The sequence below is a fragment of the Manis pentadactyla genome, chromosome 2 (genome assembly GCF_030020395.1).
Source record: "Manis pentadactyla isolate mManPen7 chromosome 2, mManPen7.hap1, whole genome shotgun sequence".
Lineage (NCBI taxonomy): Eukaryota > Metazoa > Chordata > Mammalia > Pholidota > Manidae > Manis > Manis pentadactyla.
In genome coordinates, this window is record NC_080020.1 from 150133415 (window position 1) to 150205503 (window position 72089).

The 72089-nt window shown below is 46.6% G+C and overlaps 1 protein-coding gene across 3 annotated transcripts; it reads right to left on the reverse strand.

Annotated features, from left to right (window-relative positions):
• Positions 1-1384: 1384 nt before the first annotated feature.
• IL1R2 (interleukin 1 receptor type 2) lies at positions 1385-34924 on the reverse strand. 3 transcript variants are annotated; one of them, XM_036907386.2, is made up of 9 exons: positions 34720-34924; positions 20001-20128; positions 19183-19447; positions 12305-12485; positions 10100-10274; positions 8004-8066; positions 5973-6108; positions 4315-4457; positions 1385-2425 (listed from the first exon to the last, which is right to left on the reverse strand). In XM_036907386.2, exons 1-9 carry the CDS (start codon positions 34731-34733, stop codon positions 2244-2246), a joined length of 1287 nt encoding a protein of 428 aa, XP_036763281.2. In that variant the 5' UTR covers positions 34734-34924; the 3' UTR covers positions 1385-2243. The 3 variants fall into 3 exon arrangements, with proteins under 3 accessions (XP_036763281.2, XP_036763282.2, XP_057352875.1); XM_036907387.2 differs by lacking the exon at positions 34720-34924 and adding an exon at positions 25576-25746; XM_057496892.1 differs by lacking the exons at positions 1385-2425; positions 4315-4457; positions 34720-34924 and adding an exon at positions 29631-29651 and having other exon boundaries at positions 5969-6108.
• Positions 34925-72089: the final 37165 nt, after the last annotated feature.

A 72089-nucleotide genomic window follows, 5' to 3' on the forward strand; every position in this document is an offset into this window, starting at 1 on the left:
CCTTCATTCCTTCTTTTTCTAGCCGCAAACATATTCTAATATTGTAACCATGTAAATTGCATAAAACAATGCACAATTTTTCTTTAATATGTCACATATTTCAGTCGCACGTTCTTGATAATTATAATTTATAATTGATGCATAATTTTTCATCATTGGGGTAGTGAATTTCACTGAACTATTTTGTGTATCTGATCATTTCCTTTCGCTGAATTATTTCTAAGATAAATCCCCAAGAGCAGCCTATGGGCATCTCTATGACCCTTGCAGTGGGAGGCCAGGGAGAGGAGGGTTGAGTTGATGTGCCTGAGGTGTCAATACTCCCACAGTGGCCAATTTTAAGCTACCAACATGCCATCACTGTTTTGTTTGACTTTCCACAAAAATTCAACCTAATTTCCATCAAATTTTAGATTCTACATATAAGTGAAATCATATGGTATTTCTTTCTTAAACTGGTGTTTGCCATAGGGAGATGGGCAAAATTGGTGGGGGGGATGAAGAGGTACAAACTCTCAGTTTTAAAATAAGTAAGTCACAGGGATGAAAAGTCAGCAGAGGGAATACAGTCAGTCATATTGTAATAGCTTTGTATGGTGACAGGTGGTATCATGGTGACCATTTTGTAACGTATGTAATTGCCTATGTTGAACTCCTGAAACTAATATGACATTGTACATCCACTATCCTTCAATTTAAAAAACAAACAAACAAACATGATGTTACTGAACAGCATCGGGAAGAGAGCCACGCTCAGCTCTTACAAGTAGGTGCAAGCTGGACCCGGCACCCACTGGCTGCACACATTGCCTTTTTACGTCTAGTACCAAATTATAAACGCACTTACAGGGTTTGAGCGACTGTTTCGAAATGACCTTAAGATCCACTTTTAGAACTTGATAGTTTGTGAGTGCTTTGGTATCTCAGTGTTGCTTCTGATTGATTTTTACTGAAACAGATCATTTTTCCACAGCTCCTTTATATGTGTTTCTTCTGAAAATTCTCTGCAAATGCTATCTCATCTATCAGGGTCATGATGCCTTTCTGTAAACTCTGAATAACTCTATTTGTTATTATTAATTCTTGGAACTCACCTGACATGATTTCTTTACATTTTGCTTTATTATCTTGCTATATGGAAATTATAATGTACTGAAGCCTGTCAATCTGTCCTCTGGCAATTCGTTTATTGGTAGTGAACACAAGAAACTTCATCCTATTTTCATCTATTGTATAAATATTTATTAAATGCACAGGATATGGTAGGCATAAGTCAAGGTAGCAGAGATACAGCCATGACCAAAATGACATCTCTGCCCTGGTGGAGCTCCCATTCCAGTGGGAAAATAGGCATAAAATAAACAAGCAAATATATAATAGAAGGTCTGGTGGTGATAAGAGCTTTAATGACACGAAACCAAGTGAGGGGACAGAGAGGGATGGAAAGAGGGGCTTATCCAGTGTTGGATGTAAAGGAATAAACTTTACATCTGGGAAGGTCAGATTTGAACAAAGTCTTGTGTAGGTGAATGCTAATTTTCCTGCAATTTGTTTTTTTTTAATTTAACGCACACATTTAACTGGAATTTATTTTTGGTATGTGACAAAGAGGAGAATTTTTTTCTAATATGTATGCAGTTACCTCAATACCTTTCCTTTCTTCTTATTTTTGGAAGCTTAGTTATGAAGTTGAGTCCAGTCATCAGCTCACTAACATGAGTGTTCTCATGTGTGTTTCCTGATGGCTTATTCTAATTACTATTTAATCATCCATTTGAAAAGCATTCACCAATTCTTGCTGATTCTTCTTCTTTGGCATTTCTAAAGGATCCTTTCCAATCTCAAAAAGAAATTCCATCTTCTCAAAAAGGCAAACTATGTCTTAACCATCTTTGTATCTGTAACACCTCCCGTGGTGCAAAGTCAAAATAGACTAGTAATACATTTTTGTAAATGATTAATGGATGAATTTTGAACACCTCATTTAGATGTTTTCAACTCTTATGTGGGCCTAAAGGTGCCTCACTCTTTTAAATAGGTCATAGGGAGTAGAGAGATACCCCATACACCCACGTGCACACTGTGCCTGTCATTCAGTATCAAAATAAACTTTACACAGTTCTTCAGCCCATTACTACAAACCAGCTATAAACATAGCAGGTTTGTTAAACAACTGGGGAAAAGAAAGAGTTCCTCAAAAAGGCAGAGCCACTTCCATAGGAAAAGACACCCTGGTGTCTGAATTATTTTATTTCCTTTACTTTACTCGGGTAGGATGGGAAACCTCGCTGTCCAGTCTTTAATGCCGTCAGACCATATGCTTTTCCGACTCTGCGTTTCCATCGTCTGCGCATCCAAATTCCCCCCAAAACCAAGAAGACCAGCAAAAGGGGGGCCATCGCAATCCCCCAGGAGAATGTTGCAGCTGTAGAAAGAACAGAGTCACACCGTGGGTTGAACATTCTCTCACTACCTAGTGGGACAGTGCACTGAAGGTTACAGAGAAGGAAAGGATTGGTGTCTGTTGGTTCTTCCTAATAAATAGGCATTGATTTTCAGAAAGTATGTTCCTCACATCACGAGCAGTTACCTGGGAATGGTTAATGGCGGCACTAGGGTAACAACAAGGGAGAACCAAAACCCATCAGACAGAAGCAACACAGGGTGGGAGCTGTCCCACCCACTGAATAGTGTGCAATAAGGTGCCATCTGTTCGAGTCTTAACTAGCCAACTGTGGCTTGGCCAGGGTACATTGTGCTCTTTTCCAATGAGTACAGATGTCATGAGGATTGAATAAAATAACAAAGAAAACAAACTTTGAATAAAGGAGCATTAAGGGTCAAGATGACTGTTTGGGAACAGCTATTTTATATTCTACTCCTTGGCATCTCTGGGTTAGGAAAACATAGGAAGAGACTATGAAAAAAAGTTAACATGTAAACACAAGAACGTGTTATTAGACACATTGACAATGAGGCTGGAATTCTGGAATTCTACATTTTTAGGCCACTGTTCATCATAGTCTAGCTAGATGTCCAAGAATCAGCCAGACTCAGGCTACTTCTCCAGAGGATTCTTATACTTTAAAATCCCACAAGACTTAGAATGAGCAAAGCTTTAATAATTCGAGCAGCCATTTGGGTGCTCAACTGGAGTAAGGCCTTCAGCTGTGCCTTCTGCGATCAGCTGTGGCGACCCAGTGAAGGCCGTGCAGCGCGGGGCTGGTGTTACAGAAGTGTTTAAAAGTTCCCAGCATCAGGACCGGACAAACCACAGGTCCCACTGGGTCCCTAATCTGAACCCCAGCAGTGGGTTCCGTGTGCTGTGGAGTCCTCCACTTCCAAGCCTGTACCACCACCAAGTCCCTCATGGAAATGATCAGAAGCACTGTCCTTTGCATATACACCCTAGGACAGTGGTTCTCAAACTTCAAACAAAAGGAGCTTGCTGAACTGCCGCCTTTGGCCTCACACTGCAGCCCGGAGGGGATGCTGATGGTGGCCAGACCACAGCTGGAGAGAAGTTGTGTTGTGTTGCCATTCTCTGCCCTGGGTCTTAACCAAATCCTCAACTTTCTGATTAGAAGTGTGTCCGCTGCTGCCCCACAGCAAATACAGAGAATGCGGAGCAAGCCGTGTTTATTTGGCAGCTGCAGACTGCCCGAGGCATAACAGATTCCAGTCAGGGTTACTTCAGCTGGTCCCTTGTCATTCTCTAGGGCTGTCGACAGACTACATCACCTGCAGCTCCCTTTCCTGTTCAGTGCTTAAACACTGAGAAATCAGTTTGGTCAAAATAATAACATGGATTTTTCTTTTCTTTTTTCTGAAACATCCTTAAATGACACCAGATTGAGTTGGCTGTTATCTTGCACTTCATTTCCTGTTAATTGATGACTTTAATTCTAAGCTGTCCTGAGCCCTGGGTATCCTGTGTCCTAGCTCTTGGAGAATAAAGTTTCTCAACTTCAGGATAAAGACACATTTCTCAAGGTATCATGAGAGGACAGTTGGTCCTGCTGGCCAGGGCAGAACAGCACAGTGATTTTTTAAAGTTTATCACAGAACTCTTTTATCTTTCTTCCAAAAATCAGCTTACTATTTAAGTTAAGTACTATTTTTGAGTTTAATCTCCCAAAGCCAGCCTCCACCCTGCCAAAAAATGTCATAAAAAATGAGAGATTTGCTGTCAGTGGTCAACTAACAGGAAACACAAGGGACTTCCTAAGTAATCATCTTGAAGAACTAGCAGCTTGTCTAGCACCCAAAGAATATTCAACAAATTATCCCCTTTAATGTCTGCAAGATACATACCTTCTTTGACTGTGGTACGTAGCATCTGAAAACTCAGTGTATTATGGACAACACATTTAAAATCCGTGTTCAAATCCTCTCTTATGACTGGATCAAAAATCAATGGCACTTCAACGTAGTTCTCATTATTTTCTGAGTATTCCCTGTGTGAAAAACATCTCCTTAAAGATGACATATCAAATACAAGCTCGATTTTACAGCCTAGACATGCAAACATTCTCAGCTGGAGGGTTCCCTGGCACCTAAATCAATGTCCAGATCCATGAAGTCGGGAGGCCCTGTCATCATCCTGGTTACTTACACGGGAGAACTTCTAAGCCCGTTCCCCACAGTAGGTGTGACAGTGACGATGCTGGTCACTGTACAAGGACACATGCTACGAGAACTTACAGAGCCAGTTTACTTTGGATAATGGAAAAATTCATTTGTTAAGGCCTTTGACGAACAAAGAATCAGTAATGGGAATAGAAATGTGTAGTTTTGGGAAACCCGACTGCACAACAGCAAATCATTTGCATATTGAAGGGAATTTCCATGAATCCAGGCCTCGGAGATGTCTCCTCCTCTCATCTTCACTGCCAACTCTCACCCTGGAAACTCAAGTTCAGAGCGGAGGGCTGCAGTTGGGCAGGGGAATGGCTCTAGTCAGTACAACCACCACTTGGAAGGTGACAGGAATCTGAAGATTCCTTAGTACTATTAGTGTGAATAAATAAAAGTACTGCTAGTGTGGGCCCACTAAGACTTTTTTGATTAATCTACGGAGGAAAACTAGGCTCCTGGAAGTAAATGGTTAGGATGAGTAAGCTGACATGGGGCATGTGAGCAGTGCCCACACTTTTCGCAACAAAGACTTGCGAGCAACAATTCTCCTAACCACACAGAATTTGCGTCTGCTACATTGCATCCAGAAAGACCTTTTCAGATAAGTCTTCCAAAAAAGACAAAAACCTGGCAGGCAAAAGTTCAGGCTAATTCAGAATATTGAAACTATAATTTAAAAAATATTTTATTATTGGTAACATTAAATGGTCTCCCTTTCTCAAACTACAAATGGTTCCCATTTGCAAGGTCTGATTATTCTCCTTGCAGAGTGAGGAAACATTTCCCAGAGAGGAATGCTCATCAGAACAGAATTTTCTTTCTTTTAATGTTAGCCTCCCTCAGAGACTGTGGCAACTCCCAGTCCCCTGAGAAAGAGAGGAGGCTCTCAGACACTGGGGCTAAGTGTCTGACACTTTTTAAAGGTTTGTGAAAATGTTTGACACTTGGGTTATAGAGTGGGGAATGGAAAGGTATTAACTGCAAAGTATTCTTTTTATAACTGCAAAACCAAGAAATAAATATAGAATGAAACAGCCGAAAAATGCAACCTCAATTCCTAGGAGTCAATTGCAGTGCAACTCCTATATAGTCATCCAGAAAGCGGGATTCTCAAAAAACAAATTGGTAATTCTTTGCAAAACTCAATTGTTTTAATTCTAAAACTCTGACAGTTTAGAATCCAAAAATACATATTTTTAATGTGTTATGTGTATAATACTGATAGGTTGGATACGACATCATCTCTAGAAGCAAGAGTGAAGCCTGCAGAAGTCTCACAACAGCTCAGCCCGGAAGAGACTTCTGTGCCGACAGAGAAGGCCCTGCCCACTCACTGGCGCAGCCCCTCGCTCACACGGCCACCATGGTAGGCGCGGTCTATGTTCGTGTTGTTGGCCATCCACCACAGCGTGGTAGTCGACTGTGTGCCAGCTCCCAGAAACACCTTACACGGGATTGTCAGTCTTGACCCTGGGGATTGCAAGACACAGCACATCCAGCGTCAGAACCCAGCTGGGGAACAGGGTCACCCCAGCTCCGTGTGTCCCTCAGCAAGTCTGAGTAGTGGGCCCATCCCCTTCCAGGGCCTCAAACACTCTTCACCACCAGGTCTTTCCTTAGACCAAAACCTGGTTCCCTAAAGCGATTCCATCATGTTTAGCATCTGGATCTACCAAGTGTCCCTAGTCCCTCTGACTGGTCATTGCAGATGAAAACCCAAAGGCACGTGGCTTCCCCAAGGCCACTCAGCTCCTACAGGGCACCCTAAACTCAAGGGCTACCTTCTTCCACAAAAATTCAGGTGAGTGTGTGCATTCTTTCTTTCTCCCTGCTCATTGCTGGTCTCAGCTCTCGTGTTCCCCCTGGGAACTCTCCATTCCCAGATCGTGTTCATTTAGGATTAACCCTCACTTATTAGCCACATATTTATGTGAATGATGCCTTCTGCAGTCATCTATTGCAATGGACTGGGTCCTCCTGCCTCATCACTAGTGATTGTATTTTTTGAGTCCAAGAAGGAGAGGAAGGAAAAGAAATGAGCAGATCCTTCCCATTTGTCTCGTCCTCAAATGGGGGAGACATGTCACTCGTCCACAGGTGACATGCCTCCCTGTGCTGTGTCTTTTAAAGCACCTGCCCCGCTTCAGGCTCAGAATGCCAGCTCTTATCCCTCCTTCACCACCCCTGGTGACCTTCAAGATTCCTCAGCCAAAAGCAACCTATTGTATGTGTCCTCTATGTGCCTCTGCCACGCACACCAGGGCATTCAAGCAATGGCGTGGGAAACCCAGTTGCTCTCAGCCGGGGAACACCAAGGAGCCGGGGAGCTGCACCCCAGTCAACACTAACCCATGTGCCCAGGTGGTCGTGCTGAGAGCCCAGGCAGCTGCCGGGAGCTGCAGGCCCCACATCAGGCAGCAACCCCAGGTCTTCCCCAAAGCCCCCTCCTCTATGGTCACCAATTAAAATTTAAAACATAAGCCCAATTCCAAACAGAAGAAATGATCGATTGATAGATAGATAGAGATGATAAAGATAGAAAAAGAGGTAGAGAGAGAGAACTCTGCAGCCAGGGTTTAATAAATGAACATAAGACCTAGGAAACCATTATACAAAAACAAAGACACAGGCTTCGCAGACACACACGACTGAGTCTGAACCCAAGCCTGACCCGAGTGTGGCTTTTTGACCTTCACTGGCCACCATGACCCTGAGCAGCTTTTCCTTCTGGAAAATGGGAGAAGTAAGATCGTCCTACAGGGCAGAAGTCACGATTGACTGGCATCCCGTTAGACACAGTAATGGCCAATAGGGAAGTGTGTGCTGGCCCAGACAGCCTGTGCCAAAACAGGGTGAAAGATGGAAAACTGTCAATCATTTTCATCACCCCACTCGACCAGTTATTTTGGCAACAGGAAACAATCTCTGAGGGGCCAGCAGTGGCAGGTCAGCCTCACCTCACAAATGGAGTCTGAGGGAAAGGATGTGCGTCAGTCAAATTTTGGTAAAGTGAGCTATTTGAAATATCCTACAGGTGCCAGTCTTGTGAGGGAATCACACTGTTAATCCTCTCATGCAGGTAATAACTGCTGTCAAATTTCAGATTTTTATGTTGAGACTTTTGTAGGAGGGGTTTTCATGAAACAAAGGATACCTGTTTCCTAACAATGCTATTTCTAGCAGTCTCGACAAAGGGAAATGTCTGCTCACATTCGTTATCTCAACCCCTCATGGGAGGGTCCTAGGGTCCCCCCCAAGCATGCTGCACACCAAAGGGGCCGGTGCAGTCAGCAGACACAAGACGGGACCCCAGGGTCTGGGATTGCAGGCACCCCTGTGGGTTATGAAGTCTTTTCGGGCCTTACCCAGTGAAGCTAGTATGGTCTGGTGGGGGGATATAATCACAGGAATTGTCTCCTCTTCTTTTTCTGAGAAAGATAGGAGGAAAAGAGATTCAATCAGGAAAGCCTTCATTGCAAGCTAAGTTCAAGTCCCATTGTTTAGCAAATTAACTAGGTTATCTTTTACAGTATGGCCAGCCATTGTGAGATTCAGCCTTTGTGTGGCAAAGGAAACAGGCTCTCCACAACATTGAGCATCTTTGGCCACTGCCTTTCCCAGAAGAGAGATTACTGGAAGAGGTCACAGTTAAATACACAGCCCGCTGACACATGGTCTTTGCTCTGGGGTAAATGATTAACCATCCCCTCCCTGGTCTCCCCACTGAATTCTTCATAGTAACATTCAGGATGGCCTCAGAAAAGGGTTTACCCTGAAATCTACTTGCCCTAAAATATCTCCCTCCACTCAGTCCCTGTCTCCCGAGTGCCTGCCACAGAATACTGAAGTTATTTTATTTTTTTTTAAGGCAGAGGGTCAGGGAACGACATGTGTGTAATGCTAATCCTACACTGAGTGACAGAGTCACCCAGCATCAGCCATTGTGTCTTGTTCACCGAGGCAGAGGTGGCTGTCCAGGAATGGGATCCCAGCTCTCCAAGAGGCAGGACTCCCAGTAGCCTGAAGAGACTGGGCTCCTGAACTGGCACAAAAAGGGCAGCTGGAGGGTGGGAGTAGGGGGGCTGGGAGTCCCCCAGCTGATCCCCACTCTTTCACTAAAGGGAAGTAAATCCTCAGCTGAGTAATCACTAGTCAGCATCACCGTAGAGTTCAAGGAGCAGGGGGCTTCTGGACCGCGCCACCTGCCCTCCGTCGCACGGCTGCTACCGGGAGGTGGGAGCACCCGAGAGAGAGCCAGAAGCCTCGGGGACTAGATGCCCAGCCGTGCTTCTCAAACGTGAGGATGCATCAGCTTGGCAGGGGGCTCCTCCAACACAGACTGCTGCGCCCCCCTACCTCCCATTTCCCAGACGGGGATCACTGCATGTGCGGTCCGCACCCAGGCGACGCCACCGCCGGCCCAGAACCACCTTTTGGGACCGCTGAGACCCGGTGCGATCACAACACGCGGCGATGTAGGCTTGCCGCCCCCTAGTGTTGCTGTGCAGTATCGCACGAACTGGAGAGTGAGGTCCCTTCAAAGGGACAGGAAATCCCATGATTCGCCTATGGGGGAGCGAGGAGCTGGCCTGCACGAATCCTCCCACAAGGCAGTAAAAGAAATACAATTGAAACATTTCAGTTCATGGGAGACATGAACTACCACTTCCCTGTAGTAAACCTGAATCCCAGGATTCTCTGTGTGAAAAGCCTTTTCCCCTTATAAACCAATTATTTGACCTTAATATATTTCCAATGCTCCCTAAATGCCCTTAAAACACTTCAATTGTGTAGTTATTCAAATATATAAAGCAAAGAAAAGCGGTCTCCTCTGCAAGGTAGAGTCCAGGATTTAATCCCTCCTATGCCTCCTGCAGCATTGCTGTCCATGGAGTAAACGTTGAAAGCATTTTAAATATTGATCAACGCGGCTCATGATACTATTTTCAAGTAGAATTCATTTAAACCAATGGGAGCCCTCACTATTCGAAATCCTGGTTTCAAGTGCAACTGGACATGCCTTGGGGAAGACCCAAAAAGGGCAATTTCCACTGGATATGCCAATGTAAAACCCGAAAAAGCCAATCAAATCTTGGTGTCCTAGAATTATACAGAAAAGCACGGTGACCGTGTTCTGCTGTGGCCCTGGGCTTGCGGGGCCTCCAAAGGGGGCTTTCCGGAGGGATGCGTTTTGGGCTCCCTCTAGTGGTGTGATGTAGCCTCAGCCGTGGAACCCTACCAACTGACCTGGGATTTGCTTTTCCTCCTAAACAGCCCTGCTTGCTCCCTTTCAAAGGGCCCCCCACACACGTCTCATTAGCCTGATGTTTCAGGAGAGGGAACATACCTGTAATCCTTTCATACCAAAGACATTCAAGGAATTCTATGTGAAGACTAATTTGTTCTTTGCATGCTTGCTATTGAACCAGGGTGGAGAGGTCGGCTGGGGGCAAGCACTTACTGTTGACCTGCAGTCTGATATTCCTAGTGATGTTGTATTGTGCGCCCTTGTGGACAAACGTCATGGCGCAGCTGTAGTAGCCGGCGTCCTCTACAGACACATTGTATATGAGCAAGCGAGCCGTTCCCTTCACACTGAGAAACTTCTCGTTGTCCTGATCCAAAAGGACAGAATCCTGAAGGGAAAATGTTTTTTAGAGTTACACTACATACCCACTTGCAGCTCAGAAGCAATGGACAGCATCAGGGTGATCAGTCAGTGTTGAGTTTGCAACCCAAGAATCACTGTAGTGCTCACTTTGCAAGTATTATACTTTGGGCATACTTTGCACTGTATTTTTAGGAAAGGGAATTTGTTAACATATAAAGCAAAATTGTGGGATTTGCTTAGCCATGAAGTTTAAAGCACATTTGCTGAAATACAATAGGAGAAAAAGAAAGTATCCCTTCTTTGAAAAAGTAAGCCATTTAAAATACAAATGTATTTATGGCCTTACTGCTGCCTATAGACCTTGGAAATGCCCAGGTAAGAGCATCATATAGTCACAATGATTTGTAAAGCAATGTTCGGAAGAGATTATGTTTCTGTAACTTTAAGAATCATTTCAATTTTAGGGATCAGTAGAGATGGAGGGATTTTTTTAAGAAAACCCTATATTTAAGAAATGAGGCCACTCTTTGCATATGGACAGAAGGTGCTATGGGGTGCTGCACAATAGAACCCGCCAGAGCAAGACCCCCAGCAACATAGAAGATGCTGGATGGGGTTTTAAAAACACCCTAATGATCACAAAATGTTCCCAGGAACATGTCTTTCATGACCATGATGATCAAAAGCTTGCAATAGTCAAATATAACCTTGAGTCATTTCAGAATCTTACTCTAAATGGGAACACAGACATAACTGGAACGGTGTGTCAGCCACATAACTCATAAAGTATTATTTTACAATGTATTTAATTACAAGACGAGATTGTATTGTTCCTCACATGAGAGGTCAAATATAAAAAATCCAAACAGGCCCACAACACAGTTCTCCCAAGACCTGTGAGCCACCAGCAGGATATGAGCTCTGGCCTCCCAGGTTAGAGTTCTGGCTCACCAGCCACCAGCTGTGCAACCATGGGCAAGTTCCTTACATTTCTGTAAATCCATTTCCTACTCTGTACAATGGAAACATGAACAGGCCCTACTCCACAGGGTTACATGTCAGGGTGTAGACTTGTGCATGGTACTTGCTCGGTAGGGATTAGCATTACTAGGAAGTAACGATTATGAAGCACCACCATGAGTTCCTTGTCCACCCACATTTATTGAGCACCATCTGCATGCCAAGCATTGAGTAGGTGCTTCATACACAGAACTCCATTTAATCATCAAAACAACCCCAGGACTGGGAATGATGAATTGTCATCTTGCAGAGGTAACAGGTACGAAAGGTGAGATAGCATGGCCAGGACTGCAAGACAGGTGAATGAGGGACAGGGTCTTAAACCCAGGTGGGTCAGCTGCAGAACCTGTGCTCTGTCCTCTACAGGTAAACCTGTCACTTGTCCTCTTTGTGCTCTTCCTAAACCAAGAGAAAATTCATTTCATTATTGGGCTGGCTAATTCATAGAAGCTGGCTACTTTCCTTTACTTTCAGAAAAACCATTTCAAAGTTTCCGATATTAAATTGATATCCCATAGCTATCTTGTAGTTACAATACCAGTCAACTGCTTAAATAATTCTTGATGGAAGGATTAATTTCTATCAAGTTTTAAACAAATAACTGTACTTTTTAGTATCAATTCATGGTCTATGTCAGGGGGTCAGTAAATTTTTTCTGTAAAAGACCAGATATTGAATACTTCAGGCCTACAGTCTACATGCTCTCTGTCCAACTACTCAGCTCTGTGGTTAATGTGTATAAAAGTTGTTAAAGAAAGTGTTTTTTCTAAGTTTTTATAGACAAACAATAGGGTGAAAAGCTATTTTCTTCAGCTGTTATTAATTCTGCATTCATTTTACATTCAGTTTTCTCAAATCACTATTCTGAGGACTCTTACACAAGCCTCTTAAAGACTAACAGAACATACTAATCCCAACCCTTTCAAAAATAACTGGATTTAAAAGTGAATGTGCTGTCTTCAGAATGAGTATTTTATATATTTCCTGAGGCCAGTAAAACACATTTTAATTAAATGGCAATTTTTAAAGATGTACCTTGTACCATTGAAGCTTCATGTCAGTTTTGTTATGGGTGAATTCACTCAGCTCAGGGCAAACTAATGGCCCTGAGGTTGACAAGGTTAGAATTTGCGGGTATGAGATGAAAGGCAGGGAAGCTTCTGTCTTCTCAAAAACCCTGAGCTCAACGGACATTTCATCACAGTAAGAGGCATTTCTGGTTTAAAAGGGGAAAAAAGGGATAATAAATGGCAAGGCAAAATAAAAGTTAAACTCAATGAAATTAAAAATAATTTCCCCAGTTCCATTAAATTCTGCATTCTGCATTTTCTTGATTAGTACTGCAATACTACTGTCCCTGTCCTTTTAAATCCTTGGATGACAAAAAAAACTCCCACATTATAATTGTTGTATAAGAATGGTGATGTGTTTTGCATGTTTCCCAAAGGGCCTTCTGCAAGACTGATTTCAACGCTGTCAAGGGTCACTAAGAAATCCCCAGACACTCTTCAAGAAGGCATAAACCCTCCTGGGTTCTGAGGGTCATTGAGCACAGCCCCAATTTGCACCACGTTCCTGGTCCAAGAACCATATCCAAACACAGAGACTGTTTCCTAAGAGCCACTGTTTCCGTATAATGGCAATTACTTCTCTTAGGAATCATTTATCAACTGAAGTCAAATTTCAGAAAACTGCTGAGAACTTTGTGTAATATCTATATAGGATTTTTGCAGTACTGCATAGGGAACATTAACTTGGTAAGTTTGTTTAGTTTAAAAAAATTTTTTTTTTTACTGTAATCTCAATATCATAACTCTTTCAAGACTCTAGAATTCAGGAAAAGGCAGAGACGAAACAATGATAGAAACATGGAGGAAATGAGGGAAGGACAGAGGATATTAATTAAAACTGTTTTTCTAAGTACAAAAACGTAAAAATATAATCATCTCAGCTAAGTTCCTGGCTGCCTAAGAAACACAGACATCAATAGAGACAGAAAGAATGTGTGTGGTATGAGGAGGGCCTTGCACAGCAAAATGTAAAGCAATCTACATCCAAAGAAAGATCAAAACATGAAAAATACATATGAAAGAAACAAATGATAATAACTTACTACCTGAAGTAAAAAGAATTAATTCATATATGTAAGGCCAATATTTATGTTTCATATCTAGTTTTAAAAAAAGGAAAAAGAGGAACAAACCTTTATGCACAAAGAAAGGCAGAAAGTTAACTATCACCCTGAAACGTGCATGATCTCACTGCGAGTTGAAGAAAAGCAAATGAGAATGTTTAAAGAACAGAGCATACCTGAAAACTGTCATATTTTTGGATGAGAAAAATTAGGTTTACAGAAACTAAGTCATTTCCTAAGGTTGCATAGCTATGAAGAGGTCAAATCAGGGTTTGAAGCCTGGAAAACCCCGTAAATTAGAGCAATAGCTCCAGAAACCAAGCTTACTAGACATACTGAGAGTTGCAAACCTGTTCACGTTATTTATCTGGTAATTCCCCTTAGGCAAGACACTCTTTGAAGATAACTCAGAAGGAAGATGGGCGGGGGAATAATTTGATCAAGACTCATGTTCTCCATGTGGGTATCCCCACTGCAAATGGGTGGTGCTCATTAGTACTGTTCACCAAATATGTCCACCTGCCCCCATCCTGAGCACACAGTGGGATTACACACCCTGCTCCCCCATGGGTGGGTATGGTTACATGCCTACCTTGTTTTATTGTGCTTCACTCCATTGCACCTTGCAGATTCTGTATCTTTCACGAATTGAGGGTGTGAGGCAACCCTGCACTGGGGAAGTCTGTCAACACCATTTTTCCAACAGCATTTCCTCACTTCATGTCTGTGCCACATTCTTGCAGCATTTCAAACTTTTTCATATTAAAATTGTATTTGTTTTGGATTACCTGTGATCAGCAATCTCTGATGTTACTATGGTAATTGTTGTGGTGCACCACAAACCAGGCCCATATAAGATGGCAAGCTTAATAAACATTGTGGGTGCCCTGACTGCTCCCCTTAGGCTGCTCCCCTATCTCTCTCCCTCTCATGAGGCCTCCCTATACCTGAGACACAATAATACTGAAATTAGGCCAACCAATAACTGCACAATGGCCTCTAGTGTTCAAGTGAATGGAAGAGTTATACATCTCTTGGTTAAAATTAAAGCTAGAAGTAATTAAGCCTAGTGAGGAAGGCATGTCAAAAGCCAAGAAAGGTCAAAAGCCAGGCCTCTCACACCAAACAGATGGCTAAGTTAAAATGTAAAGGAAATGTTCTTAAAGGAAATTAAAAATGCTACTCCAATGGAACACATGAATGATAAAAAAGTGAGATAAGAAATTTGCCTTTTTGCTGATATGGAGGAAGTTTCAGTGGTCTGGATAGAAGATCGAATAAGCCACAACATTCCCTTAAGCCAAAACTTAATCCAGAGCAAAACCCTAACTCTCTTCAATTCTATGAAGGATAAGAGGGGTGAGGAATGTTCATGGAAACAAACAGAGGTTGGTTCATGAGGTTTAAAGAAAGAAACCATCTCCATAACGTCAAAGACAAGGTGAAGCAGCAAGTGCTGATGTAGAAACTGCAGCAAGTTATCCAGAAGATCTAGCTAAAATCATTAATGAAGGTAGCTACACTAAACAACAGATTTTCAATGTAGGCAAAACAGCTTTCTACTGGAAGAAGACACCATCTAGGACTTTCATAGCTAGAGAGGAGAAGTCAATGCGTAACTTTATCAGATGGGCTTATTAGGAGCTAATATAGGTGGTGACTTTAAGTTAAAGCCAATTCTCATTTACCATTCTGAAAATCTTAGGACCCTTCAGAATTATGCTCAGTCTACTCTGCCTGTGCTCTATAAATGGAAAAACAAAGCCTAGATGACAGCACATCTGTTTACCACATGGCTTACTGAATATTTTAAGCCCACTGTTGAGATCTACTGCTCAGAAAAAAAGATTCCTTTTAAAAGATTACTACTCATCAGTAATGCAACTAGTCACCCAAGAGATAAAGATGTGCCATGTGATGAATGCTGTTTTCATGCCTTCTAACCCAACATCGATTCTGCAGCCTATGAATAAAAGACTCATTTTGACATTCAAGTCTTTTTATTTAAGAAATACATTTTATAAGGCTACAGTTACCTTGAAAAGTGGGTCTGTGCAAAGTAAGCTGAAAACTTTCTAGAAAGGATTCTAGATGCCATTAAGAACATTCATGATTCATAGGAAGAGATCAAAATGTCAACATTTGGAAGAAGTTGATTCCAACCCTCATGGATGACTTTGAGAGGCTCAAGACTTCAGTGGAAGAAGTCACTACAGATGTGATGGAAATAACAAAAGAACTAGAATTAGAAGTGGAGCCTGAAGGTATGGTAAAATTTGAGCGAGTGAGGAGTTACTTCTTGTGGGTGAACAAAGAAAGTAATTTCCTGAGATGGACTCTGCTCCTGGTGAAGATGCTGTGAAGATGGGTGAAATGACAACAAAGGATTTAGAATATTACATAAATCCAGAATATTACATATTCCAATAGAATATTACATAATCCATTACATATGCTTATTAGTTGAAAAAGCAGTGGCAGGGTTTGAGAGTATTGACTCTAGTTTTGAAAGATGTTCTATTGTGGGTAAAAATCACATCCTACAGAGAAATCATTTGGGAAAGGAAGAGTCTGTTGATGTGGCAAACTTCCTTGTTGTCTTATTTTAAGAAATTGCCAGCCTTCAGCAGCCACCACCCTGATCGATCAGCAGCCATCAACATCAAGGCAAGACGCTCCACCAGGACAGATTACAAATCACTGAAAGCTCAGATGATGGTTAAGATTTTTTAAGCAATAAGGTGTTTTTTAATTAGGCATGTACATTGTTTTTTAGACATAATGCTATTGCATACTAATAGACTATAGCATAGTATAAATATAACTTTTATATGCACTGGAAAACCAAAAAATGTCATTTGACTCATTTTATTGCAGTGGTCTGGAACTGAATGCACAATATCACTGAGGTGTGCTGTATATGACTCTTTCTAGTCAATGAGTTTTATGTGTGTCACTTCTACACCCAAAGTTTAACAGCCACGAGAAACCCTCCAGCACATGTTTCCTTTTGGTACAGTGGCCAAAAAGACAGAAAGAGCATTTCTGTGTATATATTGACCACCTCTATGGTTCTCCTCATACTAGTGGCTTCATATGCTGTGATTTCACAGAAATCTCCCAATAAATCTCTTTTCAGATGGGAAAAACTGAAGCCCATAAATGTTAACTAACAAGAGCAAAGTCCTACAAGATAGAAAATGAAAGGGCTGAGATTCACATCCATATCCTTCTGAAACCAAATTCCATTCTTTTTCTTTTAAATTTTCCAAGAAAAAAAACTTTTTTCCTTAGAAAAAAATTCAAGATTTTATACCTGTTAGGGAGAAATGAAAACTATGTATTTATAACTATTGTAAAACCAGACATACATACACATTGCCCTGATACAAAAAGAGAAGATTGCTTGCCTGCTTCCTAGTCAGGAAGGGTCGACAGAATTGACCACACACACACATACCATCTAGGACTGAGGCTGATGTCGTCTGAAATTCTCCTATCACCACTGATTCCTGTGTGCTAATGTCACTTTCTTTGATTCTCTTTTTTAAATGCAAATATTAGTGAGTATAGTTTCTCCTTCAGTCAATGAGTTTCTGAAATCTGGAGAGACTCTAAGCCTGGCTGATAGGAGTGAGTAGAGTCTTAAGGAAGGATAGAGGCATCTTCTGAAGAGAGAAGTCCAGAAACACTATTTCCCAATGAGGTCAACAGCCTGCCCTAATCCCTTCAGAAAACCTAAGCCAAGAAATTTCAAAGATCAACAATAGGAGGCCTATAATTGAAGGCCCTTTCTCCTTCAAGAAGCTGCAAGATAGGCCAAAACCGTTGAATGGATAAGGACAGTCTTTTCAACAAAAGGTGTTAAGAGTACTGGATAACCACATGCAAAAAAATGAAGTTGAAATAGTCCCATATCCAGTACCCATATACAAAACTTAACTCAAAATGATCAAAGACCTAAACATGAGAGCTTAAACTATAAATATTCTTAGGAGAAAATACAGGGGAAAAACTTCACAACATTAGATGTGGCAATGATTTGTGGCTACAACATCAAAAGCACAGGTACCCAAGGAAAATAAATAAATAAATTGAACTTCATCAAAATGTAAAATTTCTGTGCATCAAAGGACATCATAAACAGAATAAAAAAGCAACCTACGAAATGGGAGAAATATTTGCAAATTATGTATCTGCTAAGAGATTGATATCCAGAATATATAAAGAATTTCTACAACTAAGAAAAACAAATAAACAACCATTAACAACCATTCAATTTAAAAATTGGCAAAGGACTTGAAAAGACATTTCTTCAAGGAACATAAATAAATGGCCAATAAACATAGAAAGATGCTCAACATCACTAATCATTAAGGAAAAGCAAGTCAAAACCACAATGAGATACCCCTTCATATCCATTAGGATAGCTATTATCACTGCCCGACCCCCCAGGAAAAAAGAAAAAAAAAACAGCAAATAAAAACTGTTGATGAGGATGTGGAGAAATTGGAACCCTTGCATACTGGTAGCAATGGAAAATAGAGCAGCCAGTATGGACAACCATAGGAAGGTTCCTCAAAAAATTAAACATAGAATTACCCTATGATCCACCAACTAGGTATATGTCCACAAGAATTGAAAGCAGGGACTCAAGCAGACTTCTGTGCACTTACCATGTTCATAGCAGCACTATTCACAATGAAACAAAAAAGGCAGAAGCAATCTAAGTGTCCATTGATAGATAAATAGAATAACCAAAATGTGGTCTATCCATACAATGGAATATTATTCAGTCTTAAAAAGGAAGGAAATTCTGACACCTGCCACCACATGGATGAAATTTGAGGACATTATGCTGTGTGAAAAAGCCAGTCACAAAAGGCCAAATATCGTGTGATTCTACTCGTGTGAAGGACCTAGAGTGGTCAGATTCATAGAGACAGAAAGTATAATGGAGGTGGCAAGGAGGGGGCAATGGGGACTCAGTATGTAACCAGTACCAAGTTTCAGTTCTTGCAAGAAGAAAGGAGCTCCGGAGATGCGCAGTGGTGATGGCAGCACAACCATGTGCACAAACATATCACAAATGACAGAGGTACTTAAAAAGGGTTAAAATGGCCAATTTGATGTTACACATATTATATAATTAAAGAAAAAGCAACAGGACAAAGAGGGAGGGGACTAGACCCCAGGTTAGGAGCAGTGGGTTCCAGTCTCAGCTCCACACCCACCACCGGGGAGAACTTTCTAAGTGAGCTTGCTTCCCCTACACATATAAGCAGCCGGACTGACTCATTCCTAAAGTCTTGTCCAGGTCTCAGATCCTGTTCAGTGCTCTGTATCTATTTCCTGTGTCCATGTGGACTCAGCAGTGAATGAATAAACCAAGTCCCTGTCCTCCTGGCGTTTACATTCCAATGGGGTAAATAAACATTCATCATAAACACAAATGTGGGTCAGATGAAGGAAAATGGCCTGGTGAGGAGAGTGGCCGGGGTGCTGTTTCAAACAATGGCTGGGGAAGTCCTCTCCAAAGAGGTGACATTTGAGCAAAGACTTAAACGGAGGCAGAGGGGACCTCCGTTTAAGGAGGGAGGAGGTATTCCAGGAACACCTGAGGATGGGAAGGAGGTATTCCAGGAACACCTGAGGACATAAAGTGGATTCGAGCCCAAGGACTGGATTTTAAAATCCAGATCTTGCTGAAGAACCATACAAAAGCCCGCTCGCATGCACATGGAGTCCCACTCCCCCATCTCGTCCCCAAGGGGCTCACCTGGCCGTACAGATGTAGGTGCCTGAGTCCCTGCAAAAGGCTGGCAAAATCCACAGAGCATCATCCTGGACCCACACTCGCTTCTCTTCTTCCTCTGGGACTAGCCCGGCAGAATCGTTTCTACGCCAGGTAAGATTGACATCTGGGCTGGCAGAGGCCAACAACCAAGACCGCATCTGGGGGCACCTCAGGACCACAGGCTCCCCTTCCACCCTGAAGTCGGTTTTGAAATGCTTGCCACGAAACTGGCAGTTTCCTGCAGCCACTGAAGGACAGAGAGACCACAGTCAGACCTCAGCTCAAAACCCCGCTTGGATGGGCTTGTCCCTGGAAACTGTGAGCCCCTAACAGCAGCCAGCCCAGGGGACCCCATGAACCCTTCTTGTTGTGATGATTTTCAAACTTTCAAGTAACAAATTTAGGGCTTCTATCAATTTTGTGGAAAATTTAATCAAGTTCATATGGTGATGAAAACAGCGATTAAAGTGTGGCCATGCTTTTCAGTTGTTCAGTCCTTATCATTACAAGTAGATCTTGGCTAAGTTCAGAGAGAGAAAGAGCTAAGTTCAGACAGGACAAGAGGTTTAAATCCTAAGGCACCTTTTCCAAAGGGCAAAAATACCACTTCTTCAGTTCCCTCCTCTGGCAGGAAGGACCCGTGCCCAGAGACAGCACTGAGCAGCAGACGAGGGGGCAAAGGAAGCATTTGCCACTCACCAGGCCACGAATACTCCCCTTGCCTTTTGATTACAGCAAAACCTCCCTAGGCAAATGACTGCTGTCCCCAGGGAAGCTGCAGGCAAGGATTCACTTCTTACCTGTGCGTTCCTCGGGCTGAGTGGCCAAGACAGAAACACCCATCACCAACACGTACAAGATGAGCATGGTCCCCAGCACCCTCTGGGGGACACAGGAGGTGGAGAGCTCTGATCCAGTACCCTGCAGCCTAGAGAAGGAGACAGAGGGTCACCAGAAGCCACCGACAACCAAAGAGAGAATTTATCTGAGGATGGTTCCAGGGACACATTCTGGAGGCTCCACCTGATGATGGAAACCTTTTCACCTAGATTGTTTTAACAAGAAATCTCAAAATGTTTGGATTCACTTCTCTATGACTATACTCATTGAATACACCTGATATCAAATCCCCAGAGCCCTTAAAAACTGTCTCGGAATAGGGTTTCCATAAGCTGCGTGTCTGTCCACCTCCTGAAGGACGCCTCAGCTCCCTCCCTGCAGCCTAAGTTGCCGCCTCCTCAGCTGAAGCCACTGCTCAGGTCCGCTCCTTCTTCTGGTCTTGGCTCCTACATCACCCTACATGAGGCCTTCCCTGGCCTTCCTGTGTAAAACTGCACCGCCCTCTGCCCTGGTACCCGTATTTCCTTTCCTGCTGCCTTGCTCTCCAAGGCATTCATCACCTGCCATGTCTCCTTGCTCAAGAAAGTAAGTTCCATGTGTAAGCTCAAGGATCCTACTTTATTCAAGCCACTGTTATACTTGTGGAATGAATGTCTAGAAGTCAAAAGGCCCTCATATTTTATTCATCAGAGAACGTTTTTATAGTCCTTATGGCTTAACTTTTATTTTACATAAAATTCTGATGTATGCTAAGGGTTTCCATATACTGTTAAGTCTCCTATCTAGAACGTTCCAGAGAAAAGAGCAAAACGAGGCCCCAAAAGGGAACAATTTACATAGTTCACGAACATTCCTCCCCATGAGCCTCCCCAAGACCCAAGCATCTGATGCCTCTGTAGCTCCCTGACGTCTTTTCATGCTGTATCACAACTGCCTGTTGTATCAGTAAACCAATGCCTCAACAATACTGCTAACAAGCCACCCAAAACTGAATGGTGTAAAACAATTGTTTTATTCTTGCTCACAAGTCTTTGGGTCGAATGGAGGTTGGCCGACCTAGGTGAGGCTGGGTTAGGCTTGCTCCAAGCTACAAAGGGATCCAAATCCACTCCATGTGTCTCTCATCCTCCTTGGACCAGTGACTTCCTGGGAGATGATCTTATGTGATCGCAAAAATACAGTGTGGGCAAAAGCACTCAAGGCCTTGCCCTGAATGAGCTCACTCTTGTCTGCCCACATTCCACTGGCCAAAGCAAGCCATGTGGCCAAGCCTGCCATCAGCGGGGAAGCCCCTCCACCTCTAGTGGGAGGAGCTGCAGAGTTAGACCAGGAAGGGAAGGAAGAGGAAGCAAGCACACCATCTACCCACCTGTTCCTATCTGGCTCCCAGGGCAGGGAAGGCCTGGGCACTGCAGTCTGACCTTCTTCTCGGCCCTCATAGCCTACAGAGTACCCAGTCCCAGAAAGTACCAGGGAATATTTATGACCAAAAGTTCACCAGAGAATTGGGAGTGCTGAGAAAATCTGGGGGAAAAACTTCCTACCACTGCCCGCCTGCCAACCCCTGCCACATTCTTGGAGGAGGTTGACTTGTTCCCTGTGGTTGGAACTAATACCATTCTGAATGGCTCATAGAAAACCCAGTGGCTCTCACCTGGCCAGGGCAGGTTGGGAGTGACCCTTGCACTTTAGAAACCCTCCCTCATCAGCTGGGGCCCATTGGAAGGCATGGGCTCAGAGTTGCAGCCTCAATCCCCTCAAGCAATGAGGAACCGGGTGGGCAGTGAAGGGATGAGGTCTTCCCCTTAGCCCCTTGCCTGGGGCTGTTTGTCCTAAGCTCTCCTGCTTCTACGTGGTCCAGTCCTTCACATGCTTCTGAAATGCTAATGCTTCCTTAACTTGACCTCTAACCCACCCTCAGTTTCACCAGGCCACTTGGTTAGCATAAAGGTCCCACCAGCATTGACCAAGTTGCTCCGTTCTCTTTGGACGCTCACTAGCTTATCACCTCCCCAGCTGTCCTGGCCCCAGCCAGACTCACTAGTTCCCTGGTGAGGATAGGAAAGAAGTGGAGTTCAATACAGCATGTATACCCAACATGGCATCTCCAAATAGTGAGTGAAGTCACAGACGTTCATGCAGGGAGTGATGTATGGTGACAGCCACTGTGCTGAGTTCTGACATTCCTTCTTCACTTTACCCCTGAGATGCACAGTCATGCCAGTTTTATAGATGATACAATAGAAGAGGTGAAAGAAGTTAAGTAGCTTGGCCAACATGTTACAGCCTGCAAGCCTACAGGGCTGAACTTTAAACCCAGGGCTAGTTATTCCAAAGCCTTTACTCTTCAAAAATATCATTTTTGTGGCAGATGCTGCTAGCTTCCTCCCCGATATCTGTCCTGCTTCCCCAGTAACAGGGCCCCCGACCCCTCACTACATTTCCCATCCCCCCTTGCAACTAGGAGAGGCCATGTGATGAAACGGGGCTGGTGAAATGTAAGTGGAAATGCATGCTCCTCCCGGGAAGTCTTCTTCCACATCTCCCTCGTCTCCCTCCCTGCGGGCTCAGCGTGTGTGCGATGAGTGTGGCGGCTGCACCACAGCCCCATTCTTGGGCCACAAGGTGCAGACCACTTGTTGGAAGCCATGGGGCAACAAGAGAGAAACATGAGTCCTTGGTGACTCAGTGGAGCTGGCCCCCAGCCCCAGACTCCCTCTTTTATCTATTTGGGCTTCCTGTCACACACAGTCAGACCTAACATCAACTTTCCAGTTCATGAAGGAGCCCCCAGGGATGGGGCACTGCTAAGTCCTGAGTTCTCACGGGCCCTCCTGGCATTCAGCTGTTTCAATGAGCAGTTTCTGCTGAGTGACTCTATGAAGTCAGCTCACCTGAGAGGCAGAAGGAGCTGGGCTGGTCTCCCCTCAAGTGAAAGCGCCCCAAGACTCAGGCTCAGGCTTAGCCTCAGATTAGGTGAAGGTTTGTCACCAGGCTCAAAGTTACTTCTATGTCAGAGAGTCAGGCCAAGTACTTACAGAGGTAGGTGTTAGCTGCAGCTTCACAGGGCTGCAGGGCTGGGGTCCTACATAAATCTAGTCCTAGCACTTCCTTTGGTCAGGTGAGAGCAATTGACTATTAAGCCTCTTCTCCCAATCACATGTCTGGTCAGGGTAAGAAAGAGAGATATTCACTGTGGAGCAGAATCCTTACATGTCCTCCTCGAGTAACGGCCACTTCCCACCAGCCCCTTGGCCCCTTCCCCCAGGTCCCCAGCCAATGGAACTGTCTTGCTTTCTCTTCTTTGATTTTGTCAAAATTGCTGCATTACTGTGACCTCTGCAAGAAGCAGCTTTAGACAATTAATCCACAAACACATAGTGGTGATGATGCTCAGTCATCAGACCCTCAGAGAAAGGCTGGAACCAAAACTGCCACAGTGTGGGAAACAGCTAAGTCTTTGGCAGCCCTGGAGGAAAAAGAATTCATTTTGCAGAGGTTTACAACAAAACATTATTCTCCTGCCCTATTTTCTTTAAATGTGTCTTTAAATTGCAGACAGTCTGACATTTCTGTTGAATCTCAGTTGACCTTTTTACTGGAAGAAAGAACTATGAAAGGCAGCTCATTCCTAGTATTTGAGTCGCAATCCTATCCTTTGTTGTAAAATGACCATGTTTCATCCCACTTAGCATCAGAAAACAGAGGAATGGGATGAAAAGCAGGGCCAGGCATATGACGCAAGCAGCATCTGCCTGGCCTTCATGGCACCCAGGTGACCACTCACTGCCTTTGACCCTGGGCATCTGCCTCCTGTGCATGGATGGTACGTGTGACCTGAGATTTTATAGCTGTTTACTTCACCTTTTAATGTAACTTTGAAAAATTCCAACAGACTAAAAAGTTGAAAGCATAATATAACACCAGTATGCACTTCACAAAGATTGACTGATTAATATTTTGCTTTAATCTCATTCTCTCTCAGTAGATTGATAATAGGTAGATGATCATTAAACAGACATACATATGTGCACATACACATTTTCCCCTGAAAAGCTGAAAGTTGCAGACATCATCAAACTTTATCCCTAAATACTTCAGAATGCATGTAGGAACATATTTTATTAGCAGATTGAGAACAGGTAAATAAGTGATAGCTCCACAGATACATCTTTATGCATTTAAAAGGAGTTAAATTTCACTCTTTAATACATTTGAATATGGCACTTAATTCATGCAGAACATTAACCTTTTCTTTAATTCTACCTTCACCTTGTTCCCAGAAGTTTTTGGGCAACTGTCCATCTGTGAGTCAGGCAGTACAGTCATCCAAAACACAAAAGCAAGGAGACATCTTGAATAGTAACAAATCCAGTAGCTATCAGGCCTTACTCACATGACTTAGTCACCTCCAGTTTTGAACATAAATTCCTAAAAACCCAAATACATTGCTTCGGGCATGCAGTGTAAAACCTTCTGAAACCCATGAGAAAATAAATATTTACATCAAAATTAAGCGTGAACATTTTTACAACTCAAAGCTGAAACAAAATAAAAAGTATTTTGAACTAAATCTCTGGGAGGCGCATTATGTTAAGACTTTGGAGGGTAATAAAACAGACCCTCTAGTTTCAGATACAAAGAAATATACAACCAGGTTTGGGACAACTTCTGTTAGAAAATGTACTGGCTCAAAGAAGAACCCTTGCTGGGTTGCCCACAAATTGCTTTTGTCCTGCAGAAAGGAGAGAGGCTGGTTCTTCCCCCTCCTTCTGAATTAAGGGCATTCAGAGCAGCTCACTGGGATTGTTCCTGGTCTGCATGCCTGCGTCAAAATGACAGCACCTTGATGCCCTTGACCCTCGTGGGGCCTGGAGAGATGGAATGGCTTACTGGAGACCACAGTGCAGGAAGACCCACCTGTGGTGGGACCAGGCAATGGGTCACGGTGGGTTGAGTCCCAAAGGGGAAAACCTGGAGAGTAAGACTTGGCTTGACCCAGGCTACACACGCCCTTTGTATTTCACCTTCTGCCAATAAGGATCTCTGCTCTCCAAAACCATCCTTTCCCTCTCAACCCTTTTGAACTTGACCAACTTCAGCCCCAAGAACCACTGCCCAAGAGATTCAGTAAATCCACCCAACTCCCTTCTGACTCATTCAAACCCACTGCTCACACTGTGCATTCCCAGCAAGGCTGAGTCACTCAGAGCCCCCAGTGAGCTGGCCCATCAACCAAAGATACGTCCTTCACCTTCTTCCTGCACCAGGCTAACCCCCAAGAAGACCACCCTTCTAGCCAAACATAGTTGCCATACTCCTCCTAAACAACCCATGTGAAAGCTCATGGGGCCGTCGGCACCCACAGTAAAAGTCTGCCAAGATTTAGACTCCCCCCCACTCAGTGTTTGTGTAAAAGGGATTTGCTGCTCTGAAAAACTTCAGAGGGCAAAACTGGGGAGTCTGGTGGAGCACATCATCCCCATTATAAGCATGAGGCAATGGAAACGGACTCAGGTACATTAAGGAACTTACCCAAGGCCAAAGAGCTAATGGGATGATAAAGTAGGATGTAAACTGAGTCTACGCAGTCCTCAGTCCTGGTGCTCATTCTCTGTCCTGTGGAAGCATCAGAACCTGGAGCTGGAGAGGGCTCCAGAAGCCACTACGCTTAGCAGACCATCCAGACAGTGTTCCCAAACCCAGCGTCCTCCATGGATGGCCAAGCTCACCCCTCATGAGATGGACACTTCTAGCCTTAGGAAGCACTCACGATCAGAAATGTCTCTGTCATTTCCGAATGCAAATTTGCCTCCTGCTAAATACCACTCATTAGTCAGATTCCACCCTAGGTGGGGTGCTCAGAAGTCTGTTTGCATCTCCTAGTAATCCAGGCAATTAGGGAATCATAAGGAGAGCACTGTGGGAAGCAGACTTTACAGGCCAACAGAGCAAGTGTGCATCCTGCCTTCCTCGTATGCCAGCTGGGTAGTTCAGTGCCCATATAAACAGGTTACAGTGCCTGTGTGAGGCTCAGGCTGCTCATCTGTAAAATGCCGTAGCCTGGTGTGCATCACGGAGAGTCTGATGGCACATGTCATGTAAAACAGACAGCCCAGAGCTGGCAAAGAGAAAGCCCTCAACAAGTGGTCACTCTCACAGCATTTTACAGAAGACCAGAACTCAGTGAAGTAAGTAACATGCCCATGGGGACACAACTAGCCCACCAGAGTGAGAAGTCAGGGCTTCCACTGCCTGCATTCCATCTTCTGCTGAGGGTCTGTCACACAGCCTGAAAACTTTCTGGTATCACAGTCAATAACTTGACTGACACTAGTCACTGTATTAGAAGGGTGTGCAGCTTTGTCTGAAGGAAGCAATAGCCTATGTGCTTAAATCCATATTACAGAAGTGTATTTAACATGTAAACACCCCATCATAAATATACACACATGGTCAAGGTGTCCCAGGGAACCCCAATGCTTTCATTCAGACTGACATCTTAGCAGTAGAGTCTTTAAGCACACAGGATGGGAAATTGAAGCTGGGTTCTCTACCGTGAACTAGCTGTGTGATCTTAGGCAAACCCTAAGCCATTTACCCAATCTGGGTCACAGTTTCTTCATCTCTAAAATATAAGGGTTGGGCTGCCAAGTGCTCCCAGGTCCCTGCCCAGTGTAAAAGCCTGGGGTTCTAAAGTCAGTCTGGATTTGCATTTAGGCTTCAGTCTTGGGCACAGATTCTATTTCTAAAGCACCAAGTTAGGGGCTTAATCAGAGAACCACTGAATCATAGCAGCTCACATGCTGAAGTCTCATGGCCAGCAAGTAGCAGAGCCAGAACTCCAGACCTCTGAGTTCCCCTGGGGACTGGAACTGCAGCTCTGCTGGGCTGCTCACCGGTACTGTTAACTAGTCACTGCATGCTCTGTGCTGGCGTGGGAAGGGGGTGGTTATGAGCAGATGCTCACGCTTTAAACTTAATGCTCCTTTCAACCTCTTGTAATTGGTGTGAGGCAAACACCTCAGATATTTGGATTATCAGTCATCAAGATAACCTGCCCATCCAAACCATAACTCAGATCGAAGAAACGGGACAAAAAGATCTGAACAGCGGCAAGGTAGCCATAGGTCGCTGGCAACAAAGGCATGAGTATTTTACTCAAAGAGGAAGCTCTGAAGGCCTCTTTCAGGACCTCCTTCTCTTTATTTACACGAGCATGGCTATTGTTCTTTAGTTTGGCAAACCATATTCTCTCAAGATGGCCACAATGTCCCCCAACCCATGGGGTCCTGATTATGTGACAGCACCACTCTGCCATCTGCCATCAAAAGGCCGAGGCCAACTCACCTCCCTTGAATGTGGGCCAGCCTGTGACTCGAGTCTTACCAATAGGACGATGCGGGATGAACTCCAAAGCTAGGTCAGAAAAGGCCAGGCAGCATCCACCTGGCTTCCTTGGGACACTCGCTCTGAGGGCAGCCAGCCACCATGTAAACTGTCCAGCTACCTTGTGACCACCTTGTAAGGGAGGCCACAAGCAGGGGGTCCAGTCGACAGTCACAGCTATTCCCAACCTCTCAGGAATCCCTTCAAAGACAATAGCCATGTAAGTGAAATCATTTTAGGGTCCATGGACAAGTCCATTCACCAGAGAAGTACCACACTTTGAACTCAGCCACACCACTTGGAGTATCAGAACCACCCAGCTGGGCCCCTCTCACTCTGATTCATGACCTGCAGAGTATGTGAGATAGAGTCAAAGAAGTAGCTGCTGGTTGCACAATAACAGAGGACACAGGAAATCTATTAAGACAGATAAATGCAAGGGCCAAAGAGTACAGCAATCAGGGCCTTTAAGAGTAGAACAAATAGTCCCCTCCACCTCACTGCACCCTACTGCAAGCAGCAGGTGACATTCATGTGACATTCATGATGATTTCCCTGAACCACGAAGAACAGTTTAAGTTGTGTTCAGAATCCTCTCTCTCTAGGAGGAGACAGTGCATAACATATGCAATGAGAATCAAGTTTCAATTGTCTCCCAATGTATTTCCTTTCTTGCTGTCTCCAATTCTTCTGCCACTGTGGCCCCAGGAAAGGGGAAGAGCAAAGTCCCCCTCAGAGAGGAGGGAAGGAAGTGGATATGATATAAGGGAAGTAGAAGAAAAAGGCCCTTCGGGCTCCAGGATAAAAGGAGGGAAACCACAAGCAGAATCAGGCAGAGGGTGCTGCTCCATATTCCTGTTCAAACCAGAGAGCAGAGAACAAGACATAGACAAGAGGGGACTGCTGGAAGCAGAGGGACTTTGGCTCTGCTTTCAGATGGGGTCCCGAGAGGAATTCCACTGTGGGAAAGCAAGGCACCCTTAGCAGCCTGAGGGCACCAGTGGGGAATGGAAAGTGACTGAGATCTGGGCTGATACAGGGCTGCAGGACAAGGTGACTTTGAGCTAAGGCTGCAGGATATTCTGTCCATAAGGAGCAGCGTGGCCAAACATGGAAACATGTCCTTACCAATTGGCAGGACCACTGAGTTAAGTCCTCCACCCTCTGCGACCCCAGCATTCCTGCTGCTCCCCAGACACCCTCATGGTCCAGGCAACTGATACCACAGCGTCTGTCCCAAGGTGTTGGTGCTCGTGCCATGCTGCTTGTTAGATTTGGAGTGTCACCTGCACCAGTGGCGAGTTGAAGCTGGGAGAAGCAAGGCCTTGGCAAGGACATGGAGGACCCGTGGGGCCAGCAAGAGGCACCCCAGGCCCAAGCCAGCTGGGGCATTCGCCGTGACTCGGCTGCAAGACCAGCACAGGGTTTCCCAGACACCGGCCTCAGCCGTCAACTCAGCAGTACACCCTTGGCTGGGCCAGTCCAGGGACACCTTCGCGCAAGCTAGTGAGACCCCTAGGCCGGCAGGTGCGGACTCACCAACCTGCCCTGAGGACACAGCTTTCCTTATTCTCGTCTCTTTCCTGGCTAGCTAGAAGAAGACCGTGAGGTGGGAATCTCTGAAAGTCTGAGCATCTACCCAAAAGGGGACGGATCGATCCAAGAGAGGCAGAGGTGAGCCCGTGAGGCGGAGTGACATGTGCTGGTAGGTCTAAGGCACTTCCCTAAGGAAAAGGGGCTTCAGGAGACAAATGTGATACTTGGAAGATTATTAAAGATACATTTTTGGCATCAATTAGCAGTGAGTACAAATTTCTACCATGCTACGTATGATATAGAAATACTTCCTTCCCAAATTGTTAAGTTGTCAAAACAGATGGAATTTTCTCTTTATGCTTTGATAGACATCTTCCACTCTCTGGAAAATGTGCCCACCAAGAGCTGCTTGTCCTCAGGGTCACAGAAGGTGGCAGCTCTCTCTGGCCCTGTGTCCAGCATGCCCATGAGAGCAGGCAAAAGTCAAGCAAAAACAGACAATTAAAAACCCAGGCTTTTTGCATCTATACCATGCAGGGAAATCCCTTGCCACAAGAAAACCCAGCCCTTAGTGTGAAGACAGCCCAGACTTACTGGGTTTTCCACAGACTCAAAAAGTGCCGCCAAGAAATCCTTTGCTCTACTCTGGGGCTACCCACACTTACCCCCTCTGGCTTCCCTCAGCTCCCTGATGCCCAGCCAACTTGTCTCTGGTGGTGAGAGGTGCGCTGTGAAGCTGGGCGATCTGAAATGCGACTTCCTCCATGCCAGTCCAACCGACCTAACTGAGTAACACAGGGTGGTAGACAGACTCATGGTCACCAATGTCTGGTACTTTCCTACTTTGAGGTACACACAGGATTTCACTTCTTCATAACCTTGACATTAGGCATGGCCTCCAGACTATCCCCAGGAAAAGCAGGAAGGATACTTCCATGCCTACGCATTTCATTTCTGGCGCCCTGCCCTCCATCCCTCTCAACTCTTGCAACCGTCTTGTTTATTGATGGCAGCCACAAAAGATGACCAGGTTATCTTGCTAGGAGGCTGAGCGGTCAGCTTCCCTTCATGGATCCACTCGTTTGTGTCTGCATATCTATTTCCCCTTCTGTTAAATAGGAGAAATGCCTATTTCCCAGCCCAGCACTTGTGCCAAAACAATCTGAGTCCAACAGATGGTCCTCATAAGTTCTCTTTTGAAAATGTCAAGTGGCTATGATGAGCCATCACTGACATAATGACAGTGATTTACCATGAGCACAAGAAACTTGTGTTATATTAAGCTATTGAGGCGTTTGGGGGTATTATTGCAAAATGGCTTGGACTAGTATGTATGGCAATCAAATGAATTAGCATGTTGTATTCATTTTCTATTTCTGTGTAACAAACTACCACAAACTCGGTGACTTCAGACAACACCCATTTATTAGCTCACACTGCTGTGAGTCGGGTGTCTGATCTCAGCTTGAACGGAGTCTCTGCTCAGGGGCTCCCAGACTGATACCAAAGCTCAGGATCTGGTTCCAAGCACATGTGGCTGTGAGTAGAATTCACTTCCTCATGGCTGGACAACTGAGGTAACACTTTCTTGCTGACTGTTAGCCAAGAACACTCTCAGCAACTAGAGACCACCCACTGTTTCCTGCCCCACGGCCCTCTTCGCAACATGACTGTTTGTTTCTCCAAGGCCAACAGAACAATATTAGATGCTACTTTACACTTCTCTGACCTCTTGACTCTGACCCCTAGACCTTCTTTTAAAGAGCCCATCTGGTTGTGTCAGGCACAGCCAGGATGGTTTTCCTTTTGATTAACTTCAAGTTAACTGGTTGGGGACCTAAATCATATCTGCAAAATGCCTTCACTTTGCTGCATAAAGTAGCCTAATCGTGGAAGGGCTATCCCCATTAGAGTCATATATCCAGCTCTCATTAAGGGGAAGGGATTATCCAAGGGCATGCTTCAGTGGGGCTCATCTTAGACTTCTGCTTACCACAGACTTTGAAGAAGACATTCTGATAAATATTAGCTCTAGAAAATTCAGGACCTACCCGAAGCTCTCCATCAACTTCTTCCTTGCTCCCAAATAAGAAAACCTTGTCCCAAATATTCTAAGCTTTGTTATTCAAAGTATGGTCTGTGGACCAGCAGCAGGGGCATCATAGTCTCAGGCCCCATGTGAGACCTAGGGAATCAGAATCTGAGCATTTAACAAGACTGCCCAAGCGCTTTGAGAAGCACTGATCTCCGGGACTGGCTTGTCCTTAAATAAAGGTGGAGTGACAACAGAGATGACATTAAATGCTCATGTCTGGTCACTCCAGCCCACTCTGAGTGGTTTTTGAAATGGTGCTGTCAGAATTTCACAATCTGATATTGATGACAAGGATAAGGATGATGATGAGACTGAAGGTGGTGATGATAGCTCACACTGAACACCCACTACGGGCCGGGCAGTCGGCAAAGTTCAGACATGTATTATTTCTTTTAATTTTCCCAACACTGTATGAAAGACATACTATTATTCTTGTTTTAGAAGTGAAGACATTGAGGTTAAGTAAGTCCTCCAAGGAAATACTAACAGAAGTGGTACTAGTATTCACCCTTTAACTTAACAGTTATGTGATCATATTTTCAGAAGTTGTCAAAGCTGTTGTGAAAATCACAGACTGGGGGTCTAGTTGTAACTTGTGAGTGTGCATGATTTAGTCAGAATGTTGGTCTTTCCAAGGATGAGCTCACGCCAGTTAGCCACAGACCCCACACTCACAGCCTCACAGATTTGACTTGCCCCATGGTCCCTGAATATATTCAAGGTCACGATCCCCAATTAAGTCCATGTATTCTTCAATTTCCTCTTGACATTTCATGAAAAATTTGGGCAATATAATATCCAGAAATTCTTAAAAACAGTAAAGAACCTGTTCTCTAACCAATCCCTGCCACCTGACAAATGAAACTGACATCCAGAAACATGAAGTTATATGTCTAAGCCACACAGCAAGATAATATCCAGGTTTTAAAATGGGCTCCTTGGGCCCATATTCAAGTGCCACAATCAAATGATTGTGTTTAGGAAATTATTTATGCTTAACATGAAACAGAGGTTCTTCATGAAGGTATTGAGAAACATTTCAAAGCTTCAGAAACACTGGGATGGAGGTTAATACAGATTCTCAGACTTCTCCCCTGTTTGCTCCTGGTGAGTCAAATGCCCATGTACCTGATGAAAATCATCAGACAAATTACAGCTTCAGAACACGGGTTTTGAAGGGAAAAATAAGAAGGCCCTGAACAGCTTAGAAAGGGTGAGAGAGTAAGGAGCTTGGGAGATGAAATAGGGCAGGGGTCCCAGCCTTGGCTGTACCTCAGAAGTGCCTGGGAAGCTTGAGAGATGACTGATGCCTGGACCCCAGCCCCCAGAGTTCCTCGTGTAGCTGGTCCCAGGTACAGGGATTCTTTAAAGCTCCCCAGGTGATTCGAATGCTCAGCCAGGCTGAGAACCCCCAGAGCAGAGGCTCTGAGATACTACAAGATCAGCACCAGCCCCATCACTGTTTTCTTGGGGCCCTGGCGCCCCAGCAGCTGGCCTGGGGAGCTTCCATGCGCCTGTCGCCTTTCGCCGCCCCCTCCCCTGCTGCTGTAAGCTGTGCTCCTGCATGGGTGGGGAACTGTCCTGACAGGAGACTGAGGTCGTGGGTTAGACACTCATTGATCCCGGCTGTGCTGAGTTCTCTGTCAGCTAAGTAGAACGACCCCTATTTAAAACCACCCCACCCAGCACTCACATCAAACCCAGCAGAGGGGCTCTGTTTTGAAAACGATCACAAAAGCCTCTTATCCTGAAACCCCACTGGATGTGAGGCCTTCTCTTATCACCTAAGATCAAAGTGGGGTCCCCAGATGAGCAGCACTGGGGAACTTAGTAGAAATGTAGGTCCTCACCCCACTCAACCCTACTGAATCAGAAATTCTGCGTGGGCTGGCCAGTCTGTGTGTGAATAAGCCCCCCAGGCTTAGAGGGATGCTGGTGCAGGCGCAAGTTTGAGACCCACTGGCAGAAAGCACTGTCATGATCAAGTGGCCCCCATAGCGAGAGCAGGTGATGGTGACATAAATGACAGCCCAGCGCATGCCACTTATACTATTTGTGTTGCCACTAAAGCTCTGCTATCCTGAGGGAGGGAAGGAGGGATGGCGGGGTGGATCTTGATCATCAGGTTTATTATCAAGCAAGTGGGCTTTGAGGTCTGAGTGGAGCAAGGATTCTGGCAAGGGGCGGAAGGGGGACCCAGGCCAGCTGTGAGCAAACAGGGCAGACACTATGCCCACGACAACCCCTCCCCTAGCCAAGCTTCCTTCTGGCCTCTTTGGATAGCCACGGAGGCTAAAGAGTGAAAGATAGCATGGAAATGGACAAGACTGTAATGAGATTGGAAGGCAGGTGCCACTTTCACCCGTGCACGTGGGAGGGAACCCGCTGCCCTCTCAGGAAGGCAGTGCTCAGAGAAACGGGCCGGAAGAGAGGGAGCTTGGCAGGCTGGCACGGACGGCAGCGAGGGAAGCAGCCGCCCACCACACACACTGCGGGGAGGGCGGGACACCGACTGCCTCAGTTCACGGAGGAGGACTCATGATGGGCCTTGGCCAAGCTCACACCGCCTTGGAAGCACAGCTGGGGGCCAGGTGGTGGGGACCCCTGGGGGGTCTGGGTCCCAAGAAGAGGAAAGGCCTCGGAAGGGGAGCGGGACTCCAGAAGGAGCAGTCCTGGTGGGAGCAGACACACAGGGGGCCCCCGGGGGGTCCAGGCGCTGCTCTGATGCATCCGGGGCCCAGGTTTTGCATCTCCACCACCCGCATCCTCATCCTCATCAAGATCGCTATTGACGGGTGGGGAAACTGAGGCACTGAATGGGTAAAAACAAATGGTGCAATTCATCTCATTATAAGTGAGGGCAAACATTTTGTTTTGTGGGGTTTTTTTTTCTTTTTAAGAATCGTGCCCAGTTTTGTTTTTCCCCGATGAAGCAGGGGATAAAGGTAAGCTCAGCCCACCCCTGCTTGAGGACAGGCGAGCTGCCGGCCCCTGGGTGGTGGCCTCTAGTCAAACGCTACTCGTCATCCAGCAGGGTGCAGAGCTTTGAAAAGACAGTGAGGCCATGACCACAGGGGAGCTGCTAAGAGGCACAGTCAGCACCTGAGCCCAGGCCCTCGCCTCAGGGCCCGGTGGGTGGAAGTCCATCCACAGAAGAGCACCTGCCACCAGACCCCCCCCAGCCTTCTGGGGGCACCCCGGGAGGCCTGTCCGCCCTCCTCTCCCTCTCACCGACCCCAGGGCACTTGTGCTTCCAGTTGTAGGAGGCCTTAGAGCCCTCTTGACCCAGCCCCTTTCTGGACAGAGAAACTAGAACCCAAAGAGGTCAAAGTCACCTTCACCCAGGGGAAGGACACAGATGAGGAAGGCCAGCGAGAGGAGGCGCCTCAGCCGCACAGACGCTCGAGGAGAGCCGCCTGCGCTTCGCTCGGAAACTCGGCAGTGTCCCGACCGCCTGAGCCCCTCCCTCCCTCCGTCCCTCATTCTCTCTGTCCCTCTCCCTCTCTGCTTCTCTCACACATCCTCTCCCTCTGTCCCTCTCTTCATATCTTTTTCCCCGCCTCCCTCATTCCCTTTTCCTCTCTTCTCTCCCCTTCCTTCCCTCTCTCCGTCTCTCTCTCTCTCCCTCCCTCCCTCCCCCTCTCTCAGGAGCCTCTTACCTGCAGCTCTGCATTCCTTCAACTGTGTCTGTCCCCTGGGGAGGGCTGCCAGCCTGACTTTCACCTGCAGTGCAAGCTCTGAGGTTGGGCAGGGATTTATACCCTCATCCTCCAGGGATTTCCTAATCGGGCTTGTGTCACCCTCTCCGACTGGGTGGCTGCAGACACACCTTTTCCCTCCTCACAGGGAGCACCCTCCCGGCTGTAGTGCTGGTACACGATCACTCAGATGGGGAAGTGGCCAAGGAAACTCTGCGTAAGTTTCCCTATTCTTTTTGTGACTCTAAGACTTACGTACTTCCAGCTGAGAGGTGGTTTTAAAGTGCTGTGTATTCGGCTGGGCTATGGCTCTATCAAAAAGAAAAGGAGGCCTTTTGGTCTTTAACCCTCATAGAACCCTTCTAGATCAAAGGAAAGTTAATCCTGAGTCCCCCCGCTGCCAGTCTTATAAGAATTTTAAGTGTAAAGTCAAGGAAGGGGGTGATTTTTCCAAATCTTTATTATTTTGTGGAACTCACCTAATGAATAGCTTGTACACTGGAAATGGAGCCATATCGATACAAAGCAAATGTTTCCTACCCAATCCCAACAGGCCCCATGGTGATGTTGATGGCTCCTCTCCCCTTCACAAGCAGCTCCCGTGCAGTTAGAGAGGCTGGAGTGGAGGTGGGGGAGCCTGCCCAGGGCCTGCTGGGACCCCTTCCAGCCCTGCAGATGCAATTTCAGCCCTGCTCCACTTCATATTCAAACCCCTGCTGTCTGGCTTGGATGGGGCTTTAAAGACTTCCCAGTCCAATGCTCTCCCCCACGTGGACAGGAAGCCATGTGCAGGAGGGTAAGGACTGGACGGGGACCAAGAAGGCGCAAGCTGGGACTTGAGCTTTCTGGGTCCCAGGACACTGGTTTTTGAACTGAGTTGCATAGATTAGGCAGAGGTGGGGAGGCAGGGATCCCCCAGTTGGTGGATGGAAAAGAGAAACACTTTTCCAAATGTCCTTAAAAATACATTAGTAACCCTAATGGCACTTCCTGTCTGATCTATTCAGATACTGAGGTTCTTAAGATGAAAAGGGAGATACTAAAAGACTTCTAGAGAAATCTGAGGAATTTCATACCCAGAACAAATGGCTCAAAGTCAAAAGGGTCTATTGGCCCTAGTTGTATTCTTTTGCAAATGAGGAAGGTACTCTTGGGGGTTACAACTCAAATTGGGTAAATAAAATCTGAGAAAAGTACAATGTTGGTGCTAGATGGAAACTTACAGGCAGTCAAATTTATCCTCTAGTTGAAAGAAGAGCAAATTGAGATCTACGCACTCAGGGGATCCCAGGTGAGTAAGCTATGTTAATTTAAGGATGTATATAATTGTGTGGTGGGAGTGTTCTTGTGGAAGCTGTGAATAACCCCAAAATGGAGTTGGTTGGGTCAAGGGTAAATATTACATTGTATCCATGTTTATTCTTTTGTCAAGGACCAGTTGAAAGGGTAATACTTGTTTTCATTCTATAATTTTGACATGGTGAGATTGAGGAATGAGCTATAAATTTTCAGTCAAGCCAAGTACATTTCAAGGGTGTGAATTCATACCAGCAGGAAAATCTCACCAAATACCATTATCAGCCCAGGATGAAGGGCATACAAATAATGGAGTCCTTTCTACACTGTCTCTGTGATCGGACACATCAGTCCCAGCTGGCCTAACCTGGTTGGGATCCTATTCCCTAACAGCACAGGGAAGCCCACCGCTTATACAGCAGAGAGAGGAAGTAGAATCATGCAGCCTGCTTTTGGCCTTGCTGAAGTGGAACTGCCGATTCTGTGATCCTTAAAGAGTAATTTACATAACCTCATTTCTTTCTATGGGAAAACTCGATCATGGAGTCACGGGGGTTCCTTGAAAAGCCCTTTCAAGAACGAATGCTTCAGACCCCACTGTCACCCAGAAGGCCCCAGGCCTGCAGTAGTGGCCGCAGGACAGTGGCTACACTTCCCTCGTCCCTCCACTCCCCATCCATAGCCCTTCTGCCCAGGCTTTGCTGCTAGCAGTGCATCTGGTTGAACTTCTCCACCGACTGATGGGAAACAGATGAGGCACAGAATGTTCTGAAGTGTCTTGAAACCCTCTGAGGTTTGAAGTGAAAGTCACCCAGGATGTTTATTGCAAGGATTGAAGCAATGAGTCTTCATTTTTTTAGACCCAGGAGGCCTTTCCAAAGTCTCTTCTGGTTCAGAAATCAACAGTGCCCTCTGGAAACCCTGTGGCAAGGTTCTGAGCCCCACTGCTTCCTTGAGATGTGGAGGCCAGAGGGTGGGGGAACGTAGAGGGGGCTTAGGGGACAGGAGGGCCTGTGTTGGCTACCACATCACATATTACCACAGGGACTCTTTGTCCCTGGTTTTATGTGACAGTCTCATCATGTGAATTCCGTAAATTCACTCATTCTTACCAGATCAGAGTCCTTAATTTTGATCCAAGAAAATACAATCATTGAACCCTAAGGATCAATTTAGCAATCAAGCCCCTTAAAACTGAAAATTCTAAGGCCTGCTGTGGTCAGCTGGACAATACAGAAAATAACTGTTTCTTATTCATAGAAGTAGGAGGAAAGTCATTCTCTTCACATAAATAATTTAAAAACCAACAAACTAAAAATGAGAATATTGACTACAAATGGGCTCCAACCTCCTCATCTGTAAAGAGAGAGGGCTGAGGTCATGAGTTCTACACTAGTGTCCCATTGCTGCTGTAGAAAGTCACTGCAAACAGTGGCTAAGACAACACTGATTAATTATCTTACAGTTCTGGAGGTGCACGGTCTGACATGGGTCTCAGTGGGCTAAAATCAAGGTGTTGGCAGTGCCAAGTGGCCTCTGAAGGCCTCAGGGCAAAATCCACATTCTGACCTTTTCTGGCTTCTAGCAGTTGCCCTCATTTGGGACTGTGGCCCCAGCACATGGCTTTTTCTTCCTGGCTTCCCTTGGCACCTGGACTTCCTCTTCCTGTGGTCTTATAAGGACCCTTGTGACTATATCTGGGGCCCACCCAAATAATCCTGAATAATCTCTGCACCTCAAAATCCTTAAGTGAATCCCACTGGTAAAATTCCACTTGCCATATAAAGTAACATAACCATTGGTTTCAGGGATTAGGACTCAGGCATGTTTAGGGGACCATTATTCAGCCTCCACAGACTAGAAGATTCTGCCAGTTCTCACACACTCCTACTTATGACTAAGAACAGAAGCATGGAAAGTGGCTCCATGTAAGCAGGGAGTGGAATGCCACAATCCCCCTCACACGAAAGGACCATCCATGATCATCTAGAGAATGCAGAGTTTGCATAGAGCTTTTGAGATCTGTGGGAGAGATGCTGTTTGGCTATTCAGAGGGAATGTCTGCTCTCTGTCATGGGATGGCTTTTTTTCCTAGCTGTTCCTTTTGCTTCTTTCTCCCCTCCTTGGTGATCAGTGAGAGACTCTGGGAAGGGCTGAGAATACCCCCAATTCCCCTGGCAAACTGCCCAAAGGACCCCAAGCATGGGTGGGAGGGGAGCTGGGAGCTGGTCCCATTCATGCCTGCTCTCCATTCAGGGCGCCCAGGCCAGACCCAGGCCAGAGGACCCAGACAGGAGCCTGCACACCTGCCCCTCCGTCCACACAAGTAAGCCTGCCCCCTGCTGTGGGGCGCAGGTCCTGGCAGGCACCACATACTCTGATTGGAGGCCCGCCTTCTCCCTCGCACATCATGGAAGGAAGTCCCTGCTTCCCTCTGCACCTCCCCTCCACGTTCTGGGCACGGGACATGACTGCTCTGGGGATGTGACCTGGCCAGGAGAAAGCTTCTAGAAGCTGACCACATGGGGCACTGACGGGCCACTCACAGAGTGGAGCCACACTCTGCTCTGTGGGAGAGGTGAAGAAAATTTTCTTTTTCACGTAACAAGAAAGGGTGCCGATTTCCTCACAGAGAGGTTTGCACCCAGTAATAAGCACCACAGTGATTCTTCAGGGGCTGTCATTCTGAGGCTGGGAGACAGCCAAGCAGCCACCTGTGGAGGGCAGGTGAAAGACTTGGCTTGCGGGCAAGTCTCCATCCGAAAGGTCCAAGCTGAAGGAACCCAAGTCACAATGACCTCTCAGATGCGATGGAGTTGGGACACTGTCGTTACTGTGCCCCTGGGGCTGAGAGGTGCTGCCATCCGCGACCACCACCATTGTGCCGGGCCACCCCCCGCCAAAGCAGAGCTCCATGCTGACGCCTGGGAGGCTCGGGGACCTGCCAGATGACAGCTGGAGGTTTCCTGCCCCCGGGCTGGGTGGGCGGAGATGGTAAAAAGCCATCAGACAGCCACGGTCAGGTTCCCACCAGTAACACTACCAGCAGGCACCCGGGCATGCGGCCTCGTCACCTCAGCCTCCTCTCAGCCTCCACTGCCAGCCAACCCCACCCGCCGAGCTAATAGATATCCCACTGGCTCCTCCCAGCTACAGTTAGGAGGAGAAATTACAAATAACTAAGTCATTATAGACTCATACTAAATGGTGGGGGCCGGGCCAGGAGGGGGGTCAGGGTAGGGCAGGGGTTGCTGGCTTGTGTATTTGGTTTTGTGTTTTCCTCTTGACCTTCATTCTAGCCTCCCCAGAGCCTGCCTCCCACTGCTGCTGCTCACTCAGTGATTACTGCTTCCAGTTAGTGCCTGCAGGGCTCCAGCAGGGAAGGAGAGAGACCCCAGCCACCGCAAAAAAATTTGAAAATATTCAGAAGACGCTGTCAGTATATTATAAATTAAAGATCCGTGCCAACTGAGTAACAGGCATCAGGTTCTATTGTAAGTTTACATCTAGAGCAGAAGTCCTTCAGGACTCACACAAACCTCAACGACTACAGCTATAACTCACTTGGACATAAAGCTTTGAAGTCACCTTCTGCAGCCTTTTGTGACAGCGACTCTCAGGTCTCCCTGTCTTTCTGGGCACCCTTGCCCACCCCCCAGCCCTCCCACCCTAATGTTTCCCTCAGCTTCCGTAAAATCTCCCAGTTTCCAGGCAGTGCTTCTTTTGAGTCACAAGACCCTTCTATGCTTTCCAATAATCTCTTGGTAACATACAGAAAATTTTGCCTTACTCATCTGACGTCTGAGCACCAGCCACGCCTCTGGGGAGCAGGGATAGTGCCTGACTCATCCTGCAGTGGCCCAAACACACCCACTGCCTTCTCATCTGTGTGTAATGTTCTTTAAGATACAACCCCACAGAAACCCACCTGCACGAGAGTAACCTGCTAGCCGCCGTGAGGGCCCTGTGACCTTCATGCAGAGCCCTGACTCATCCATCCTCTTCAAAACACTCATGAGCCCCAGGCAGGCAGTCACTTGGCGGCTCGGGCAGCTCGGAGGAGGGCCTAGCTGAAGTTAATCACCAAGGAGAATGTACCTTCTTCAGTGTCCCATCATGGGGCTGGCACTCCAGCCCACAGGAAGCGATATTCGGTGTGTTTGCCACATCATCCCACTTTGCCTAGCACTGCCAGAGGTTCACACACTGTGACCAAGGGACACTCCAGAGGGGAAAAGGAAGGTGACGGTCACACCTCTAACCTGGCAAGGAGAGACAGCCGAGCTTGGAGGACCAGGGGCAGTTCCACCCCGATGCATGTGTGACGGACCACACAGAGCTTTTAAGCGAGAGACTTTAACGTGGGCCTGCGGTGAACACTGTTTCGGTGTCTGTCAGCTCCCAGCCAACCACTGCCCATTTCTCTGTGAACCACCATGCATCAATCATGTCTTTTACTAAGCCTGGCCTGTGTTCTGATGGTTTGACATCCCTCCGAGGGCCAGCCATTCCTAGAGAGAGCAAACAATGTGCCCATAGGTAGGCCTCTCAAATGCAATGCAGCCAGTGCAGGGCCCACACCCCCGCCACCTCAAATGTGTCCTCAGTTTCTCTGTGCACTTAGTTCCCCACTTGGGCGGCCCCTTTTCCCCTCAGAAATCCTTTTGAAGCATTCCAACCTCCTTAGGGTTGAGAAAGGTAGATGAGAATAGTTTTTTTCTACACTGTGTCAGGGAGAGCCCAGAGCTCAGCCAAGGGCAGGCTGAGAGCAGCCGGATAGCAGGGCGAAGCAGGACAGGAGAGGCTGTGGGCAGGAAACCCTGGGGTCAGGGAGAAGCAGGGGCAGCCACCGTCCTGGGAGCTAGCTAGAAATAGAGTCTCTGAGCCCCACCTCAGACGACTGAATCAGAAACTCGGGGAGGGACGGAACAACTGGGGCTTCAGAAGCCCCCCAGGTGGTTCTGGCGTTGACAGAATTTTGAGATGTGCTGCTCCAGTGGGTCTCAACTGGTTGCACAGGAGACCCCTTTAACAAACACTGAGGCTCAGGCGTGCTCACACCGATGAGTCCAGGGCCAGGGCTGGGCCCAACAGTACTTCATAAGCCCCCCCGGGGGTTCTGAGGTGTTGCCTGCCAGGGCGGAAACGCTGCCCGAGGAGCTGCCCCACTCACATTCTCCACAGCTGTACATTTGGCTGCTACAGGGAGAAAAAGCAAATGAGCAAAAAAATTCCAAGGCTGACTCATAGAGGACAGTTAATCAGAAAGATAGAGGCAAAGCTAAGCTTGCTGGGCTCAAGCAAATTGGCCTCCCAGATCAGCTGGGTTTCCAGGGCTCCCAGTCAGGGCAGCTGGGGTGCTCAGACCCCCATTCCCACTCACCACGCTCAGACAAGACCAAGGTCTGGGTGAGCATCCCCAGTCACTCATTTCACAAATATGTTTTTAAGTACCTGCTCCAAGCCCAGCATTGTTCTAGGCTCAAAGAACTCCCCTTCTAGTGGAGGGAAAAGATACTAATAGAGATGTAATAAAAAACGAGTGTCAAGGTATAACAAGTGAGATTCTGGTTAAGCAATAACCCATTCTAAGGCCCTCTGCACAGAAAATTCTCTCCACAAAGTAGAGCCATTCACATGTACCTTCTCCCTGGGTCTGGGCTCAGCAGTCAGCATTCTTACCCATGGAGTGTGCCATGCATCCCCCTTGGACGTCTAAGCCTTGATCTGACTACCCTAACCTGGTACAAGTAGGGGCATCAATAATGCTGACACTTTTGGGAGAGGACTTGGGTGAAATTTATTCTGATCCCATCTCTATTAATAAGGGTTGCTAAGTAAGAAACAAACAAAATGATAGCCAGTACACACGACCTAAATACTTGTGAAAAAAGAGTCACACAACGTAAAGTGATAAAAGAGCGTAACTATTTGTTCTAGGTGTCTCTGTTCAGGATGTTCTGTTAGCCCACATTCACTTCTAAGGTGTACTTGACACATTCCCAACTGCTTTTTAAGATATGTACCTTCCCTGACCAATTCACACTGACCTGCTTCTCAAAGCAATAGCTGAGAATCAACTAGGGTAGTGAATGGTCCCTTACCAGAATCATGGGCTCATGCCTCTCTTTGCAGCTTCTGAATGGAGATGCAACAGCCCCTATCCTGATGCTCCCAGGAAGCACCCCTCACCCCATCCATGCCTCAAGAGGATGAATGACCCAACCAGAAGTCATCCTGGCCACTCTTCTAGTAACCAAGGCGAGCAAGAAGGCAATGTCACACCCTTACGCAGCCCTGGTCGAGGGTGGATTCTCTAGAATTCAGTCGACCCAGCTGTTAACCCTCTTCGGATGTTAGAATCCCACAAGCTCCCAGCCCCAAGCTCTGGCTCCTCAGGACCCCCAAGACAGAAGGAGCCAGCTGGCCCTCTCTAACTAGCTGCAGTGAGCTGTCCAGGCTTTTTGGCCACCTTGGGCCAAATAATAATAGAACTAAGCAAAATACCAGATGGGGCTTGTTTAGTCAGACCATGGTGTGTTTTGTTCTCTTACTTAGAGACCCACAGACTGTAGGGGCAGGAAGAGGCTTGGAGCCACCCTTCCCCTTTGTAGATGAGGGAGCCGCAGGCAGTAGGATTTCACCCCAGTTGACCGAGAGCTGAAGCCATCCCCTACTCCCTGATGAGCTTTTGGGCCTCACTGGCTTCGGCAATTCTTTGAAAAAATCAGTAGGGAAAATCGTTTTAATATGACGCTGTGTGCTCTCCAGGTACAGCTGACTTCTTCGACTACACAGAGCCGGGCCATGCAGCGCAATGCTGGAGGCCTATCCTGGAGCTGTCTCTGGGTCCAGACAGACTTGGGTGCCTAATCCAGCTTCAAATCCTCAGCAACGGCAAGTGTCTTAACTTCCCAAAGGTCACATTTCTGCAACTGTAAAAGGAGGGTCATGGGAATAGGGGCTCTCACTCACAGAGTGGGCACTAAGCGCCTCACCAGTCCAAGTATTCCATTCACATAACTTATTTAATCATCCTGAGGCCCCTGTGAGGTTAGTATTAGGATGTATTAGCAGCTCCATTTTGCAAGTAAAGAAACTGAGGTATTCAGATGTTAAATAACTTGTCAAAGGTAACACAGTGTAATGGATTGAATTGTGTCCCCCACCAAAAAAAAGATATGTTGGAGTCCTAACCTCCAGGACCTCAGAATGTGACCTTGGTTGGAAATCAGGTCTTTACAGAGGAAATCAAGTTCAACTGAGGTCACCAGGTCTGAACCAGTACAACCGGCGTCCTTATTAAAGGGGAAAACTCAGACACAGAGACAGACACACACGGAGTGGAGATGGTGTGGAGGTAGGAGAAGACAGCTGTGTGCATGGGGTGATGCAGCCACAAGCCCAGAGGACCCCGGAGTGAGGCAAAGGTTCATCCCCATCAGACGGAGCTGGGGCTGCTGACGCCTCAGTCTGGGACTTCTAGTCTCCAGAGCTGTGAGCTGTAAATTGCTCTTGTTCTAAAGTACCCAGTGTGTGGTTGCTAATGCACCCGGGTAGTTCGTGGTGGAGCTGAGATTCCAACTCAGGCCCCCTGGTCCAGGGCCCATGCTCTTCCTCACCTCCCACGGGGCGGGACACCACGGCCAGCTGCCCGCTCGGAGCCAGGACCCGGTGTGGCTCACACGTGGTGGGGGTGGAGGTGGTTAGCTAAGCATTCCAAGAAGATGGGATAGGCAACATTTGTGGGTTGGCGATCCACATTCTCAGAAGAGTAAAACACACAAAGAAAGATGGCAAACATCTCCAACAAGACTGAAGCCATCTGCTAACTCCCAAGCATGTAGCGACAGAACAGTTCGATCGGGCATGTCATGCCCCTGCAGAGCTGGGAAGGGTGGGTTTGCCATGGTCTCTTTCTAATGGGTATTTAGCTCTGGAGTTTGAGCCTATCACATTCCATTGAGAAGCTAATTACTCTGCTGTTCTTGCCATGTGGAATGAGGCCAGGGGCAAAATGCCTTCCCAGGCAGGCCCATGAGAGGCCCTCTCCACACCCACCCCCTGAAGCTGTCACACCCCAGGGACAACACCACATGGCCCCAACCTGGGTGCCGGGTGCTGGACAGAAGCACAGCCCCAGCCCAGCCCAGTCTGTACCACTGATCTTGAACAGCCACCCTAAAAGGGGGAGGCACAGGTAAGCAAGAGTCAGGGAACCCTCGGAAATCAGTTACCAGTTCTGTCAAACCAACAGATTTTATGAAGCAGACTCCAGTTCAAGGAGGTAAAGTGCAAAGGTGAATATGATTCTCTACTAGTTGGGGGCCTCAGCCATGAGTCTTAACCTCAATGCCTCTGTTTTCTCGTCTGCACCGCAAGGACAGAACTAGTCTCTATTTGGGTTGTTTTACCATTGAACTAGCATGTAGGAAAGTGCCTGGATGTGAAGAACCAGTGGCACAAGGTACCAAGAAAGGCTGCCCCAGGGAGGTGAGCACCACCTAGAAACAGCTCTCTGCTTATCCGAGTGTGGAGGAATGGCCTGCCATGCTCCCGGCCCTGGCTGCCAGGGCCTTTGACCCCCACCCCTGTGCACAGCTGCACCCTGAGTGCTGAGACCCACCTGCTGCAATCACAGGGAATTTAGGGAGCCGCAGGCTGCTGGCTCAGTGTTGAGTCAGCCTGGCCAGGCCTCTGACCTTGTTCCTGCCAGGTCCCTCTCCAAGGTCAGGCCAGGACCTGCAGGAGTGGCTTCCTGGCTGTACACAGACACATAGGGCCAGGCATGTGGTGGGAAGAATAGTCAGAGGCCAGGAAGCTGGTCCAGGGGCTTAGAAGCCAGTGACCTCTGTGGAAGGTGGGTGGGTGGTAAGATGGGAGGTGGGTGGGTGGGAACAGGAGTGAAGCCCAACCTGGTGATATGGACCCCATTTTTCTTCCAGACATACCCTTGGGCATCTGCTGGAGTGGTCCCTGTGCCTGGCCTGGCCTCGGGGGATGGACCCCTAAGGAAAGCAGCAGTCCCCAGGCCTCTCTGGTTCTGATAACTGAGCTCTCAGCTCCTCCCTTGCAATTGGCTGCACCATACACCCCAGCCCCCAAGAACGGAGACAAAGGGAAATTGATGTTTATGAAGCGCATTCTATACTCCAGGCACTTGGTTCATGACACAACACACATCTTTCCATTTAACGTCCCCACCCTCCATGCACTGCGCCAAATCAGATAACTTTACCCAGGTGATAAGGAAACTGAGAGGGAGGGAGCCTGAGGCACACAACTCATAAGAGACCCAGGGTTCCAACCCAGAAGGGCCTCTGAACGACCCTGTCCCTGCTCCCTGATCCTGGAGACGGCACATAGCCCTCCTGCCAGGCATGCCCCGTCGCCCCCACCCCTGGTGTGGAGTAGGATGGAGGCCCCTTGCCTGGCCTCTATCTTCTGACCGTGTCTAGGCCCCTTCCCTGTTACCAGAGGGCGGTGGGCCCATCTGAGTGACGCCCCTGCCCCATCTGGTCAGTTCTGCACTCCTCAGAGCCTTGGCTCTCACAGTGATGCACTTCTAATACCTGCATGCTCAGGTTGGGTTTTATGCTGAGAAATCCAAGCAGTAGAGCTCTGAAGAATTCCTGGGCTCAGGGTAACAGCTGGGAAATGGGCCCTCAGTCACTCACAAGGCTCTGACACACACACACATACACACACCGAGACTGCTCCGTCAGGGACTCAGGGCGGCCCCTTCTGAGTTGACAGCACTTCTCATCTTCCAGAGAAGCTCTTGGCCTCTCCAGGCCTCCTGAACACACTCAACTACCCAGCCAGCACCGTAGCCAGGGCTGCACCTGAACTTGGGCCTGGTCTGGTGGTAAGAGGAGTCCATGGTGGTCTCTTTAATGGACAAAATCAGGATGGCCTTGCGGCCTCAGGACCCACCCCAACCACTGTCAGCATGCCCTTCGACCCCAGGCCCAGCCCTCACTCAGGGCCTTGATCCTGCAGACACCCACTACCCCACTAGCACCAGGCTCCCACTCTCCATGCAGGGCTGACCCCCTTGTTCCCCATCCCAGAGCAGCGCCTTCTGCCTCTTCAAACAAAGCTGGTGCAGGTTAACCATTCTCGGGGCCACACTCCCATAGGAGTCATAACTGGCTCCTGTCCCTGCACCGTGGAAGTCGTTAACCCTGGAGCAGGGAGCCAGAACTTCAACACCAGCGCCCGCCGGCCTCCCCTGAAGAAGTGAAGGAGCCAACCGCTCCTCGGGAACAGTGCTGTGTTTGTTCTTTCAGGCCCTCCTACTGCCCTGGTAACCACACAGAATATAGTATCTGGCTAGCCTTTCCTTGGAAAATAGTTGGGCTGGCATGGAGACGTTAGTTCCCTTCCCAGTGCCCAGAAAGGAGGGCAGAGTGGCACTGAGGCCCCTCAGGTGCATGAGGACTGTTCCCACCCCAAATCTCCACCGGCCTTCTTGGCCAGAATGCCTCCTCCCTCCAGTGTCCACACCTGGACAGACTTCCCCAAGACGGTAAGAGGGAGGAAGAAGGAGAGGCCCAAAAGTGATGGGGTGGGCGTGGCAGCCATGGCACAGCCAGCTCCCTGCCTGACTGGCACCCAGCCCAGAAGGGTATTCCAGGCTCTTCCAGAGCCCCTCGTGGGTCCTGCTCTTGGAGGGGCAGGAGGGTAGGTCCCTGCTCCCCAATCCTCTGCAGGACCAGGCATCTCTCTCCAGTGGTTCTCAACTGGGGCCTGCCTGGTCAACACCAGCAGAGCTTTAAAAAATCCTGATGCCCAGGCCCTATCCTCAGACATTCTGATTTCATGGGTCTGAAGTGTGGCCTGGGCATCAGGATTTGTAAGAGGCCCAGGGGAATGCCAGTGTCAACCCAAACAGAAGAAGAGCAGCTTTCTGTTCCAAGCAGGACTTTCTTTTGGCAGCTGTGTGTCCCGTCTGCACATACAGGATGGCCTGAGACATCGGATTCTCTCATGCAAAGTCAAGACAGGGCTCTTGGGCTTTCTTAAACTCTCAGGACTGTACTGAAGGAATTTTCTTGGTGCAAACTGGCCTGATAGGTAGCATTAGCTGGGGAAGAAGTCTGCAGAGTGTGTGGCTGGCACCTCCATACCACGACCTTGCCACCAAGTCACAATGACCTCAAGTCCAAGACCAACCTTTCCTCATACACAAGCAGACCCTTTTGAACAAGACTCGTTTGTTAGCAAGCAAAGAGAAAAAACGTTCATGCATCCTATTCGGTGGACTCAAGTTCCAGTACTCCATTCTTATAAGTGCTCTGCTGACTACCACCTGGCATGAAATATTCAAGTCAAGAGCCAACCCAGATTTAGGCTGTTACAACCCACCAGTGGCCTGGGCTGTCTGCAGGATGAGCCGGGCATCGTCCTGAAGAGGGGTTCTTGTGTCCTACTTATGCAAGAATGGAAAACTCTCTGCAAGATGTTGTAAACATCTATGTCAAACACCTTTCACCTCAGCAATGAGAATCCATTTCTGAATGCACACTACAGCTCCCTGTTTTCACCAAAAAACAAAAACCCCTGCAGTCTCCAGTTGGTGGCTGATTGAAATAGAGACAACAGGAAGCCTCCTCTTGGGTGTGGACGGACCTTGGCCTGAGCTCCCTTGAGCAGAATACTTGCAGCACCTGGGGCATAGTTTAATCTCAGAACTACACATGAAGTCACATGTAGATGCCCACATGGTTTCAAAGTCAGTCACGTAAGGCACGGAGAGGGGCTCAGTCTCCCCTCCAGGTTCCTGTCGAAAGGGCAAACCTGAATCGGATCACAAGCAAACACCAGACAGAAAGGAGGAGCCTTCTATAGAATCTCCAACATGCTCTCCAAAAGCACCGATGTCCTGGAATGCAGAGAACTGCTCTGACCTGTTCCCACTTACCAAGTGTATAGTAGAGGTTCTGTTGATCCATAAGATAAAAATTCACTAAAAGCATTGGTGAATCCTTTGTGGCTTGTTGTACATATATATTTATCAATAAACAAACACCCCAAACACCATTACTGCCATTGCTGTTATCAAGTAGGAAACTGAAGCTCTGTTGATTGACATAGCTACTGCCAGCCTCTGAGCCCCAACCCAGGACCTGGGAACCACAGGCTTAACCTAGCCTGACCCAGGCCCATGCAACTACCCCTCTGGGCTCAGTTCCCTTTGCCTTTACTGGGACAGGAATGAGCTGTCCCCTGGTCCAGGCCCAACCCTGTCACTTCCCAACCCACAGACCTTGAACAAATTGCAGCCTCACTGAGTCTCCTTCTTCAAAGAAAATGCAGCCACACTCTTACTGACCAGCTCACCAGGCTGATGCAGGAATCAAATCACATGGGGTTTGTAAATGTTCTTTGAAAACAGTTGAAAAATAAACCTCCAAACATGCAAGTAAATAAATAAAACCAAAGCCATGCACATAAAAGATACTACTGCTAGGAAATGCTACCTTCCTTCTTTCCCAGATTCTTCAGGAGGGAGTTGGGAGTGAGGGAAGCAGCCATTACCACAGCATTTGAATTTTATGACACTATTTATCAGTTCCAGAGGAAAAAGAATCAGAGGGAGGGATTAACTTGGGTGACCCAGACCCATTACTGATAGTTGGGTGATGTGGGCACTTGATTTGGCCACTAGGAGCTTTTGTTTCCTACTCAGTAGATTAAGAGGTGATAGTACTTGCTTATAAATTGTTGGGAGAATTAAAGGAGATAATTCATAGATAACCACTTTTATGTCTGTAGTATTTATAGTAAGTTCTCAGTAATTTATTTTACTATTATTATTATTTAAAAATAAAATTCATATTATTAGGTCCCTACAGGGCAAGATCTGAGAAAACCAGGGTGCCAAAAACTCTTCAACTCGACAAGAATTTATTGACTGTCAACTTAGCATTGTGCCAAGCATTGTATATAAATGAGAATGTTCAACCCAGCCCACTGACCTCAACGAGTCTAGAATCCCACCGGGAAGATCTGCACATCCATGAAGACAGAACCCATGAGTGTCTGATTATGTATTTTCCCCCCTCGTATCATGTAAGCTTCTCACTGGGACACAGAGAACCCGAAGCACTGACCTCGATGGTACCCCTCGTGGAGGAAGCGGACGCGGCGCCCTCCTTCCCGGGCAAGGTGCAGATGACATCATCAGGTAGCAGGTGGGTACAGCATGCACAGACGCGGGGCGGGGCTGGCCCAGGCCTCATGCTCTTCCCCAAGCAGAGCAGGGTGGTCCTGGCCAGTGAGGCAAGTGCGCTTGATGCTTTAAGAGGCCTTGGTATTTTCCAAACACGAGGATGCAGAAAGGCCTGGAAGACTGCCGAGTAGTAATGGCATTACTTCTGCCACTGACCCTCCCCAGCGTGAAGACTTCATGCGCGCTTTTCCACGTAACCCTCCCCGGCGTGCTTGGACAGAGAGAGGTTAGGCTGTTTGCCAAGGCTACTCCGCAGTAAGGGGCGGTCCTGACTTCCTGAATCATACGGCAGGCCCCCTCCCCAGGCTCCCGACAGTACACAGGCACCGGGAATCTGGCTGGCAGTGCAGGTTCCGGGCCCACCCCCACCCCCAGCCCCAGAGCTTCCAGGTCTGGAAGGGCACAGGGCCCAAGAATCTGCATTTTTAACCTGCCTCAGTGAGCCTGATATTGGTCAATCTTGGACTATATGTGAGCAAAAATATAAGACTATCCTGGATCCCCGGGAAAACCACTACATGACTCTGCCTCCCGCCCTTACTCTCCCGTTCCCTCTCTGATTCTGTGTGTGTCCCTCTTTATAAGAAACCTTCGTGAAGGAAGTAAGGATCTGAGGAAAACAGTCCATGAATGCTTCTTTTCTGTAAGGAAGCAGAAACGTTGCCTGAGGGCAGAGAAGAGACTTAAGAAGAGAGGCTTAGAAATCAAAAGCAGGCTTCTCTCCTGCTGCTCCCAGAGGCCAGCCAGGCCCACGGCACCCACAATGTTCAGAAGCTTGAGGAGACCAGATGGCCTGAGTGGAGGGCCTGAGGCCGCTGAGGGGACTGAGCCGGGCCCTGTGCATGCTGGGTGCATGCTGGTGTCCTTCAGTGAAAGACTCAGGCTCGCGGGATCCTTCAGGCTGGGCTGTGAGCACTGTCTTCCCATATGGATCTAAGAACATTACCCACTGAGCACCTACGTCAAACATCAGCTTTGTCCAAATCCCCCTTGCTATGGGGTTTCAACCTGAGACAGGCAGGCTTAAAATGGAAAGCAGCTGTCTGGGTTGGCTCCCTGACTGTAGAAATGTTAATACTGAGTTTTCAGCAACCCAGTTTAGCTACCAGTTCAGCCTTAGTCCCATACCTCCCTAGCCTCAGCCACTTCGTTAGCCACAGAGCGCCCCAGGGGAGACTGAATCCACTGAATCCAGCTGGCCGCCCCTTGGCACAGCCGCGCCTTCCCCCGGCTGCCCACCTACTGTAGTCTGAATCACGTCAAGGTTCTCTCGGCATGCAACAGAAAAGACGAGTTAGCTGGATGATGGCGACATTCGTCTTGAACTTGATATTCTTCCCACTTAGGAGCTGTAAGGCAAACACATATTAAAAATGAGAGACTGAATTCTCCTTGTCAGAAATAAGGGAAAGACTTTGTTCCCCTCCCTTTTCTTAGAGCACTGACTTTAGAAAACTTGGGAAGTTCTTTCTCTGTCTCTTTGAAATGTATATAAATCTTTTTTAGAACCTAAATGAGCTTTTTGCCACCTTTATGACCCAGGCAGATCTTTCTCAAGAGCCCTGGAGCCATTTCTTTGAAATTGAAACATCAAGGGGATAGCAGATCTGCCAGATTTTATTGGAGGCCAGGAGCTTAACTTCAGCAAGCAGGTGCCTGGCTCCAAGTTGCAAGACTACTTCATGCCGTAAAGATAGGAGATCATAAGTCCTTTGCATACGGTCAATGAACTAACACAGAGAGGGATCCCAATTACCAGATAAATTTAGGATGAACCATGTGTGACAAGTGGTGATGACAAGTTCTCATACTTGGTAACTAGACATTATTTATCTTGAGGCTATATAAGCAGTGGGTTGAGTCTGCTTGGCAGTATGAGCGGTGAGCTCCCCTTCTGCCTGTGCAGTGTCTTAGCGAATTGCCTGGGCTGTACATTGTATTCTGATTCAATGCTTAGTTAATAATAAAATTGTTTTCTTTCTCTTCTATCTTGTGGAGAGATTCTTTTGGGTTGGGAGATTTTGTTTTTAATTCTATTTCCCGGGTAGAGCTAACTAGCCTCCCACCACCTTCTCCAGGGAGTGGGGCACCTCCAAACCTTGGACATCCTGATATTAGTCCAGCTATGGCTCCCTCACAGCTCCTCACCCCTGGGCAGTACTTGGAGTGGACAGATGTGGGACCCTGAGCACTGCTGCTCACCCCCTAACTTTGGTTAGCAAGGAGGGTGAGGCCTTGCTGCATGCTCACCAGTGTGACCCAGTCAGGGACAGGGTGGTTGCTCAGAAGCCCACTTCATGGCAGAGAGCAGGGCTTCAGGATGGTGGCTTCTGTTGGGTTGGGCTGCCACGCCTGGATAAGCCCTAGGGGAGGGAGCGGGGGTGACGTGAAGCCACAAGCTAAACATGCTTTATTTTCCTAGAGTGCCAAATACACAAGTGATCAGTAATTTAAAACACTATTGTAATGAAAACAAATGGGGATTATATTACGCAGCTGAATTCCAAATTTCAGACTTGTTTCTAAGCTAACATGAGAGAAGACAAATACTTCCATGCTTCTCCCCTCGGCCTCCCCACCCCAGCTCCTGGCAGAGGTGCTTAGCTGGCAAATCTTAGAAGTTCTGCTCTTCTGCTGACAGGCCCACCCTGTGAGGTAGGCAGGTCAGGCTCTATCTCCCATTTTCATGGGAGTGGCTTAGAGCAGTTCTGGGGGAGTGTGATCTTTCCATGCACATGCACATGTGCACACACAGACAAGGGGACACATGCTGTCCTGCTCTGTCCCGGCAAGTGAGCCCCATCATGCACCACACCTCAGGGCCCTAGCAGGTGGCCAGATGACAGAGGAAGCTGGGAGAGCACCCTGCTCCCGTGCTGCTTCTCACGTGGAAGCACCAGGGAATTGTCAGAAAACACCCTTTACTCACCTTGCCCAACACAGGGGTAGGACAGCTGCCAGCTTCTGGCTGCCCCAACACCCTGGTGGTCCCCCTACTGTGCCAACACCTTGGAAGATAGCCCTCCTGTAGAAACACAAGGGCGAATCCCGTTCCTGGTGGGACCCTGGCTGATAGAGCCAGAAATAACCCTGTCCAAGCCTTCTCTTAGCATGTCACCACAAGGCCTCTGAACTACCCAGGTGAATGCCTGCATCCTGGAATCGTTCTCCCTAAGGAGAGGCAGCGGCAGTGTGATCGATCCCCCATTCCTCCTGTGGATTGATCTCAGCTGGTTTACAGACGACTCCTTGTGCGGCACAACCCGTCTCCCCACCCCAACCCAGGACCTGACTCGGTGGCCAAGTCTGCTTGGCTGTTGCTAAAACCTGAGTGAGTTATTCTCCTCGTGGGGTTCCATGGGGCCAGGGCCTGGGAACTCCCATGGCTGGGGTGGAGAGGTAAGACAGGGAGCAGGCAGTTGGGTGGTTCAAAGATCATTTCATCTAGTTTTCTAACATTCATCATGTTGTGCACTTTCAGCCCCTTTTTAAAGGTGTGGAACTGAGACCCAGAGGCTGTGAGGTGATCTGACGGAGGCCCCCCGCCAGTGGGGTGGCCTGTTTTCTCTCCCCTGACATCTATCAGCATCAAAATCAGGATGGTCCGCGCTGACCGCATGTGACGCCCTGAATCTTCAGGACAAAAGCCAGAATTCGAAAAGCCAGACCCGGTTTGTTTTAGAAGCTACATTGTGTTTCAACATAGGAGGTTGCGTAACAGCATTTTGCTTGCAAAGAAGCGACGCCAGAACTTCTCTGCCTGGTTGAGAAACTGCATGCGGTTTACTCTATGCAAAGCAGAAACACATTATGAAATGCCACTAACCGGAGCCCAGGTGGTGGCCATGAGTTCCTAGCTCCAGGGAAGAGGCTGTAGGAGGGAGTCCTGGGAAATGTTGCTTTAGGCCAAGCCATTGAGTAACCTTTGGCTCAGAAGCTCCTAAATTTCTTAGATTCTGAGGTCAGCTCACAGTCCCTTCTCCCAACCCAGGATACTGGGAAAAAGGCTCATGACCCAGGGTTTCCAAAGAAAATACTGGCTACCTTTTAGGAAGCTTTGCATTCAGAGGATCAGTGAGCAGGCCCCGCGACCAGGGAGAGGAGGTCGCAGCCCGGAGTCTGCACACTGCCTGTTCTTGTGTTCACTGCACGTCCTCAGACGGATCACTCAGCCTCCTGGATTCTCACCTCCTCACCTGCAAAAGGCACAGCCAGCAATTTCTACCATCGAAGATATCAAGGGGCCAGGATCCTTGGGTATGTCTGGGTAGATCAGTACTACCTCAAGGCACACAGCACCCCAGGTCACAGCATCTGCTTTTACAAACTGACCTAAAAAAAAAAAAAAGCCATCTCATCAGCTGAAAGCAAGATTTTTTCAGTCCCAGCATTGGGGGAAAAGAGGGGAGAATATAAAGAATCGGAAGCCTTGAGTTCTAGCTGTTGCTCTTCAGAACTCAGTAAATGACTTTGGACATGTCATGCATCTCTCTACCTCAGTTTCTCTCCCTGTCAAATGAGGTGCACAGATGGGGTCGCCTTTGAGATGACCTTGGAGACGGCTGTCCATTCTCAAAGTTCCTGGGAGGTCTCAGCTCCCTCCACCTGCTGACCTCATGCCTGAGGGAAGCCAGCCTTCAAACAGCTTGTGGTGTGGCCTAAATGGGTGGCAGAAGGGCCACCTGAACACCCTGGTAGCCCCTCTCCTGTCCTTTGCCCAGTGGCTGACCCCACTGGAGACCATCTCAGAAAGAACAGCCCCTCCAGGGGCCCCACTGATTCCTTGATAATTTGGCCCTGAGTATATCAATCTCTGCCCATCAAGGTGGGCAAAGGAGGAAAATCGCCATGTAGCCGGGGGTCACTGATCACATAAACCCCAACTCTGTGGTTTGCCAAGACTCACCTTCCCACGCAGATGCCGGCCTTTCCAGGGAAGCTGAGCTTTAAGGAGTGCGGAGGTGCGAGGGCAGGGGCCACTGTCCTAGGCAGAGGGATGAGTGTGGCATGTTAGAGGAAACTCTGACATGTGGTCAGTTCCTTCTCCTGAACAAATGCTCCGAAGCTCCAGCCAGGGCGCATTACCAACGTGAGGTGCCCTGCCACCCCAGGTTTAGCACCCAACACAGTTGCCGCGAATTCTAGAGATACTGTCTCTCTGTCCCTGAGTAAGACTTTCAGGCAGGAATTTTACTCTCCACGAACAACAAACTAACCCGTTGTTCAAGACCCCTGCAATACCCAGCAATGAAGAGAGCCTTGGCATTCTGCTTAGGATCAGCCCAGAGAAATCACTGTCACCATCTAGGTTATTGTCATAAATATGCTTTTAAGCTGAAGGGGTAATGCAAGAAACATTGTTAATGGGATCCCAGAGGCCAGGACCAATCCCATTATTTATAAGACATGTAGAAGATACAGTGAGATAGCAGTTGGTGCCCATTTGGTACCCAGCCCTCTACTGCAGAGGAACATCCTTGCTGCTAGGGTTCTAGAAACAAACTAGGTCCCATCTATTAGATGCATTTCTTTGTGGTTACAGAAGCTGAAGGGCATTGTAGCCATTGTCTGGCAGCTTCTGCTATTGCACTGGTGAGCACGACCACAGAGACACCAGGGTTTTCCATGGAGCGATCCAAGGGCCACTCGCCCATGCTGAGGGTGCTGGAAGCTAGTTGAGACGGGGCATGGGCAGCTTCCCAGTCCCCACGTCAGGCTATGTGACAGGCCATTAAGTCAACATTTCCAGGGGTGGTCTCCTGATCTCCCACCTGCGTGGCCATGGCAGAGGCAGCAGCTCCCTGGTGGGCCAGTTCTGCAGCGCTGTTCCGAGAGTCAGTCCAGGACGCCTCTCCCAGAGCCTGCTCCAGTCCGTCTGATGTGAGCACCCAGCCGGGCCCAGGCTGCACACCACAGCAACACAAGAAGAAGCTGGTGACCCAGGTGGGGAATACATGGAAAGAGACTGCCACACCTCCCCTCCCTCCATTCGGCCCTGCCTGCCCTGTGCACGTCTCTGCCTGTTGAGATCCAACTCACCCTTCAAAACTCAGCCAGACTTGACTGTGAGTGTGGAGTCTCAAATGCCCCGACTTTACAGGAAACCTTTCCGACAGTGTGCCGGCAGCACTCCTCTCTGCAACTCCTACAGCTTCATGCTTGTTTCTTCCCTCTAACAGACAGGACATCCATGTGCTGTTGTGGCTGTTTGCATGCTGTTATTCTTCCTTTTTAAGATACTCACCTCCTTGAGGCAGGGACCTTTTCTTTTCTTTTTGGTCTCTCCCAACACTTGACCTAATGTTTGATACCTGGAATAATCCCGTAATGCCCTGACTGAATGACACTCATTGAGGAGACAAGACACAGACAGAGCCCCTGGAGAACAGCACACAGCAGGAGATATAAGGGCTGAATGAGGGCTACTAACCAAGAATGGCAGGTCCGTCCTCCACTCCAAGAGCAAGGGACTACCCTTCTCCATACCCCCACCCCAGCCCAACCCACAATAGAATGAGGTACATTCTCGGAGCAAATTGAACCACAGAGACACCACATTTTAGGAAAAATGCAGGGCCAAACACTGGAGGAATGAATTTTAATCTGATCCATGCAAAATGCTATTTCCAGAATTCTCTTAGCCAGGTCTATGTCACCCTCACCACAAGAAATTAGATGGTTTGTGAGAAAGTCAACACATCTCAAATGCCCAGATAAAACATCTCCAGATTTGAGATCTCCCCATAGAAAAGCCAACCAGCCATCTCATCACCCTGACAGAGCTCCAGTCGACAACGGCTGCACAGGATACAAGGCTTCTAATTGCCACCTCATGCCTCATTGTTAAACATGAATGGTAGTGATGAATCATCAGACATTTCAGGAAAGTGCGCAGCATGAAAGAGAGGAACCAAGAAAGACAAACAAATTCACAGAAAACTAAAGGGAAAAGAAATAGGAACAGGAAAAAACAAACTCTAGACTGTCCCTGGAATAATAAGAGAAATAAGAAATAATATACCCAGCAGTATAAAAACAGGATATTAAGTATATAGTATAAAAACAGGATATTAAGAGAAAGGAATGAGAGAACAAGAAAGATATCCTGGTAAACCAGAAGAGTTTATCCATCTACCAAAGTACTGGACAAAACCTCCCTCACTTCTCATACGAATGGCATGTTTAAGGGATTCACCAAATCATTCTCAGGTTCTATAATTCACTAAAAGGACTTGGAACTCACCAAAAGTGAGTAAACTCACAGTTATAGTTTATTACAGAAAAAGGTACAGATTAACATCAGCCCAAGGAAGAAGTAAATCAGAACCATCCAGGAAAAGTCCAAAACAGAGCATCTGTCATCATATCCCCATGAAGACAGGGTGCATTGCTTTCCCAGTGATGATTGACATGAAGAATTGCTAACCTGAGAGTCTCACCTGAGTCTCTCTGGCCAGAGGTCTTGTGGGGGCCCCATCACACAGGCATAGGTGAACACAGACTGAGCGCAGGCTCTTGTCTCCCATCACTGCTGATAGGACACAAAATCACTGTTGGTCTCTCTGGCATGGCCAGTGCCTACGCTAAGACTACTGGGAGTGCCAGCCCCACACTAAATCATACTGTTGGTTGTCGGTGAAAGACACAGGGGCCTCAGCTGAGCCAGCCCAGACTGAAGAACCACCCAACTAACCCATGAACTCATAAGAAATAACCACTCTGTTGTTTGTGGCACTAGCTTGGAGGAGGTTCGTTATCCAGTAAAAGCTAGTGGATAAACATGTGATTCCGAGGCGGCATATCTCAAGAAAGCTATATAGAAAAGAAGGCCTGTGAAGGCATCTCAGCCTACTCTTGACACTGCAGGGCCCAGGCCAAGATTACAAATGGAGGCCTACATTAAATCTAAAGGTTTACAAACCAGGACTCAAGCAACAAAACTCTTCAACAGAATATGTATATTCCTACATTAGCAAATTCTCCCGTGTCCCAGCGTGGAAGGACGAAGGAGCTTGGACTCCCACTTGGAGACCTGTGGAGAGCCAGTCCCAGCCCCGCTTCCCCCTCACCTCAGGCTCTCCTGCTCCACAGGGACCTCACATGCAAGGACAGAGCCCCAGGCCCCCAGCTGGCAAGCTCTGCCCACTCTCTAGCCCACCAGCCAGTGTTCCCACCCCTAACAGATGCCCTGGCCATCCCTTAGGCCAAGGAGTACGCACGCGCGCACACACACACACACACACACACACACACACACACACACACACACAGAGCAAGTTCCGCTCTCAGGGTAACAGACCCAAAGAAGAAGCTCCCACAGGCCCTGGGCACAGACTCAGGGCAACACTATCAGCAAATCCCAGGCCCCAGGGTCCCCTGGGTGTGGTCTGGAAGGAGGAACACGGGCTCTGGCTGGCCTGACCCCTTTAGGTCACAGACTCCTCACTCTGTGGGGAGGGAAGCGCCTGAGGGAGGGCTTTCTAAACACTGGGCTTAGGTCCGCGGCCCCTCTTCCTTGGTCTGAGGATGGTGATGATGACGTAGGAGGCCTAGAAAGCCAATAGCCCCAACTGGAGTGGGACACTGGAGAATCCCAAGATTCTCGGAAAAAAACAAATGGATTTGATGAGTTATTTCATGTTTTGCCATCTGGAATATGAGCTGGATCTTATAACAAAAGAAAGAAATACCAATGGTAAGCCCATAGACATCAAAGCAAATGAATACAAGAGGCAGTAACTAACCTGAGGAAAGTCAGAGAGCATGCGTGAAGCAAACTGTGGCGCACTATGGGCCCAGCCGTGGTTTCAGCCCTGCACTGCTGTGTGCCCACAGGAGGCCAAACCAGGTCCCAGCCACTTTACAGACAGCACAACCACGTTGAAGGAAAGGGGAGACAGGTTCGGAGTTGCGGATCCTTGAAGAAGAGAAAAATGCATTGAAGACATTCTGGCCACAGTGATAAAATGGAGAGGTCCAGATTCACATCAGAGTCAATCCTGGAAATCACATACTCATCGATAATGGTCCTGGAGACAAGAAAGGAATGAAGAACAGTAGCAGCCAAAAGAGTGGGGAGGAAGGACCGTAAGAAAGGGAAGAAAACAGGCGGCTGCCGCTCAGAGCACCACGGTCCACACAGCTTGAATAATAGTGATTTCCTCTCTAGCTCCTGAGGCTGGGACCTCTGAGATCCGGGTTTCCTTGGGGTGCATTTCTAGTGAGAACTATCTTCCGGGCTTGCAGAGAGCCGCCTTCTCACTCTGTGCTCACTTGGCCTCATTTTTGTGCACCTACAGAGAGAGACAAGAGATGGAGACAGACAGACAGAAATCTCTTACAAGGACACCGGCCCTATCGGATTAGCACTCCACCCTTAGGACCTCATTTAATCATAATCACTTCCTAAAACCCCTATCTCCAGATTCAGTCACCTTGGAGATCAGTTTTCAACATATGAATTTGGGAGCACACAACTCAGACCATAACAGTGGTCTGAAGCCCCACCTGCTGCCTCATACCCATGGGGCTGCCTTGCTCAGTGCCACCTGTTAGGGGGTCATTCCAGACCAGGCACCGGCAGAGCACAACAGTGTCAGCCCTACACTGCAGCACTTCAAACAGCAGGCTGTTGATAATGCTGGGTGTACATCAGAAGCAAGGACGTCCAGAGCCACGGTGCTTTCTGAGTCTCCCCAAAGCACCCAGTCAGACTGAGGCACAATGCAGGGAGTCCGCCTGTGCTCCGCCTCTGGGACCACAGGCCATGGGAGACTCTCAGGCCATTCCCAGGAGCTCATCCCATCCAGCGCCTGCTCCCATCACAGCCTTGTCTTCTCTTCTGGGCCATCCTGAGCAGCAGCCTCTTGGCTAAGTACCCTGGGAACTACTTGGGCTTTTGTAACTAGGTTGCGCATTAGAGAAAGAGTAGTTCCAAGTCTGTAATGGAATCTAGTCTTAGTATCTCTGAGCTGGAACAGGCCTTCAGAACAACCAGGTCAAAGATGTCTTCCCTCGCCATCTCTTATATGAAAGAATAGTACAAGCTCCCATCTTCCAGCAAGAAGGAGTTGTGATAGAAGCTGGTGATGGCACCAAGACACGGGAAACGCCAGGGGTTGCCAACAGTCACGTGTGCTGGCAGGTAGGCAGGGCACTGAGTAGGGGGGTCAGCATCAGGGTGTGGAGAAGAAAATGACAAATAACCAGAGGGTCTGAGACATTACCTCAAATTCTCTTAATTTTTTACAATTAAAAGAATTTTGCTGATCTTTTAAATGGTATAAATATACACTGAAAAAATTATAAACTACATAAAATTAAAAATTTTCCATTTGCATTTAAACATCATTAACTTTTTAGAGATCCCCTCATGTATCTGTACACAAATGCACACACATACATATAAAATTTTACATACATGGAATATATTCATTTTTTCTGTAAGTACCTTTTATAAATATAGTCTTAATTTTCACTTGTGTGAACGCACTCCACCAACAGATGCTAGTAACTCGTGTGCATCCCTGTATCCCTCTCTTGGAGCTCATTTCTCTACAAACAAATGTATGTAGGGATTTTGGGTTATTGTATTATAAAAGTAGGTTCCTATTATGTACCTTCCTCTGTGTCTTGCTTTTATTACTTAAGAATACATCATTTGCGAAGATTAATTTTGTGTATCAAATTGGCTGGGCCACAGGGTACCCAGAGAGTTGATTACACATTATTTAAGGTGTGTTTCTGTGAGGGTGTTTTGGGATGAGATAAACATTTAAATAAATGGATTTGAGTAAAGCAGATGGCACTCCATTGTGTTGGTGGGCCTCATGTAATCAGTTGAAGGCCTGACTAAAATACCAACCTCCCCAAGCAAGAGAGCTCTCCAGCTGACTTCTTCAGACTTCCTCTGCCCCATCAGCCCTCTTACGTCTCCAGTCTGCCAGCTCACACTGCAGATTTGAACTTACAAGTCTCCATAATCGTATAAGCCAACTCCTAACAATAAATCTCTTTTTCTATATATTCACATCTATATTCTGGTTCTGTTTTTCTGGGGAACTCTGACTAATACAATCATTTAAAATACAGAATTATCATATGACCCATCCTTTCCACTCTTGGGTGTATACATAAGATAAATGAAAACATATGTCCACACAAAAACTTGCACACAAGTTTTTACAGCAGCATTATTGACAATAGCCAAAAAGTGGAAATAACTCAAATTTCTATTAGTAGATGAATGGATAAATAAAATGTGACATATTCAATGGATACTGTTGAACTGAAAAATGGCAGAAAGTATTGATATGTGGATGGACCTTGGCAACATTATGCTAAGTTAAAGAAGCTGGACACGCAGAGGACCACATGTTATATGACTTTGTTTACATGAAATATTCAGAATAAGCAAATCCATAGGGACAGAAAATAGATTAGTGGATATTCAGAGTGAAGCCAAGAAGTGATTCATGGGTGGTGGCTAAAGAATATGGGGTTTCTCATTGGGTTGATGAAAATGTTTTAAAATTAGATAGTGATGATGGTTGCACAACTCTGTGAATGGATTAAAAAGCTATGTAATACATCATGGAACTTGGAAGGGTTAGCACTCCATTTGTGATTCCTGTCAACACCTGCATCTAATCATGAGAAAATATCGGAAGCCCAAACTGGGGGCATTCTACAAAACAGCCGGGCTTTTCTCTTCAAGCATGTCAAGGTCATGTGAGACAATGGAAGACTGAGGAAGTGTCCCAGATTAAAGATTGAAGAGACATGGCAAGGGAATGCAATGTGGATCCTGAATTGGGTTGATCTTGGATCCTGAGTTGTATCCTAGGGACCTTTTTCTTTTTTCTTTTCGTTCTAAAGGACATCAGTGGAACAACTGACAGCAAAATAAAAAATAGTATTATACCATGTTGTATGTTTGACTTTGCTGTTTACACTGTGATTATGTAAGAGCATGTCCTCATTTTTTAAAAAACACATACAGAAATATGTAGGCGAAAAGAAGAATCATGAAAAATTATATCTACCTGGAGAAAGAGAGAAAGTAAATGTGGTAAGAAGTTACCAACTGGGATATCTGAGTGAAGAAGATGTAGAAATTCCTTGCATTACTTTTGCAAGTTACCTGAAGGTCTGCAATTATTTCAAAAGAAAAAGGGGACAAAAAAAGAACACATCATGAGTCTCTATCCTGGTTGCTAGTGTAAGTCTGATCCATGCTTTCAGTGTCTGCATAATATTTTTTATCCAGATGAATAACGTTCATTTAAGCATTCTCCAACTGATGGCCCTTGGTCTTGGGTCCAGGGTTTGGCACAGTAATTTATTTACATAAATCCTTATATGATGGTGCCTTTATTTCCATAAGATAGAGTCCTGGGAGCAAGAATAATGGGTGGAAGTATAATGTCATAGTTTTAATTTCAGTAGTTATGGCTAGATTGCTTTCCTAAAAGACTACATAGGATATGAAATCTTTCTTCCAATGCTTATCGACAGCAGATGTCACTCTTCTCGATTTTTGATCACATGTTATTCCAATTTGCATTTCCCTAACTACCAATAGAGTTTTACATCTTTCTATGTAGAATCAGCCTTTTAGTTTGCTTTCCTATGAATTTCTTATTCACATCTTGCCTGTTTTTCTACTTGTTCACTAGTTTTTCCTGAAATTAATTTTTTTTAGCACCCTTTCAGTATGCATTGAAAATATCACCCCCTCCCCAGTTTGGTCATTACCCTGTCAACTTCACTTACAGTGTAATTTGTCATTTGGAAAGTTTTATATAATCGAATATGTCTTTTCTAATATGCCTTTCAGATTTACGGCCTTGGCTTTAAAAGCCTCCCCCATCCTAAGGGTAAAACAGAGTTGCTTAAATTCTTTTTCATGAATTCTGATTTAATTCTTTTTATATTTAGCATTTAATTTATCTAGAGCTTCTTTTTGAATATGGAGTAAGGAAGGAGATTAACTTAATTTTCTTCAAATGAGTAACTTGTTCCAGCAGCATATAGCACAGAAATCCCAAAAAATACCCCAGAAGGACAGCATGGTACAGTGCTTAAAATCCTAACTGCCTGATCTGGGATCCCCACCCTGCCAGTACTGGCTGTGGGACCTTGAGAAAATCACTGAACTTCTCTGCCTCTCCTTGTGAACTTCCCTCCTTTGTGAAATGGGATCATAATTAGAATCAGACCGTAACTGACCTCATGTAAGTGCGTGGCACAGTAGGTTCCTAGGCCATGGTTAGAGTGAGATTTAGTACTAGTATTTTTCAGCTGAAAAGCCTCTTGCCCTACAGGACTAAGGGATACAGGCATCTCAAGTGACTAATCTACTCCAGGTGGGACTATGGGGACAGAGTGGCTGACAGTCCTCCCCTAGCCTCACGCAGCCGGCTCTGCCCCTCCGGGAGACCCAGGATTTCCACCCACCAACCCCTCCTGGCCCCAGGGCTCTGAGTTCTTGCCCCCTAGACTCTAACCCTGCCCAGTGGGGTGTAACCCTGGGGGCCCAAAGCCTGGCCCACCCCCAGAACCCCAGCCACCAGCCAGCCCTGCGGCTATTCGATTTAAGAGAGGAAGTAGGTGGTTGGTGGGAATCCGTGGGAAAGGCACTGGGGTCATCCTCCAAATCCCCCTGGCCTTCTGAATCTCCTTGGCTCTTTCCTGGTTACGAAGGCCACCTTGGCCAAGGAACGGGGGAATGGGTGGGGTGCGGAAGTCATCTGAGGCCATAAAACTTGGCACCTGTCTTCTTTGTGTTAGTTTATGAGACTATGGGAGTGTGCTCCCAAACACATGCTTTCTGTGTATGATAAACCTTTGAACAGTTCTTTGAGACTGTCATGCCTTATGAAAAGATCAGCTTATGGGATTAAGGTTAACAATGAACCAAATATATTCCCTATAAATATTCGTATAAAGCAGAGCAGCGATGCTTGGGGTGGGGCACATAGCAATCTTCTTTCCCTGAACTCATGTTTCCAGGTGAAAGACTTCTGCTCCAGAAACAGCCCTTCCACACCCTCTGCACCTCCACGGAGCCATGTGGGGGGAGGCAGCACCAATGGCACACAGCTCTCGTGGGGTTGAAAGAGGAATGGCTTCAAGTCCTGGAAATCGGTTTCTACCTTTCACCCTAGTTCAGTGCCAGAAAGTAATCTTGAGTGACTATGTTAGCTCTGTAGATTCCAACTTCTTTCCAGATACCTAGAGCATGAAAATGAGGATGAGGGAATGGTGTTACTGTTCCTAAAGCCATGTTGTCCCTGCAGAGTTGGGGGAATAAAGTCAACAACAGCAAGGAAGAGGCCTGGCTCACCTGTCTCCAGCCTCCACCCAGTCTTCCAGTCACAGCACCCAAGTTCCCTCTCCTCCCCAGCCTCACAAACATGGAAGGAACCCAGCTCTTCTCATCTCTGACTGCACCCCGGAGTGCACTGAACTCGGGCAAGCACACTTTTTTAAGCCATCCAAGGACGGTGAAAGACTGGATATCCCAAGAAGGAGAAGGATTTGGGGCCCCCTCCACTCCTGGTGCCCTGCTGCAGGTTCTCCTTTCTGCAGCCTGAACACATTGGAATCTGGCTGCTGGGAATTGTTGGGAGACATATGGCTCAATGAACCTCTGCATTTGCTTCCTGGTCACTGAGCTCAGACTCAAGCCACCTGGGAGAGCCTGGGGTCGGTCCCAGACAAAGGACCCATCCACGTCCCGCAGCCCACAGATGCACATGCAATCCACCTTCTTAACTGCCAAGTACACCATTCCCTGTGGGATGTAAACTATCCCATGGGTGGCACCACCAGCTTAAACAGAAGGTTCTACCCATGACCCGGCCCCCCCACGTCACCTACCCGGCCTCGCCTTGTACTCTCTGGCTGTAAGTTAGGGACTTTTGCTCCCCCAGAAGGCCATGCAGCAGAACCAGCTTCCAGGTCAGGTAACTGGGCCCATGGGAAACTCCCAGCTCCCGGGGCTTGCCCTTTGAAATCCGCCTTTCATAAGCCCCTGCAAAGTCTGGCCAAAGTGGTCTAGCTGTTCCCGGCTCCTCAGCACCACTTCCCAGATACTGCTGGCTGTTAATACACAGGGAATTCCCTTCTAGATGGGAGTGGCCTGCTGGTAGAGGAATTATGGGAAATAGTAAGGAAAGAAAGAAAAAACTCACACGGTAAAAATTCATTTGTCAATGGGCATGACCTCATAGTTCTGAGAATGTAGATACTTCCAGACTTAACTTTCCTTTCCTGGAGAGAGAGGGGAAGAAGTATTTCACCCCCAAACTCTATTTCCTGGATTCAGAAAATGCATTCCACTCACTGGAGCATTTGCGTGGAGGTGCTAATTTAATTTGAGCTCCTAGTTTTTCTTGCTGGTAAGGCAGAGCACCCAGCACTTGTCAGTTTTGCTCCCCACATTGGTCACTTGAAATCTTCCCCTGAAAACTGTCCAGCGCAACCCAGACACTGACACTGTGGCCCTCGCCAAGTGCCCCCAAGGCCTAGATCAGGGGCACCAAGAGTGACCCAGTCAGGAATGCTGTCTAGCCCAGAAAATTTCAAAACATTCTTTCTTGTTCAAATTAAACCATCAGGCACCCAGGTGGGTTAAGCACTCTGCTTATCTCAGGCCTTTTCCGAATTTGGTGGCAAAATTTAGTTGCAGACAATACTAGCAGAGTTCCAGGACTGAGCTCTCTATTATAAGCCACGGTCTAGCTTCTACTGAAAGGGAAGTTTCCTGCTGTGGATGACTAGGCCAAAAGTGGGAAGTGAGCAGGGAGAAGTGAGGGGAGATGTAGTATGCATGCCAATGCCAGGTAGCAGTTAAGGGCCCATGAGGTCTGTGGACAGAATTTAGAGGGACACCAGTCAGCCTGGATATGTGTTTTTTTCTGCAATTATGGTCCAGTGCACAGGTGCAAGGGTCCAGGGAGTGGGGGTAGATGTTCGTATAACCAGACTTGTGATTTTGCAAAGCAAGTTAAAGATGAGAGAAGGCAGGGGAATGGAAGGTGCACGCAAGGAGGGGTGTAATTCCTTACAGCAGTCTGGAAGCTTGGGTAGAAACATGACAAGTGAAGCTAAAGGATAATCAGAGTTGCAATTGTAGAGGAAGTCAGCTGGGAGAATGTAGCTGTCGTCAGAGAGTAAGATGCACAGAATAGAGATTACGAATAATTTATAGCTTTTGGCATAATGGCTCCATCATTATTATACCTATTGTACAGATAGGAAAATGGAGGCACAAAGAGAATGAGTAACTTGCCAAAAATTTCATGGCTGGTAAGAGGCTGAGGTAGGATTTGAACCCAGGCAGCTTGCCTGGCTCTAGGACCCACACTCTTCACTACTACACCATGCTACCCCTTGGATGAAAAAGAAATAAGAGCACCTCAAGGTTTTCAAGAAGAGTGCACAAAAATATCTTAGAACTTAAAAAACAAATGTATTTCAAGACCAAAGTATAGTAGGTGACTTGAGTGAGTCACTGTTATAAGTCACTGTTGAGACCCTGAGCGGGTGAGCTGGCTTCCCGCGAGGCTGTAGAAAATCAAATGAAAGAAAACAGGTCAAACTGTGGAACCCAAATGCAGGAGGCTGGGAGTCATGAAGAAGAGCAGGAAGAGCCCCAGAGAACAGAGGCTGAAGGAGGCAAAGGAGGAGGTGGGGGAGTGACAACGTGCAGACATTGAGAATCATTTCCTTGAGCAGAGTGGAGCTCCAGAAGTGAAAATGCCAGATCTGGAAGTGAGATCACCAGAAGTGATATCATTGTGGGTGGCTCACGGAAGTGAGCCTGTGTATATCATCTGTGCTTTGCAAACTGTGCCACTGGTTGGCCATCAGCTGTCAGTGGACCTCCTGTCATCCCAACTTTGATCTCTGTCTTTTTGCATCTCTCTGTGTTTTTCTTTTTCTTGCATCTCCCACCCACCCCTCTTGGGTTCAGCTGATTGCAGAGCTGGTCTCCGCAGAGCAGAAAAGAGATTTGAGTGTGAATGAGAAGATTCCATGAGTCACAGGGATGACAGCTTAAGAGAGACACATGCCTAGGTACATCTTGGTAAAACTCCTGAACACCGTGGACCAAGAGGATGTCTTTGAAGGTTCCAGACAGAAAACTCAAATTACTTAAAAAAGAAAAAAAATCAAACCAGTGTTGGGCCTTTTATCTGCAACCCTGGAAGTTGGAAGACCATGGAAAACCCCTAACTGCTAATTTTCCTGAAATCATTTAGTAATTCTAATTTCAGAAAATGATAAAACTTCCCTAGAATATGTGATTTCTCTTTCAAGAATTCTTATGTGCAAACCCTGTGTTATAAACTCCCAGGCAGAATATCATTATAAGAGTGTGCAGTGATCTACACACCCAGGTCCCCGGCCCAGGCTTATTGATCACCGCTGTCTTCCCACCTTTGGAGGTGGGAAGAAACTCCAAATGACTGATAGAGAAGAACCATGAGCCAAGAATCCTATCCTCAGTCAAGACGTCAGTCACCCAGCAGAGAGAAAAAGTTACATTTGCAGATATGCAAGGAGGAGACATCATCACCCACATATGTTATCTGAAGAGGGCAAACCACCCAGACAACACCTCCAAAGGTGGGAAGACAGTGGTGATCAATAAGCCTGGGCTGGGGGCCTGGGTGTGTAGATCACTGCACACTCTTATAATGATATTCTGCCTGGGACTTTATAATATAGGATCTGCACATAAGAATTCTTGAAAGAAAAATCACATATTCTAGGGAAGTTTCATCATTTTCTTAAATTAGAATTACTAAATGATTTCAGAAAAATTAGCAGTTAGGGGTTTGGAGGGGCAGAGGGGAACATCTTACCTAGGCTGGTGGGGACAGAGGGGGGAGGTGGATCCATTCTAAAGGCCTCATGCATGGGGTTGGTAGTAGGAGGGGAATGGAAATCTCAGAGAAAGAATAGTTGGTATGTTGTTTTCATATAGAGTAAAGAATGTGGTCGATTGTGAATGTCAAGGTAGATGACAGGAGCACTCATAGAATGGAAATATACAGTTAACAAAGGTGAAAGAAACGTACATCAATCAGATCATACTAGCAACGTCAGGAAGAACCAGAAAACAACAGAGTAAAAGAGGTAAGCGTAAAGTACATGAAAAGGCCAAAATAAAATGTCAGTTATTCCACTAAATTTACATAAAGTGAATTCTCCAAATGAGAGTTTGCCGACTTGAATGAAAAAGAAAACACAGCCATGTGCTGCTTACAAAACAGTGAGAGGAAAAAAAACTGCAAAGAGACTGATAACCTTACAAATGCTAACAAACTAAAAAAGTTGTGGTGCCATTTGTTCAGGAAAGGGTTAACTCAGCAGGTCTGTGTTGCTCAAACCTTGCACATTCCCAAGAAACATTTGTCTTGAGGCCTGACCCTTAGCCAGCTCCCAGGAGGTGAACTCTGTGCTCTGGGCCCTTGGAATATGCTGCCTGATGAGTGGTTTTGTATGCTTGGTGCCTTAGGCCAGGCTATATACCACCTTAATTATATGCTAGCAGTATGACTATGGCAGACACCTAGTTGTGTATACCCGAAGCCTTGGACCTCACGGCACTAATATGATTCAGATGGCTCATGCTGTGATTTTCAATAAATGTCTGTTTTTGCTCTGGGGGAGCTGGAGTCTGAGCAACTGGGGTCAGTCACACAGGCGCTTCACACCTTTGTGACTGGCCCCAGTAAAAACCCCAGACACCAAAGTTCAGATGAGCTTCCCTGGTAGCAACGCTTCTCACATGTTATCACACATCACTGTGGGGAGAATTAAGCACATTCGCACAACTCCACCTGCAGAAGATGTGGGAACTTGCACCTGGTTTCTCCTGGGCTCCATGCCGTGTTCCTTTTCCCTTTGTTGATTTTACTCTCTATCTTTCCACTGTAATAAACCATAACTATGAATATGACAAATTTTTTGAGTCCTATGAGCTCTTATAACAAGTTCTTCACCAAGCCTAAGGATGGTCTTGGGAATCCCTGATCACAATATGAATATCAGAAATAGTGAGATTCGAGGTTATGAGTACGACACAAAACAAGGAGCAAAGGAACATTATGCAATAATGAAGAAGATTGTATTGATTTCCTAATGCTGCTATAGCAAATGATCATGATCTTTTAGAGCTTACCCTGTAGTTCCAGAGCTCAGAAGTTTAAAATAATTTCACTGGGCCCAAATCAAGGTGTTGGCCAGGCTGCGCTCCCTGCAGAGGCTCCGACAAGAGTCCGTTCCCTTGCCCCTTCTGGCTGTCAGAGGACACCTGCCTTCACCATTGGCCTTTCTTGGCTCAGCTCTCTTCCATTTTCAAAGCCAGCAGCAAACGACTTTCCAGTCTCCCTTCCCTTCCATCGTCACATCACCTTCTTTCCTCCCGGCTCTCCCGCCTCCCCCTTTGAAGGCCCCTCGTGATGGCACTGGGCTTACCCAGAAGGTCCAGGATCATCTCAACATCCTTAATTTGGTAACATCTTAACTTAGTAACATCTGCAAAGTCCCTTTTGCCAGGCCAGGTGACATTCACAGTTTCCAGGAATTAGGACATAGGCATCTCTGGGGTGGGGGGTGTGCAATGAACTATGTATTTGTGTCCCCCCCAAATGTATATGTTGAAATCCTAACCTCTAATGTGATCACATTGAGAGGCAGAGCCTCTGACAAAGCCCTCATGAATGGGACTAGTGCCTTTATAGAAGAGACCCCTGAGAGCTCCCTTGCCCTGTGTGCCACGTGAGGAGGATACAGCAAAAAGATGGCCTCCTATGAGCCAGGAAGCCACTCTTCACCAGACACTGAATCTGCTGATGCCTTGATCCTGGACTTCCCAGCCTCCAGAAGTGTGAACAATAAATGGCTGTTGTTTATAAACCACCCAATCTATGGTACTTTATTATAGCTCCCCAAATGGACTGACAGGGGACCATTATTCAGCCTACCACAAGATATAGTAGGCTTTTGTATATCCTGAATAGCATGCTAGATAAAGATATGAAACCAAAAATATCAAAAATATAAGAGACACAACCTAGATGCCCATCAACAGTCAAATGAATAAGTGAATTGTGTTTTATTAATACAGTGGAACTATATGCAGAAGAAAAGATGAACTAGAACTCGATACACCAACAGGGAAGATTCTCACAAACAAGGTTGAATGAAAGAAGGCAGGAAACATTATTATACATCATGTCATTGCATTTATATAAAGTTGAAAAAATAACGGGCAAAACTACTCTGTACTGTTAGGAAGAGGATACTGTTCATCTGTGGAGCCAGGGATACAGGGACCTGTGGATACAAGGATAACTAGTAGAGGGGAGATTTCTGGGGTGCTGGCAAATTCACATTATTTTATCTAAGTGCTGATTCTATGGCTGGGTTCAGTTTGGGAAAATTTACCAAACTATATCCATAAGATTTGGCACTTTTCTGTATGTATGTGGTATTTCCATAAGGAGGTTACATTAAAAAGTACAGGAGAACTTAAGAAGACTGTATTACATTCCTTTCTGGAGCCAAGATGAATAGGCCCACTTTTTCCTGCTCCTCCCATCGAAACACTCTGGAGATAATTCAACAATCATAGGAGGATTCTGAAGCACGGAAAGAAGCTGGACTGGGCATGAAGCTCAGGACTTGAAAAACAACACACTGTGAATTCCCTGAGTTTTCATTTTTTATCTTCCATTTACCCTCCAGCTAGGTACTGGGGAAGCCTACCACCCAGAATTGCCAACAAGCATAGACAAATGAATAAAAATTAGAAAATCTCATGCTCTCTGGCCAAAGGACCAGGAGAGAAACCCATCAGGGATGTCACAGGAACTCCCATACACAGTGGCCATCACACCTGACCTGCCTGCAGCATCAACAATAGAGTCCAAGCTGGGGACCATCACCTGTGCTGGATGGCAGAAGAGCCCCTCTACCTGGGCCATTGCCACCAGACCTCTACCCAGAGGCTCATAGCCTCTTAGACTCCATGGTTCTTGTCCTCCGTACACTGGTAGAAGGTGGCCCAAGAGAGGATCCCCTCCCTCAAATCACTGGCAGAGATAGAGAGTAAAGTGCACCAGAACCAAGTGTCCAGAAAAAAGGCCAAGGGAAATACTCTGTGTCCTGCTGGTCCAGCTTTCCTCTCCCTCATCCTCTGTCCCCACGTCCACCTAACAATAGTAGGGCCAGGGATGCACCATTGACTTCCTTCATCAGCACCAGTACAGACTTGACAGGGACACAAGTGGAACCAGAAGAGTGAAACAGACCAGAATAGCCCCCAGGGACTCATAAAGCTAGATGGCCATTGGAATCACTGCCCATAAAAGTAGACCAGAACCTAAATGTTAAATAAAATACGGTAATCGCTTGCTAAAATAAAAATGTAAGGAGCATCAGGACACTCTTAACACATTCAGCAAATGTCCAGGATGTAACTGAAAATCACTGATCACACCTAAATCACCTAAATCAATATTGATGCCCGTACTGAGATAGATCAGATGTTGGACCTATTTGACAAAGATGTAAGGCTACCATCTTAAAATCACTTCAATAAGTAATTGCAAATTCATTTGAAACAAATGAAAGAAAATGTAAAATTCTCTCAGAAAAATAAGGATTTATAAAAAATAATGAAATGGAAATTATACAAATGAAAAATAAAATAAAACTTTCCCAGATGTGCTCAATAATAGAGTAGGGTGACAAAAGGCAGAATCAATAAAGTTGAAGACAGATCAAGAGAACTAATTTAATCTGAACAATAGAGAGAAAATAGACTGACAAAACTAAATAAAGCCTTCAGGAACCTGTGTGATGACAACAGAAGATCTAACATTTGTGTTATCAGAATCATAGGAAAGGAGCGAGAATGTGTCATTGAAAAACCCTTCAAAGGAATCATGGCTTAAAAATTCCCAAATTTGATGAAAGACAAGACAAATTTCCTAGAGATTTAGGAAGCTGAGTGAATCCTGAATAGGATAAACTTAAATAAATCCATGCCAAGACACATTATAATTAAACTTCTGAAAACTAAAGACAAAGAAAAAATATTTAAAGCAACCAGAGAAATACAACAGATTACTGAGAAGGAAACAATGATTTGAATGAAAGCAGATGTCTCCTCTAAAAACATGGAAGCAGAAGAAAACACATTCTGCATGTGAGTGCTGTAAGGAAAGAACTGTCAGCCATGAACTATTCTTATCATTTTTGTTCCTCAATTCTCCTTTACTACCTTCTTTTCTGTTAACTGATTTTTTTCCAGTATACAATTTTGATCCTGTTCTCATTTCTTTTTCTGTTTTGTTTGTTTCTTAATGGTTTCCCTGGGAATACAACTAATATCTTAACTTCATAACAATCAAATCTGAATTAATCCTACATAGGTTCAAGATAAAAATGCTGCCCCTGTGTACCTCCATCCACCCCTTTATGTCATTATTCTCACAAACTATATCTTTGTGCCTTGTGTACCCATTAACATAGATTTTTAATTATTGGTGCTTGTTTTATGCATTTTTAGGAAATGAAATATGAGTTACAACAAAAATGTAATAATACTGGCTTTTATATCTACCTATGTAGCTACCATTATTGTTATTTTTCTTTTCTTTATATGAAAGTTTACTGTCTTTACATGGACATTTTACTCTCTAGTGTTCTTTCATTTCAGCCTGAAGGATTATCTTTAGCATTTCTTTTAGGGTAGGTAGACTAGTGATAAACT

Bases quoted from the DNA above. Each gene is read 5' to 3' on its own strand.
- IL1R2 (XM_036907386.2), bottom strand. The intron at 8,067-10,099 runs GTAAGTGCTTGC...TATCTTTCTCAG, and splicing joins TATCAGACTGCAGGTCAACA to AAAAAGAAGAGGAGACAATT. The intron at 4,458-5,972 runs GTGAGTGGGCAG...TTTTTCACACAG, and splicing joins GTGAGCGAGGGGCTGCGCCA to GGAATACTCAGAAAATAATG.